Source organism: Mesoplodon bidens, assembly GCF_964165515.1.
Source record: "Mesoplodon bidens genome assembly, chromosome: 10".
Lineage (NCBI taxonomy): Eukaryota > Metazoa > Chordata > Mammalia > Artiodactyla > Ziphiidae > Mesoplodon > Mesoplodon bidens.
Window position 1 is genome coordinate 79,020,401 of NC_138172.1, and position 72,089 is coordinate 79,092,489.

The window sequence follows — 72,089 nt, forward strand, 5'->3', positions numbered from 1 at the left end:
CGTTATACAGGAGTTTTTTCAACAAAGAGCAGGTAACTGGGCAGTCAAAAGATTATTGTTAAATAAAGAAAACCAGACATCTCAAGTTAAGGAATTTAGCGCTTTTCTATGTCTGGGAAGATGCAAGAGTCTGGGCTCACTGAAATCATTCCTGTGATATGCACCTCAGCTATCTGGGGCCAGGAGCCTGTATTTTCACATCCTGAGTTTCCTCAGGGCTCACCAGCTCATGGTGGAGGGCCGCAATCATTGGTGACTGGGACATCCTTTGTTTATTGATATGGCAGGAAATATTCCATTTATAAATATTCCATTTATCAGTAGTCACTCAATAGAAGCAGAGGCCCATGTTCCATACAGCTTTCCACTCTGCCACTCTTAAATTACTGACTCTCACTTCTGGCTCTTCTCCTTGGAGTGGCATGATCACCATCAGAGTTCCAGACAACCACAGCGAGGCAGAAAACAGGATATTTTATTTTCATGCATTTTTCAAATAAGAGAGTTAAATATTTCCCAGAAACCACAGAGCTGATTTTCATTTAGGTCTTATTGGCTAGAATTGGGTCCCCTGCCCAAGTCCTAGCTGCCGGAGATGCAGCCAAGAGAGTATTTAGGCATCTTCAGCCTCTACGGCAGGAGGAGGATTCTGCCAGCAAGGAAACACAAAGGGGCTTGTAGGATGCTTCAGCAGTCAACACAATCTGCCACAGTACAAGGTACATTTTACTCTCAGAGAGCTTACAATTAACTATTAATAATAACATCATTTTGTATGGTGACTGACAGTTCACAAAGTCCTTCTGAATAAATTATCTCACTTAATCTTCACATTGCCCTGCAAAATAGATTAAATTACTCTTTCCATATTTTTAAGGAGGAAATTGAATCTCAGTATGGAAAAAGACTAGTAATATAGTACAAATTAAGCTTCCTCAACCTTGTAAGTCTATTAGTATACAAACTTAGAAATCACAGGGATCAACTGGAATTGGAACCAGGTAGGCAGATCGCCACCAAAAATCAGCCAATAGTCTAGGAGAAGAGGAAATGAGCAGACAAGAAAAAATGAATACCCAGTGAATAGGTAAATCTAAGACAGGGGTCATGAATGCAAGCCCTACTGAGAAGTTTAATTCTACAGTATTTATTGGGCACTTACTGTTTGTGCAAAGTTTAGACTGTGGAGAAAATCAATGTGAATTAGACTTAGTCCCTGTGCTCTAAGAGCAGAGTCTAATGTAGCCCCAATTAGTAAATGCTCTGATAGAAACATGGAACTCAATATCTCATGAATAGTTGAGGGAAGAAAAAAGAATGTAGGCAGATTTTAGAGAGTAGGACACCACAGTCTTTTATTCAGCTCTCTTCTCCCTCCACACGTGATGCTCATTGTTAATGAGAGTTTATTTTCTTCCTACGCCACTATTTTTGGTTCCCAGATCATTTGACACGAACACCAACCAGCCAGGATGGATGTTGGCCAGGGTGCCATATTCTTAATGCCCTACATGCTTCTGGTAAGGGTGTGCATGGAGAGAGCCACATCCCATGGTTCGTGTACACCCCTTGGAGGACAGTAACGAGCTGGTCACAAGACTCCTTGGCCTCCATTTCACTAGACACTTTGTTCCAGGTGACCCTTAATTTCTCCTATTCAGATCAAGGGCTTATCATGACCTGGCTCTCACATCCTTAATAACCATGTAGATCAACACACTGTCAAAACCTAGGTTCCAGGGCTTCCCTGGTGGTGCAGTGGTTGAGAGTCCGCCTGCCGATGCAGGGGACACGGGTTCGTGCCCCGGTCCGGGAAGATCCCACATGCCACGGAGCGGCTGGGCCCGTGAGCCATGGCCGCTGAGCCTGTGCGTCCGGAGCCTGTGCTCCGCAACGGGAGAGGCCACAACAGTGAGAGGCCCGCGTACCGAAGAAAAAAAAAAAAAAAACTAGGTTCCATCCAAAATTTCGCCTAAAACACAGTTATTTAGCCCTAACTTTTCTACATCTTTCTAGGTTTTTTTTTTTTTTCTTAAATCTGTACCACTAGGGAACTTTGAATGAATTTCCTCTATGCAGATTCTTATGAAAATGATGCAATTAGAAACAGGGAGAGGTGCTGGAAAGCGGCAGGGAGCTCAGAAGGTAGACAAAAATTTTCTGTACGCTAATGTAAAGTGGAGTTAAACCTTTTCCCTACCCTCAGTATTCTTTAAAAAACTAAGCTGACCTGGCCTTACAAAGAAACTTCTAGTCTTGAGCTGTTGGGATGTGCTCAGTTGAATAAAGTCTCAAATAATCATTTATTTTTGCCACTTTAAAATTTTTCTGAGATTATTCCATTCAATGGAACTCTCATAAGAGAGGTAGAAAGCAGAAATTATTAAAAGTACAAAAAACAAGCAAAACGTATTCACTGGCATTGTCTGTTTGGGGAGGTCATCAAGAGGACATGACCACCAGCTGACCCAAGAGCTGAACCCAGGCAATCAGAGGTGCCTCACTCCCTTCACTTTCCTTGAATGTACGTCCCACCCACCTTTCCCACAGCCAGAGACATTTCAAGGACAATTCTTGAGAGAGCACTGTTTTGTTGAGACCATCTGGACTGAAATGTGACTGAACCCAGTCAAGGCCTCTACATAAACTTTTAAGATTCTGATGGATGGGTGTGGAGATCTACTCACCTTACACTCATCCAAGACAAGCCGCAGGTGTAAGCTCCCTTCCTATTAAAACTGCCTTCTACCAATCTGGAGTGATCTACCTATTTCCTCGTTCTCTCTTTGCCCTCCGTGTATGGAGGCCAATTTCAGATTTCACCCACCGAGCTCCCAAGGTTGCAAACCAACACTGTCTGACCTTCAAGTAAATAGAACAAATTCAGATTTGTGGTCATGTGAACTCGGCCATGCACAGGGCCTTTCAAAAAATATTTCAGGGACCAGTCCTCCAAGAGTCATTTAGTATCTCATGCAACAGTGATAGCTTATTGCATATAAAGGTGAGAATTGTTGCTGCGATGTGTACAGTCGATGGAGAATAATAGCAGCCTTCTCAGCAGCTAATAAAAGGCCATCTGGAGACACCCTTCAACACTGATGTTACATTTCATTTTTTTAATGCACTAGAGATTGCATGGAAAATTAAGTTTTGTGAAAGCCAGCAAAGTGGCATGCTGTTGCCTTTCCTTAGGACTTTGTCACTTGTATTCATAATATTGTTTCTAAGCTGACAAGGTGACGCAAATCAAATCCATTTTTAGAACTTACTTTGGCTTTGCTGTTGTAGATTTCTATATATCACAAATCCACACCTTGGAAACAGACTAAATAAATAACATAGCCTATGTACTAGGGTCCTCTGATATCTTTAGTAGTCAAAGTAAAGTAGAAAATCTGATTTTTTTCCCCTTCCTGTCTTAACTGAGTGAAAAATTGTGTCACTGTGTTCTTGGATAACCCACACATTTTTCTCTCTCCCTGAGGGAAGTAAAACTAACATTCTTCAGTGTTTACTCTGTCTGAGACATATATTCATATACAAAACATTCAAGGAGGGTGACAGAAAACTGAGGCCCAGCAGGACAAGCAGATGAAGTTGCCCACAATCCAACATCTGGAAAAAGGCTGAACTAGAGCTTGGGCCAATCTAATACCCAAGTCCATGCTCTTTCCACAACTGGACATGATTCACAGAGGCTGAGCTGATGCACAACCAAAAAAACCTAGAGAGGCGCACAACCAAAAAAACCTAGAGAGGCGATATATATATGTATATGCAATGGAATATTACTCAGCCATAAAAAGGAATGAAATAATGCCATTTGCAGCAACATGGATGAACCTAGAGATTATCATACTAAGTGAAGTAAGTCAGACAAATATCTAATGATATCACTTATATGTGGAATCTAAAAAAAATCATACAAATGAACTTATTTACAAAACAGAAATAGACTCAAAGACATAGAAAACAAACTTATGGTTACCAAAGGGGATGGGGGGGTGGATAAATTAGGAGTTTGGGATTAACATACCACAGTACTACATATCGATATAAAGCAAATAAACAACAAGGTCCTACTATATAACAGATATTCAGTATCTTGTAATAACCTATAATAGAAAAAATCTGAAAAAGAATATATATATATATTTATGCTGTACACCAGCTGTACACAACATTGTACACTGTATATCAACTATACTTCAAAATAAATAAATTAAAAAAACACATGCCTAGAGAAGCCACTTGATCAACAGAATGAAAACAAGAAAAAGGAAATGTATTTTCATATTGCAATCAGAATCTTAGAACTAGAGGCCCTCAGACAGTGATCTCAACACACTGGCACCGCTCCCTCCCCAGCCCTAGTCCCTGGGGTGGGGTTGAGGGTTTCCTTCCCAGGCTCTGCTGGAGTCCCCTGACTGCATCTGAGACAGGAAGACAAGAGGACAGCCATTTTGGAAACGGACCAGGGAACGCCTATGAGCAAAACAGGCCTTGCAAGCTAAAGAACAAAGGCCCTGGAGGCCTGAGTCCCAGAAGGGAGAAAAAAACAGGCTTAAAAGATTAACTTTATCTCTGTTACACTGACGAGTATACCTAGCTACCATAACACAAAAAGCTCAACTATACATTTGCACCTTATCCGTTCCTGTGCTTTCTTGCAGAAAATTCTCCTGCATTTCTTTCCTCTCAGAGAAGCACTCCCCATTCCTGACAGCCACCCTGGAGCCCCCTACTGCTGATCAAAGAAATTATCAGTGATTATGAGACAAACCTTACCTTTTGTTATAAAAGCAACTTGCCCCAGGGAGCTGGCCCTTTCCCCCACCCCCACCCCCTGCTTTCTCCGTTGTGCACATTCTATCTCTTCTAATAAAAAGCTTTGCTTGTCTAAGAGTCTTGAGGAAGCGATATTCATTTCTACGGTATTGCTGTCCAAGAATCTAGAAAGGGCCATGCACCAGCACATCAAGGGATGCTCCAGGTTAGAGGGAAAGGCTAAAGGGATTCGCTACCAGATCCCCGGCGCCCGGCCAGGCTGGGGAGGGGTCTCCGTGCGCCCTGGGGGCGCACTGACGAGGGGGACGGTCACTGGGCAGGAGTACGTGTCCAGGGGGAGCGCCGAGGGTTCCAAAAGGTAGCAGGAGAAGAGGGGAGGCCTCGCGGGTGGAAACTTGAAGAAACAGGGCCTCGGAGCCAAACGGGTGGAAGGCGCGGGGATGGAGGGTGCTTTGGAGCTACTGGCCTGGACCGAAACGCGGCTCACTCACCTCAGTCGGTCTTCTGAGCTGCGAGGACCCCGGAGAGGGCGCTAGGCAAGCAGGTCCGACCCTTCTTAGGCCTCCCGGGCCGCAGGTGGAGTTCCCAGAAGCCCCGGAACGCCTCGGCAACGTTGGGTCTGTTTCCGCCTGGAGGGCGTGGCACATCTATTCTCGCGTTTTTTCCGGGACCGATTGGTGAGCCCTACTGCATGCCCTGCGCCCTCCTCGGGGCCCAGCGGGAACCCAGACAGCCCCGACCTACCCTCCCAGGGCACACAGGCCAAGGGGACTCAGATTCTCGTCTCTTACTACTTTCCGTTTCCCCGGGACCCTGGAAAGGCTGCGGGCATACCCAAGCTGCCCAATAAATGTGTATTGAATTAAAAAAAAAAAATCTTAGAAATAGAAAGCATTATACCCATCAATACCCACAATAGTTTGCTTCCACATCACCCGCATATCTTCAGTACCAGTAAGTGGACCCTCAGCAAAAATATGAAGTAAAAAATGCTTTCCTGTGCATGCATACGCACACACATGCATGCATGCACACAAATACACACATACATACCTGTTAAAAATACTCAAATTGGGCTTCCCTGGTGGCGCAGTGGTTGAGAGTCCACTTGCCAATGCAGGAGACATGGATTCGCGCCCTGGTCTGGGAAAATCCCACATGCCACGGAGCGTCTGGGCTCGTGAGCCATGGCCGCTGAGCCTGCGCATCCGGAGCCTGTGCTCCGCAACGGGAGAGGCCACAACAGTGAGAGGCCCGCGTACCGCAAAAAAAAAAAAAACTCAAATTATTTAATGAAAATAGTTTGACAGAGGAAATATGTCTGTATAGAAGAGGTGTACGTACAGCATTCTCTAGCATACATACTATTTTCTTTCCATCCTTGGTTTTCTATGGAGCGCATAGTTCTTGTTGACATTCTCTTTACGAAAGTGTCCTATGAGACAAATGTTGGGCTCTCCTGGTTCTTGAACCAAATTTGGCCTCAGCAAACCCATGTTTTCATTGGGAATGGTGGGATAGTCGGGTGGATGAGAGCATAAGTCGTACACAAATAATTTAAATAACAAACAACCAGGGCTTCCCTGGTGGCGCAGTGGTTGAGAGTCCGCCTGCCGATGCAGGGGACACGGGTTCGTGCCCCGGTCTGGGAAGATCCCACATGCCGCGGAGCAGCTGGGCTTGTGAGCCATGGCCGCTGAGCCTGCGCGTCGGAGCCTGTGCTCCGCAACGGGAGGGGCCACAACAGTGAGAGGCCCGCGTACCACAAAAAAAACAAAAAAAAACAAACTCCGTTGCCAATTTCCCATTGTTCAGGAAAACCCATTGCAAGAATGTGCCTCAATTTTCCCTTCTTCTCTGCCCCTGCCCCATTCTATTACTCACACAAATACCCTTTTCATTCTCTTAGCTCCTTTATACTCTCTCCCAGATCAAAATGTATGTGCGTAAAAAGATCTAATATGAATTGTCAACACTTCTCCCAGAGTTAGAGTTTACTCTCAGTCCTAACTAGAATTAAAGATGTGGTCTGCTGTTAAAGGAATTTCCAGCACAACTAAGCATGTGAGAAAGTATATTTGGGGGTGGCATCTTTGAAATCATACTAGTTGATTATTTCTTCTCTTGGTCTACAAATTTATTGTCCAACTGAGCAGTGACTTTGATGAGAGTCAGAAATTTTGTGTTCTCACAGCATCATGTGGAGATTGCCTTCACATCATGTAGTCACAATCTTCCTGTGAGTTCATCTCCTGCAAACTGGCTACCATCTCCTTGAGAGGAACCATGTCATACGTATACATTATTTTTATTTCCAAGGGCTAGAAGTGAGGCTAGCATAAAGTATAATAATTACTATAGAAAACGTTGATTGGTCTTTCACTGCAGGCTGCACAGTTCAAAGTGGGTTCCATGCACTATCTCATTTAATCCTTAAGACAAACATTGGACATGCACTCTGCCATTATGCCCCCTTCAAGGTGGAAAACAGCAGCACAAAGTATGCAGGGCTGTGACAGTGCAAGACTACAAAGTAAATGGCTCTCCCTGGAGGTGGGCAGTGCACAACCGTGCAGAATTAGCAACAGCCCTCTCTGTCAATGCTTTTAGAATCAAATTTAAATTTTCAATTGAATATTTGGCTTTTATCAGATATATCTGCAATTCTGAAGAATAATTTTAGAGGTCTCGATGCCTTAAACCAAAGAACATGTTAGAGGTAAAGACAGCCATCTGCCTAGTGTCCTTCACAACTTATTGTCCAGATAACCATTTATTCTGACAGAAAATTGTCACTAACATTGCTCTGATGACCATATGATCTAACGAGAATGAAAAACCAAAAGAGAGAATAGGACGGATTGTTTGAAGTAAAGATAGTCCAGAAAGTCTCAGAATATCATCAGTGTTACTCTACTACAAGTTTTAGGCTATTTTGGTAATAATTTAACATGAAAATGTCTCTTTTCTATAGACATATGTAATGCGTACTGGCCATGTGGAGCTCTGCTAAAACATAATAAAATCTTGTATGTCCTTATTTTCTAAAAGTAATAGCATATTAGGGCTTCCCTGGTGGCACAGTGGTTAAGAATCCGGCTGCCAATGCAGGGGACAGGGGTTTGAGCCCTGGTCCAGGAAGATCCCACATGCCGTGGAGCAACCAAGCCTATGAGCCACAACTACTGAGCCTGTACTCTAGAGTCCGCGAGTCACAACGACTGAAGCCTGCGCGCCTAGAGACAATGCTCCACAACAAGAGAAGCCACCGCAATGAGAAGCCTGCACACCACAACAACGAGTAGCCCGTTTGCCGAAACTAGAGAAAGCCTGCGCGCGGCAACGAAGACCCAACACAGCCAAAAATAAAAAAAAATAAAAATAAAAAGTAATAGCATATTAGAATTTAACAACTGAGGGTCACCAATAGAAGTACACATTACATGAATTCATGGCATTTATCTGAATTGATATTTCGTCCATGGTCTCAGAATCAAAAGGATATATGAGTAATCCTGAAAGAAGTTATTAAATTCTGCATTTCTCTTTTTTAAAGGACTTTAACGGGATCTGTATATTGCGTTGTGTATAAATATTCCTAATATCATTCTCTGATCTCATGGTAAATGGAAAGAGAATGTCAGTATAACAATAAGAGGTTCAAGTGCAGAGGGAGGGAACATGCCATGAAGAATTAGTAACTTAGGGGCTTCCCTGGTGGCACAGTGGTTGAGAGTCCGCCTGACGATTCAGGGGACGTGGGTTCGTGCCCCGGTCCGGGAGGATCCCACATGCCGCGGAGCGGCTGGGCCCGTGAGCCATGGCCGCTGAGCCTGCGTGTCCAGAGCCTGTGCTCCGCAACGGGAGAGGCCACAAGAGTGAGAGGCCCGCGTACCGCAAAAAAAAAAAAAAAAAAAAAAAAAAAAAGAATTAGTAACTTAAAATGAGTTAGTGTGAATTAGGGATGGATTTACCGAATAGAATTCAATAACAATCTCATATCCAAGGTCATATTCTAGCTTCACTGCTAATGAACTGCTCATTTTAGCACAAATGCAGTACAGTTCATGAACAATTATCAACATTTAGTTTTATCAACCATAGATCACAATCACAAACGATGACATTAGGTGCATCTAAGTAGATTATTAAAGAAATTTTCTGAGAGTGTTTATAGCACCTATGGGTTGCTAGAATGGGCATCATTTCGAATATTTTCAGGGAAATAGAATAATCCTGAACTTAGGGAGACACCTACAGGTAGAGTAGAAAAATCAAATCAAATAAAAGGAGGATCTGAGAACCAGAAAACAATAATATTGTTTAATCAGGAAAACCAAAATAATTTTCTTTGAAAATAGTTTTGAATGCTGAGAGCATTTTTCATAATGATAAGCACAAATTAGATAAGAATATCTTAGTAGCAAATATACATATATATATATATTTTTTTAATTTTATGTCTCAACTTTAAGGTACTTATAAAAATCAAACTTCGTCAAATGGTCTAAAGCATGGTCCATAATTGTTGGAAATGGGTCGGGATTTATCTATTGGTAGAAATAACATTAGTTGCTATCATCATTACTATTATCATCATCATCATTTTTACTGAGTGTCTACCAAATAGCAACAAGTATATTTAGATATTCATCACTTTGGTAAGTTTTTTTTTTCCTCATTTAAAATAAAAATACTCCTGGTTGGACTTCCCTGCTGGCACAGTGGTTAAGAATCCGCCTGCAATGCAGGGGACACAGGTTCAAGCCCTGGTCTGGGAAGATCCCACATGCCGCGGAGCAACTAAGCCTGTGCGCCACAGCTACTGAGCCTGCTCTCTAGAGCCCGTGAGCCACAACTACTGAAGCCCACACGCCTAGAGCCTGTGCTCTGCAACAAGAGAAGCCACCGCAATGAGAAGCCCAGACACCGCAACAGAGTAGCCCCCGCTCGCCACAACAGAGCAATCCCGCGCGCAGCGACGAAGACCCAACGCCGCCAAAAATAATAAAATTAATTAATTAATTCAAAAAATAAAAATAAAAATACTCCTGATAGAACAAACATGGCCAATGCCAGCAGACATTTATGCCTTAACGTAAATGATTTTATTAGGTTCTTTTTTAAAGAAAAGAATTTTGAGTAGTATGAAGCCGATAGGAATATACAGATACAGTGGAGAGTGATGGTGATGAATAGCATAATCTTGTCTGTGAATATAGAACAAGAGCTGTTTAACAGCCCCCCATCCCCACCGCATTAAATGAATCCCCACTCCCTGAAATGGAAATCAGAAGAATTCATCCAGTTTTCTTTTGTTGCTTATCCCTCCTACTTCTATGCAGGTTTTGCTCAGAAAGGCTGCATCTTCGAAACTCTCCTCCACTGCCTATATTACTATTATAATATTCATATTTATATAACACTTATATTTCCATTAAAGGAAAGGATTTGACATCTTCAGATGCCTAGAGACATCATTCTAGTATACTTCCAAAGCCAGAAAAGCTTCTAAAGCTCTGGTATTGACCAAAAAATCATTAGAAAACAAATCCTGCAATTCTGACTTTTCCTAATGTTGACTTTATGCCAGTGTATCCAGTCGTGAAATCACTGCACATCAAAAAAGGTCCACAAGAGAACAACTAAAATGGGTGAGAGGAGAGCAGATTCCACACAGCAAATACCTAAGGATCAAGAGACTTTTTTTTTTTTTAAGACAAAAGCCAGATTCTGTCGATTCAAACTTCCAAAAATAAGATCATACTCTCTCCATCTTTGCCATCTCTGAGCAGCCCCTAAGCAGATAAGCTTAGATACTTAGAATTTCTGTATTATATTATTGTAACAGTCTCTCAATTCTTATCTCCAGTCTCGACTCTATTAAAAGGCATCTTCCACACAGCTGTTATGCTGAAACAAATCTCATCAGATTACTTCCCTGGTTAAAACCCTTATATGAATCTCTTTCTTTATCTTCAGGATAAAGTCCAAATCCCTGAACTGTACAAGCCTCTGTACAAAATCGGTCAGTGCCTACCTTCCCAGTTTCATGACTTAACATTCATTCTTGTTTAAAAATAACAACTATTTATAAAACATGTACCATATGCCAGGGCTGTCCTAAATACTTTTTTGTTGTGGTAAAGCATACAAAACATAAAATTTACGATGTTAACCATTTTAAAGTGTAAAGTTCTGTGGCTTTAAGTACATTTACATTGTTGTGCAACCATCACCACCTGAAACTCTATACCCATTAAATATTAATTCCCCGTCCCCTGTGCTCCCCAGGCCCTGGCAACCACCATTCTACTTTCTGACCCTTCTAGGTACCTCATATAAGTGGAATCATTCAATATTTGTCCTTTTGTAACTGGTGTATTTCACTTAGCATAACGTCTTCAAGATTCATCCATCCATTATTATGTGTGTCAGAATTTCCTTCCTTTTTAGAAATAAGCTGAATAGCGTTCTGTTGTATGTACATACCACATTTTGTTTATCCATTCATCTGTCAGTGGACACCTGGGTTGCTTCTACCTTTTGGCTATTGTAAATGATGCTGCCATTAACATTAATATACATAGGTTAATGTACAAATATCTGCGTAACTCGCTGCTTTCAATTCTTGTGCATGTATACCCAGAAGTGGAATTGCTGGGCCATATGGTAATTGTTTAATTTTTTTGAGGAATAATATCACCTTCCACAGCAGCTGTATAATTGTACATTCCCATCAGCAATGTCAAAGGGCTCTGTGATAGTTAATTTTATATGTTGACTTGACTGGCCATGGGGTACCCAGATTAAACATTTTTTCTAGGTGTGTCTGTGAAGGTGTTTCTGGCTGAGATTAGCATTTGAATCAGTGGACTTGGCAAAGCAGACTGCCCTCCCCAATGTGAGTGGGCAACATCCAGTCTGTTGAGGGCCTGGAAGAGGAAGGAAATTGGAGGAAGAAGGAATTCACCACTTTTTTCCATCTCACTAACTGAGCTGGGACATCTCATCTCTTTTCTGGCCCTTGGACTGGGATTTACACCACAGGCTCCCCTGGTTCTCAGGCCTCCAGACTCAAGACTGAATCACACCACTGTCTTTTCAGATACAGAACCCACAGCCCTTTTACACTTATGGTTCACATCATCATTCTAGAGGAAGCCATGGTAACAGCCTGAGCACTTTCATTTTAGGGACTATTCATAAAGATCCACCCTCCTGAGTCTTAAGCCAAGCCTAGCAATACCAGGATCACGTGTTCACGTTCAGGAAGAAAGTAAAGTCAGACCTCAAGGAATATTCTGCCATTTCCCCCCCGCCTCCACATTCCAACTTTGGGTCTGACTTAATACACTTATAGAAGTAATTCTGGTAGAATTTGGCTGAGGACTACAATCACAATATAGTCCCTACATAAACACTACCATTATTTTTTCCAAGATAGGTATAATTATTTTATATATATGGATTACATCTTCTGGTGTTCAAGTCAATGTAAAACTAAATTAGGGCTTCCCTGGTGGCGCAGTGGTTAACAGTCCGCCTGCCGATGCAGGGGACGCGGGTTCGTGCCCGGGTCCGGGAAGATCCCACATGCCGCAGAGCGGCTGGGCCCGTGAGCCATGGCCGCTGAGCCTGTGCGTCCGGAGCCTGTGCTCCGCAACGGGAGAGGCCACAACAGTGAGAGGTCCGCGTACCGCAAAAAAATAAAAAAAAATTAAAAAACCCCTAAATTAAAGAATGGGACTAGTCAGATTTTTTTTAGGCATTGTTTAATTCTTAAAATAGAAAGTAAATAGGTTTATAAGACATCTTTCAAATAAATATCACAATTAAAAAAAATAATACCTTTGTCTAGAGTTTCTGACAAAGTATTGAGCATATGTTATAGAGAGTTTTTAAGGATTTTTTTAATTTTTAAAATTAAAATTAAAGTGAAACTATACATACACACTTATAGCATAACAACATTCTTATAAGTCAGGTGCTTGAATGTAAAGCTTTCAGGAAAGCACATATTAGGTGTTGAATAATTTGAAGACGTGGCTTCTTTGATCATTAGTGAAAGAATAGTTTAGAAAAGCTAAAACAAAAACAGGATGTTATATAGATTGTTGCTTCTTTTCCAAACACTTCTCAATATCATCAAGCACTTGAACGGCAGCCTTTGGAATTCGAGTCCCAGGACCAAATACATTGGAAACACCAACTTTAAACAGAAATTCATAATCCTGTTGAAAGAATTTAATTAGTAGAACAGACAATATTTCTAATTTCAAGAAAATGAAACAAAAGGACAATGAATGCTGTCTTTTCTTCTTTATCTCCAATGCCCCAAACTTTCTCATCCGGTACACTCTTGGCATTTGGGGCTGAAAAATTCTTCCTTGATTGGGACTGCCACTAGCACCACCGTTAGTACTCCAAGCCATTAAAAGAACAAAAGACATCCTGCCAATTTTCCAAACACCCCAGTGTGTTCTTTGTGGTGAGAAGCTGTATGGTCCACCAACTGAGAACTTCTGAGCCCTAAACCATAATTTTCTCTCACCTAAATTTTTACTCCTTGCCATTATTTGTGTTAAATTTAGCAACACATTATAGCTTTAAATTTACAAGGCTATTTATTTCCTCCAAGGTAATTTTGTCTACAGCTAGTGAATGGTGTAGTACTTTGAATTTGGCTTCGTGATGGAATTAGATTTTCTAGAAATGAAAATTAACTCATTTAAAAAAATTCTCTGTTGTTGCTGCTGCTGTTTGTTAGTTTTACACAAAGTTTGAATGAAAAGATTCCCAGGGCACAAATACTGCTCCAGGCTTTAGATTGTTTTAACATCAGAATATTTGTAGCTGTATCAAGTTTAGGACGTACTTTAAAGTCCTGATCCTCATCCATTAGGGTGATCATATTTCCAGGACATTCTGGTTTGTGCTTATTGTTGCAACAGCTTTTTTTTTCCCATGAGTCTTTTTTTTTTATTATTATTGAGGTATAATTGACACATAATATTAGTTTCAGGTATACAACTTAATGATTCAATATGTGTATATACTGCAAGATGATCACCACAGTAGGTCTAGTTAACATCTGTCACCCTAGTTACACAATTTTTTGTGTGTGCACTTGTGAGTTTAGAACTTTTAAGATTTATACTTAAAACTCTGTAACACACTGAGCTCTTGGTAACTCTCTTAGTTACTTAGTACTATGTCCTTCGTCCTTAGTCTCTAAGGTACTACTTGCTTACTTACATACTACTCTCTTAGTAACTTTCAAATATGCAGTACGGTACTATTAACTATGGTTACCATGCTGTACGCATATTCCTAGGACTTATTTATTTTATAATTGACAGTTTGTACCTTTTGGCCCCCTTCACCCATTTCACCCACCCTCTACCACTGACTCTAGCAAACCACCAACCTGTTCTTCTCCATATAAGTAAGATCATGTGGTATTTGTTGTTCCTCTGTCTGACTTATCTCACTTAGTATAATGCCCTCATGATCCACCCATGTTGTCGTATATGGCAAGATTTCATTTTTTATGGCTGAATAATATTCCTCTGTGTGTGTGTGTGTGTGTGTGTGTGTGTGTATCACATTTTCATTATCCATTCATCCACTGATGGACGCTTAGGTTATTCCCATGTCTTGGTTGTTGTAAATAATGCTGCTATGAACATGGGGGTGCATATATCTTTCAAGTCACTGTTTTTGTTTCCTTCAGATAAATATCCAGTATTGGAATTGCTGGATCATATGTACTTCTATTTTTAACTTTTTGAAAAGTCTCTATATTGTTTTCCATAGTGGCTGCACCAATTTACATTCCTACCAACAGTGCACAAGGGTTCCCTTTTCTACACATCCTTGACGACGCTTGTTATTTCTTATCTTCTTGATGATAGCCATTCTAATAGATATGAGGTGATATCTCATGGTTTTGATTTGCACTTCCTTGATAATTAGTGATGTTGAGCATCTTTTCATGCACCTGTTGACATCTGTCTATTTAGATCCTCTGTCCATTTTTTAATTGGATTATTTTTGCAGCATCCTTTTTAGTAGTACTCATTTTCATTCTTAAAAGTCATCACATTGGATGATTAATTACATGGTCATGCTAATTATCCCCCAGCTACTTCTTTTCCATCTCTATTATTTCCTTATAATATTCTTGTAACACCATAATTCTGCAATGACACTTAACATGTGTTATCGCTATAAGCTCCACAATAGCAATGGCTCAATCATTTTGATTAACAGACATATATTAGTGCTTTCTAATCTAAAATCTAAGAGACTTTCAGTTGAATAATAGCAACACTTTATATATTTACTGAAAACAAATAATGAGAAAAATGCATGGGTATTAACTGATATATAATTATATTATAAAGGATACCCATGTTAACACACAAGTGTGTCATTATAGAATATGATCCTTAGTCTTTAAACTCATGGGGAAAAAAGTATGGCAAACACCTACAGATATTCTAGGTAATTTAAATATCCAGAGACTTATACAAAATATATTTCTTGAAAATGTCAGCTCACTTCTATAACAGGCCTGCATTTCTTCTCAATTCATATTTCAATGCCAGTATTTTGTGCTGCCTAATTATTTTGGTTCTTAAATTTTAATATCATGCCCAAGAGCTTAGGGATTGTAGACTCTAAAACTGCAATATAGATAGAAGTGTTCCCCAGACAGACAGCAGTAAAGACTAAAAGCCCTTTATATTCCCAAATAGTAAACTATATTTATGAAGATAAGAGCAAATGTGCTAATAAAAGCAGTTTTGTGTTGACTGTACCACATTAAGTATTGTGTTGTTAGAAAGAATAAGTAATACACAGCTTGGTCGCCAGCCCCACATTGTCACCAATCTCACAACCTCATACATATGTATATTTTCTCATTTCCTAAGTAGTGTATAAATTCATTATTTTATATTCTGAGTCGTAATGGAGGGAAAACAATTGTAGACATGGGCACAAGGTCACATGTCATTGACAGATTCCTGCTATATAGTGGTGAGGCCTTTACAGTATGTATGAATCATTTACTTAGGAGCAGTTTCATGTAAAGTTCTTGTAACTCAATACTTTTTCCATTCTCAGTAAATGAAGAAAATTTGATATAATTAAAAATTAAATTGGAAATAGACACAATTTATATCTTAACTATTTTAACTTATCAGGAAGGTGTCCCTGCCCCCTTAATAAATTAATTGACATTATTGTTACCTAGCATCCATTTCTCCTTTCCTAAGAGGATCTACCCTTTTGTTCAAGAATCCACCTCTGCCCCATTCAGCCAATAATTTTTAGGGCAGGCTGACTCCATCTATGTCTGAATTAGGTATTTTTGGCTCTAAGAAAACCATTCCCCAATCAAATTAGCTTCATGGAAAAGGGGCTCTTACAGGACCATGTAATTTATACAATGCTGAGTGAAGGCAACTTTAGGGATGGGAACAGGCAGGAAATGGACAAGGCAGTGACTCTAAAACAACAGAAGTAAGTGCTACCGACCGACTGACTAAAGGACTGGCTCCACTGCTAGGACAAGGGGTGCTCACCCTATCTCTAGGGAGGGGCTGATATAGTCACTGTGTGTTCACCATTTTTCGCTACTCCAGTTGTGAGATTTTATTACTTTTATCCTGTTCCTTCTCCGTCATTGCTTATTGAATATAAAGAAGATAGATCTCTATCTAGGTGACTAGTTTGTAGGGAGGCAACTCTCTCATACAAGCATTATATATTATTAAATCAAATTATGCATATTGAATTATAATATAGTCTGAATAGAAAACAACATGGACCACTTTTATAGAATTTACTTAGTAATTGACCTAGGAAATGATCTGGCTCTAAATCTGCAACAAATTTTTAGAGAAAGTATATAGAAAATTAAAGAACTACGAATAAGCTACTCAGGTTTCCCTTCATGGTACTAGAAAATGTAGGAGATGAACAATACCTGTGGTGGTATCACCCCCCCACACATGACGAGAATATCTGGCCGTCCAAGGGCGTTGAGTTCCTTGATGAGCTCAGGAACTAGGGTCTTATGCCCAGCAGCGAGTGTGCTCACACCCACAGCATGAACATCTGCATCCACAGCCTGCTGGGCCACTTCCCGGGGAGTCTGAACAATTCAAAAGTAAAGAGACAAATCATTATTTATTCCAAAAAGTGTTTCTAAAGTGTTACACTACTTCAATCAACATTCCAAGGTTTTCCTCATTAAAAATCTTGAAGTGAATATAACTTTATATTTCATCATCAAATACCAACTCATCCAATTATTATAATAAACACCAGGGCTATATCTGCTTCTAGCACTACAAACTATCAATTAGATTTAAGTTACACCAAAATATAGTTCCCCCCAAAATGTTCAAGATAAAGTAGGAATATAGGCAAAATATATATTATCTCTTCATTATAATTTTTAAAAAATACATCTGTTGTCTTCACTATCAACATTTACTGAGAGGCAACATGGGATAGGATTTATAAAGAAGTAAAAGACTGAACATAAAATGCAACATGAAAAAGTGAGCCTTAGGTTTTAAAATAGAATGGGAAAGAACAAGATGGTGGACTAGGAAGCTCCAGGACCTCATTCTCCCATGGAAACACAGAATTAACAGTAATATATGGAGCAAAATAAGGTGAGAACTATAGAAACTAGTTAAGGGGTTACAGCACCCAGTGAAGTGCATAAACAAGAGAAAAGATGGTGCCAAGGAGAGCATGCCTCTCATTTATTAACTGATTTAACCACTGGAATATAGAATCATAAAGGATGTTTTCAAACATTCAATTATGAATTGAATTACCAAAGATCATATCTGCCCTGTAATGAATCCGTGACACTGCTTTAATACTGTACACATATATTTAAATCATTTCATATAAAAAGTACCTACAAGTTTCTCATTGTAAATATAATGTAAATTGAGACAACTGGGAAGGATAAGGCTACCTGAGAAACCACTGCACAATTATAAGCACTAAAAATACTATCAAAATCTGTGAATTTTCTGAGTTGGCAAGATTTTAAGGCTCATAATTTTAGTGCAGAATCAAAAGATTCTATACTCAGTAATGGATCCACATTCAAGAAGATCTCTAGGTAAGTCACACAACATATTGGTAAAACCTTGAGTCTGTGAAAAACATTAACACACGAAATTAAAACCTTTAAAAATGTGCGTATTCCTGCTATTGATTTCTTAGAGGTAAGACATTTAATTTAAGCATGATATGTTATTCATATCATCCATGTTACCAAAATTGATTAGATTAAAATTCCATTTAGGGACTTCCCTGGTGGCACAGTGGTTAAGAATCTGCCTGCCAATGCAGGGGACACGGGTTCGAGCCCTGGTCCGGGAAGATCTCACATGCCAAGGAACAGCTAAGCCCGTACGCCACAACTACTGAGCTTGCGCTCTACAGCCCAAGATCCACAATTACTGAGCCTGTGTGCCACAACTACTGAAGCCCACGTGCCACAACTACTGAAGCCCATGCGCCTAGAGCCCGTGCTCTGCAACAAGAGAAGCCACTGTAGTGAGAAGCTTGTGCACCGCAACGAAGAGTAGCCTCCACTTGCTGCAACTAGAGAAAGCCTGCGTGCAGCAACAAAGACCCAAAGTAGCCATAAATAAATGAATAAATAAATAAATAAATAAATTTATATTAAAACATTCCATTTAAACAATTCAGTTCCATGCCTTATGTTTATATAAATTAAACTGTATTTTAAATGATCAAATGTTGCAATTTTAAAAACATCAAATCTAATTTTAATTAAATCAGTCATCTGAGAACTACATGATTGTACCTTCAGCCACAGATAAGTTTTTTTTTTAATGATGTAGAATTATGGTTAACAAAGTTGGTGGCACTAAAAGACAAATTATATTTTTGCAGATGGTATATAATGGGGAAATGAACTTTTGGTTATCTGAGAAATTCCTTTAGATGCCAATGGCTGACAATAATTTTTTAAAATTCTTTTATTTTATGAAAAAATATTTTCCCAAAGCTAACCACTAAATACTGAAAATGCATTATATTTGATCACTATTTAAAACAAACAAACAAACTAACTAAAGCGAAAGGACAGCAAAATGTAAGTAAAAAAGTAGAATGGGAAAGTATTCAACTTAGAGGAGGACTGAAAGCAATCTAAATACAGTGTATACTATTTGTTTAATCTGAAACATAATTGAGATTCTTAACAAAACCCACCTTAAATGCCTAAGACTCTAAACACATTTACATATTTATCTACCAACACAGCTCAGGACATATCTCTAGAAGTCTGTGCTAACTCTTTATAGTAACAATTTCTTCTAGCCTCTCTAGAGTAATATTTTAAAATCCCAAATGGGAAAACTCTTATGGGAGACTCTATAAAGGCTGGGCCTCTTCAGGAAGATTTACTTCTTTCCTGGTGAAAATGCAAATACTCTTTAGTCTTCATTCCAGTTGACCTATCCGCAGTATGTAGCAATAGTACTTGAAATTCCTCCCAACAATTTTCAATACCTGAAAAAGAGGACCAATATCCACATCAAAACCAAGATCAGCAAATCCTGTAGCAATAACTTTTGCTCCTCTGTCATGTCCATCTTGTCCCATTTTTGCCACAAGAAGACGAGGTCTACGACCTTCACATTCCATGAATTTCTGAACCCTAAGGAACATTTTAAAATACAACAGTTATATATTAATTGTCCAAAGGTAAGATATAAGACTCTAATTTATTTGCAGTAAATCTTTCACGTTTATTTAAAACATCTAATCTGTTTACTCATATTTTGTTAATATCTGTTTCATGTTAAGAACTCCATTAAAGCCTGAGTATGTTTACCATCTCCCCCCTTAGAAAAAATTTTGAAAGATGGCACAGACTGTAAGCCTGTAACACTGAGAGTGAAGCAAGATAAGGAAATAACAACTTTACAACTTAAGGCAGTCCCCAGAGTACAATATGCAGAAATAGTTAATATAAACTAAAAAATGCCTTCAGAAGTATTTGTACATATACGTGACTCACTAGCTGTTTTGAACTGTCCATATCTCACTTACCCTTCACAAGTGTGAACTCCCCCAAGGTGACCTCAATGTGGTATCTTAATGCATAATCAAAATAGTTGCTTGCTTAAATCAATAAATTTATGTCTCAGATGAAAAAGCATGAAGAAACAAATTTATTTTTGTTAAAAGAAAAAAAAATGTTCCATTTCGATGACTTTCACCTTGGCTGTTTGGATATTTATTTCATATATGAGTAGTGACATAATATTTTTCATGGAAAATTTATTACAGTGGTTGGGAAAACTAATCATCAGGAAGCTACTACTCACACTTCAGAAGCATGATCAATTTATATTAATTCATATTTCCAAATCATGTTTGACAGTTATTTACTGTCAGTCCAGTGACGAGTGATTTTAATTTATGCATAGATGGCAACCAAATATTTACTTTCAAATAGGAAAAGTAAGATTTTATAATTATTTGAGCAATTAAACAATGTAAATAAAACTTAAGAAAATATGGAAATGAACCGTCGTAAGGAGATTGAAATCTAAGTACCTGAAGGATATGAAGCAATATCAATGTTAGTTAAACAAACATTTGCTTGAAATGAGAAACTCCTAAAGGGGACTGTGGTGAAAGTTCAAAATATTATTTTAGTAAAGCTACAGATTAAGAGGAAAGTACAAGTCAAATATTTTCCAGTGGAATGTGAAAAAATTAAGCCCACCGTATATTCAAGGGGATGGTGTTAACAGAAAAGATGACATTCTGGTTTAAGAAATCTCACATATTACCTCTTGATAGCAAATGATATCTCTTTACTTTCTCCAAATTCCTGGCGATAGGCTCCACTCACCATACGATCACTAGCTTTATGCTCACCAAATACCTTTTTCATGGCATCTGTGATTTCTCCAACTGTGCATCTAAAATATTAAATGGAAGTTCTGTTAACATCATTATTTGGGATAAAAAATATTTAACTTAACATTCAATATAATTAGAGATATTTTCTTACCTAAGTCAAAAATAGGCTGTCAAAAATCTAAATCCGAATGCTTTCTACTGCATTCATGATAGGATCTTTCCTCAGAATACTTATGAAAAAAATGATTCTGAATGCCTTTACTGAAAAATGACCGCATGACCTAAAAACTACTAATAGACAAGCATCTAAAGGTTACTGAATAATTCACTGCTTAACAATACAAATGGGCAAAGACCAAAATTCCTACTGATATTTTTTGATAAAAAGTAAATCTTTTAGCATATTCCATTTGGTTATTAATTCATTCAACATGTCTTGAGTGCCTAATATGGGCCAAGCACTGCTAAGTGCTAGAGATACAGTGATAAATAAGACCAAAAAAAAAAAAAAAAAAGTACCCACTCTTACAGAATTTATCATCTAGTCAGGGAATACAGATAATGCACTAACAAACAAATAAATTAGTAAGATAATTTCATATGGTAATAAGTACTATAAAGACACTAAAATAGGCAAAATGGAATGAGGTGTTTGGGAAAAATGTTTTAGGGATATTGAAGATATGAAGATACAGCTTCTGAACTAAGACCTAAATGATGAGAAAGAGACACGCAAGGGAACTTAAGAGGGAAAAGTGTTCGAAAAGGAAATGCTAACTGCAGAGGCTCTGAGAAGTAGGAAAACATGTTTTATGTTCTAAAAATAGAAAGAAGGACATTGGTACACAGCATAACAAAGGAAGTAGGATAAGACAACGTCAGAGAGGTAGGCAAGGATCATATCCAGCAGTCTTGCAGGCCATGGTAAGATTAGGTTTTAATTTAAAAGGACTGGGAGACCACTGAAGGATTTTAAGCAGAGAAGTCATCTTATTTCTTTTAAGAAATTAAAACTAAAAAAAAAAAAAAAGAAATTAAAACTGAAAAACAAACAAAAAAACAACCGATATACTATTCACTCCATCCCTTAAGCACTTGAAACAACTTAAAAGTCCATTATATTAAGCAATAAACAATAAAAGCAAAAATAATTTACTTAGTGACATTATCATATATTGGGAGAAAAGTTTCTGTGTCACTTGCTTTTCTGCATGTTCTGTAAGGCAAAGCACTGACTGCCTTTATGCTGGACTACCTTTTCAGAGATGTCTACATAGTACACAGCCTTGGAAGACAGAGATACTGTCCAGCTTGGACAAAGGGCAGGTTTGCTTACTGTCCAACATAATAATGTCTCCCTATCCTTGAAAGTACATCAAACTTCAACTTGCAAATCAGTGACACAGGTTTATTATAATAGCTTCGAATGTCCTGAGCCACAGGGAAATACACGAATATTAATACACTCCATTCAAAATGTATGAATGTTTTAAATGCACAAATGTTTAAGAAAAACAAGAATTTTTGGGGGGGGGTTTCCAATATTTTCTTTTAGGCTCACATGGTTTATAGAATCAGGCTTTTATTTAAGTACACCCTGAAAAACTAAACTGGTCAACTTTTAGGATTTGGAAATCTCCAAACTTACATATCCTTACCTTGCACGAGCTGCATCTACTGCAAGAGCGAGAATATTCCCATCTCCACTGGCAGCACATGCAGTCAGGGCAGTGAGACACCGCTCAGCCAAAGCTTGATCCCTGCTGGATTTGACCTTACAGAAAAGGGTAAGGAAAGGGACCATATATGTGATTAGAGAATAAAACAGAGATCAGATTATACTCTTATTTATATCATATGGAAATTGTTCCATAATCCTAACTTTAAAAACAAAAGAAAAAAATAGAAGAGAATAATATGTATCCTAGCATTGATATTCATTACATTTATTCATTCCCTCAATGTTTAAGGACTTCCTAAAATAATACTAAATTCTGTATAACACTGATAATTCAGAAACAAGCAGGGCAATAATAAATAATAGTGCTGACCCTCCCAAGTAGTACATGCTACTTAATAGATTACAACTTAGGGAATATTTTAGTTATATTTTAAGTTTCCCTTAGCTAATTAATAGTCTATTGGTAATAATATGTATGTATATTGCTATTCTACTTAAAAATAATCCTGAGAGAAAAAGAGAGACAGAGACAATGAGAAATACTGCAAAAGAGAGAGAAAGACAATGAAAAGTGTAGTCAGAAACATTTTCCCTTGGGTCTTAGCTCTATTCTGCTCTGCCAACAACCTGCCTAAACAAAATTACCTAAAATGCAATTTTTTACAAGTTTTCACCACCTGTAAAAAAGTCTAAAATATGATACTGCCTAAGATGCCACTAAAATTATATCATATCTATAAGCAGATGTGGGTTAGAAAATTTATATTAAAGGCAAGGAGGAACCCAAATCCATTATCATTATTGAATTTCTCACTCTTACCCAAAATAAGGTAGATCATCATTTATGGTAAGTGGATGCCCTCAAGCTGTGCGTTTAAGAGAGTTTAAGTACAAGAGAGGAAAAAAGCAGTTTTCCAAATATAATAAATATTGAGACTTTTATGACCACTGGAAATATAATGCTACATCCTAAATAGGACCCTTTAAAAATGACAAAAATGTGGGAGATGAGTCATTATCTCCTGAATGAGGGTGAAAAAGGAAATAATATTATTAAACATCTGCCATTAACTCTAATAGAAAAAACAAATGGAAGTTGAAAGTTACACATACAGTCTAACTGGACAAAGTCTACTGGATTCTTAAAGAACATCTGAACTGAGGGGAAAAAAGTCCTATCTTAAACAATCATAGGGAAAGTTAACAGAGAAAACCATTAAGGAATTTTCAACTTTCCTGCCTTAGAAATAGCAGTAATTACTAAAGCCAGAGATTGAGACCAAAGTAGCTTCATACAATAGAAATATATAGGTTACAGCAGTAAGAATTAATATGTTTTTTTTTTTTTTTTTTTTTTTTTTTTTTTTTTTTTGCGTTACATGGGCCTCTCACCGTTGTGGCCTCTCCCGTTGCGGAGCACAGGCTCCGGACGCACAGGCTCAACAGCCATGGCTCACGGGCCCAGCCGCTCCGCGGCATGTGGGATCCTCCCAGACCGGGGCACGAACCCGTGTCCCCTGCATCGGCAGGCGGACTCTCAACCACTGCGCCACCAGGGAAGCCCAGAATTAATATGTTTTATCTATTTTAGTATTTTATATACTTTGGTTCATCTCAGTGGGAAACTGGAAATTAAAACAGTTCTCTAGTTTCAATGTAAATATCTTTCATTCTAAACTGTATCTTACTAAAGCACTATTCAAATATATTTGAATTTTTTTTTTAATTGAAAGCAAATGATTCTTTCATAGTAGTATAAGGAACATGGAAATAAATTACAGTGAGAAGACCTGGGTTCAAATATGGACTCTGAACTTAATTTTGTTTTTAACTTTGAGTGAGTTATATAATCATCTAAGCCTTACTTCAAATGTGTACATTATAGGAGGCATTATTATTATGGTATGGTTTTTAATAAGAATGTATAAATTTCACAGAGGCAGATATCATGGTTAAAAACATGAGTGTTTGGTGTCAACAGACTTAGAGATTTGAGTCTTGGATGCTTAATTATATCCTGGGCAAGTTTCTCCATCTCCCTTATCTTTAGTTTCCTTACCTTTAAAATGTTGGGAAATAATACACACTTCATATGGTGGTTCTAACAATGCAGCAGGACAGCATGAGGGCTTGGACAGTGCCCAGCACACAGAAAATGCTCAAAATATGATAGCTGTTATTACCTTGTTAAGTTTTTCAATCTGCTTGTTACGCACTGAAGTATTATCAATTGCCAGAACATCCACAGATTCTTCTTTTTCCAACTGGTACTTATTTACTCCAACAATTACTTCAGAACCTGTTAATCTCCCAGAGGAAAATAATATGTAGATTTTATTCACAAATAACTGTCTAACAGTAATGCTCTGATCACCACACATATTTTCCTTATAAGTTTGATATTTTTAAGTAGTATTCTTACTCTTAATGAAATTTCAATATAGATCAGTGAATACCAATATGGAATGGGGATAGGAGGGGAAAAGACAGGTATATATCAGAATCTCTGTAAGGGAGGGCTTTGATTATTCACCCAAACTATATGCTTTCTCAGAGTTTCTGATAAACTCTCTTCTAACACTACAAAATTAAAACTGTAGTAGCAGCTACCAACTAAGATTTATAAGGTAGAAGACAAACATGCAATGGCTTTTCTAATATTTTCTTGAATCCTCTTACAGCCAATCACTTTTAAACAAAAAATACCTTTAAAATCTATAAGTGATAAACCAGAATTACAAATTATATTTCCTTAACACTATAAATATATTTTGCCTCAAACTACCAGATTATTACTCTAGCTAAAGACATCCCGCCAAGAAAAAAGGTATATCCTACCTCAGGATATACATCTTTTCTTATTTTCTTCATAAAACTTACCATAATCCATAATTATTTTGTCTATTTATTTGTTTACTTGTTCATTTTCTCCCTCTCTCTTACCAAAATGTAAGCTCTATGGGTGTAGAGACCATGTCTGTCCCATTCACAGTTGTATGCCCAGACATAGCACAGTGTCTCAAATACTAAAGACTAAAAAAGTATTGGCTGATTGAATGAATAAATAAATGAATAGTCCAATGCAGAGCACAATGACCAATAATAATGTCATCTTCAAAATGGTGGAGTTATCTACCCACATATATACACATAAAAAATGGGCAAACCTCCACACATACTTTGTACCTATGTTTGCTTATGTGCATCCAGGCATGCAAAAATACAAACACAGAGATAGATACATATAGATTCATGAGAAACATTTCATCCAAGTTTCATTTTTCTATAATTTTTGTTTTACTAACTTTATATGTTATCTTCAAACAGAAATTAATATTTCTTTTTTTAATATAATTTATGTCATTTTATTTATTTATTTATTTTGGGTTGTGTTGGGTCTTCGTTTCTGCGTGAGGGCCTTCTCTAGTTGCGGTGAGCGGGGGCCACTCCGCATTGAGGTGCGCGGGCCTCTCACTGCTGTGGCCTCTCCCGCCGTGGAGCACAAGCTCCAGACACGCAGGCTCAGCAGCTGTGGCTCACGGGCCCAGTTGCTCCACGGCATGTGGGATCCTCCCAGACCAGGGCTTGAACCCGCATCCCCTGCACTGGCAGGCAGACTCTCAACCACTGCGCCACCAGGGAAGCCCCAATATTTCTTTTTAAATACTGGATTTCACATATAAACTCTCTACTTTATCTTACCAGAATCTATTCTAGCTTGTCTTCGGGCAGCACATTCTTCGATTCGAAGTTTAGGTATTCCCTCTGCTACAGCTTTGGCCATTCCACCCATCTCTTCAATTTCATTAATGAGCTAACAAGGAAAAACAGATTAATAAAACTAGAAGAGAAGATGAAAATATTTTAATAAACAATACATATGTGTTATGTTATATAATTACTAATGTTAATAAAATTATAAACTATTTTAGTGGTAAATTTAATGTTTCATAAGAAAAGAATTAACAACAGAGCATTAATTAGAAATTCTGCAGAGTTAATAATGCTGTATTATATATTTGAAAGTTGCTAAGAGATAGATCTCAAAAGTTCTCATCACAAGAAAAAATATCTGTAACTGTGTGTAGTAATGGATGTTAACTGAACTTATTCTGATAATCCTTTCACAATATATATGTATATTAAATCCTTACGTTGTACATAAACTAATACAATGTTAATATGCCAATTATATCAATAAGAAAAAAGACATTCTGTGCTTAAAATTATTTAAAAAGACAACAGATAAACTAACAAGTATATTTTGGAAAACACAAAAATTTCTCGCTCAAGTCTTAGAAGCCAACTAAAGATAACACTAATTCTGTAATTTTTATTTTTAATTACATAAATAAAGTTTTCATGGTTACATAAATACTCTAAAAAGTATACTTCAAAGTGCCATTTTATTTTTCGATTTGAGCAGCAGAGTAATGATATAACTCTAGCATTATTGACATCAAGAAATACCTAAATCTTCAATCACAGCCTCATATATACATGAGACAGTGGAAAATGGATGGTGGAACGGAATATGATTTCGTAGATAGGAGCAAGGTCAAACTGGCTTTCTGCTGATGGATTCAAGAAAGAAGAACCTGTACTGGATTCAACAGAAGCCAAGAATCTTCCAGGAAGCTAAAAAAGAAGGGGACTACTTGAGAATTTGCAACTACCTCTCTCCCATTCTGTCAGGAAAACCAAAATTTACTGAACTAGAGAAGCAATGGACTATGAAACATCAGGTACAGGGAGAGGCAAGGATAAGATGTCTTACTGAAATAAAAACCTACATTCTGAATGATAAGATTGCAAACAAAAAGGCACACAGAGGAAAAAGTGACAATACAGGATATAAAAGAAAACTTCAAAAAATATAATGATCCTCAGAAAAAGAAGAAGAGATTCTGTAATAATGAAACAACTAGTATGAATTCAAGAGGAAAAATTAGAAAACAAAAGTGAGCTCTCAGAAATTAAAAATATGATATATAAATTTTAAAGTATTTAAGTAGAAAGATAAAGGTGATGACTCTCCAAAACACCAGAAAAAAAACTCAAAGATGTATTATAGAACAGATAAAAATGTCAGAAATCATTTAAGGAGGTCCTTACCTGATAACCATAAGTTCTAAAAAGAGAAACCAAAGGAAAATGAGTGGAGAGAAATTATCAAAGAAATAATACATGACAAATTTCCCAGAGCTATGAGAACATGAAAAAGGGGCCAGGTGAAAAATGTCCACCAAAGGGGACAGTGCAGGAAAAAATACACACACCAAGGTACATCAACACAAAAATAAAGAAGAGATCCCGAAACTTTCAGAAAGAAACATCCTGAGTGAGACTAGCATCAGATTTCTGAACAGAAATATTGAAAGCTAGAATAAAAAGTAGGTGAATGCTTACAAATTTGCTTACAGACTCCCAAATGAAAAATTTCAAACACAGACTATCAATTAAATATGAAAGTAGAATAAAGACATTTTCAAACATCCAAAGTTTCAACTAATTCATCTCCCATGCACCATTTTTAGGAAGTTCCCATAAGATGTGCTTCAAAATAACAAGAGATAATCAACAAAGAGACAGGATTCAGGACACAGATTCAACATAGCAGAGGTGAAAAGGATTCTGACAATAATGACAAAGGGAAGGTCAAGGACAGCAACGGTCTAGAGAGAAACCAGTCTAAATCAAATGAGAATATAGAGGACTTCAGGAAGGATTTACATTGAGATATAATTATATTGGTAATATGGGACAAAGGAAAGAAGGGACAAGATCCAGCTAAAATACAAAGCTACCATACTAGCAAAGCAGTAGATAAGGTCTAAAATTGATTGAATTAGAACAAACAGTATACACATGTAATTTTAAAACATGGAGATAAAAACAAAAAGATGTAGCTGACTCAAGGAAGCAGGAAAACAAGCAAGTGGAGGAGAAAGGACTGCTTTTTTGTTATAGTCTTTTAACATTAGTTGTCTTTTTAACTCTTTGAAATAAAATACTTTAGTACAAATACAAATGTATTTTAAAATTAAGTTTCAGTTTTAAATACTATAAAGTCAAATCTAAAATTCCCTTTTCTCTGAAACACTTTATAAATCTTGATATAAATCTATAAATGATTTGATTTATAAATCAAAAATCTATAAATCTTTATAAATCTGTAAATCTTATAAACAAAGTTTCAAAGAGGAGAAACTGACCTTCAAGGCAGCATCATAAACATCATTTGTGAGAGATTCCATCATATATGAACCTCCCCAAGGATCAGCCACTTTAGGAATCCCAGATTCTTCTTGAATAATGATTTGCGTGTTCCTGGCAATTCGAGCACTTTTCACAGTTGGCAAACCCAGGGCTTCATCAAAAGAATTTGTGTGCAAAGACTGAGTCCCTCCAAACACTGCTGCCATTGCTTCTACTGCGGTACGAATGATGTTATTGTAAGGATCCTAAAACATTTAGTAAAAGGCAAAAAACCAAAACAAAACAAGGCAACAATTGATATATATTGCAGCCGTAAAAGATGACAATGATTAAGCAGTGGCGGATGCATACTTTCTTTGCCAGTCTGTATTGTCTTCAGAATATCTAATAAATTTAGACAAATTAGTAAACAAACCAGACTTAGGATTAAGAGCCAAAGGATCTAGTCTGTGCTTAGGCACTAAAACATTGCCTCTTAAAATCATCTGAAATATGAAGTATTTGTTGTGCTTATTTTTGTATTGCCTAAATAGTCTTCTGTAAGTGCATCATGAAGGTATACTTTGTCTACTTAGATTATTAACATACTTCATTTCATAATTCACTATCTCTTAATTATTGTATACCTTGAAGTATCTACCTTAATGAGGTGCACAAAACTGGCAATGATTTATTAATAAATGATTAATAAAACAGATGAACAATGGACTATAAGACAAGAAATATGACTTCTAGTTCATTCTGTTCCTAACTGTGATTTGGGCAAGTCATTGGACCTTTCTGAACTTCAGCTTCCTTAGCTGTAAAAATGAGGAGGCTAAGTCAAAAACAATTACCAAAGTTCTTCCCAACTCTGAAATCTATATTTCTCCATTTATAAGTACCTGAAATCATATTTAATATGGAGACTACTAGTTTTTATTTGTTTTAAATTTATAAAAGCAATGTAACTTTAAAGTTATAAATTATTTTAATGTATCAAAATAATTTAATATGTAAAGAAAATGCATGTTAAAAAAGATCACCACCACATAATTTTTTAATGAAATGAAATTTAAATAGATTACCCAAGTGATAATAGTTTTTAAATTGTTTGTTTGCATGCATGCTTATTTAAACACAACTATAATAAAAAAATTTGTATGTATAAAATCAAATTTTAATGAGGAAGTTTTGTGTTAAGAATTTTAACCATTAAAATTATTTAAGACAATATTACTTAAATTACAATTTGTATTTCTTCCTCATCATCACATTTTTTTACTTTAAAAAAAGTAAAATACACAGCCCTACATGTAAGCTAAGATTTAAATGATTTTATATTGTTAACCAACAGAGGGGGCCAATTTTATTTATTTATTATAATTTCTGTAAAAACAAATATAAGTATGCATTACGCTTCAGAATAATTATGATTTTCAAATATTAGCAGATAAGTTCTTAAATCTGTTTCTTGACTATGCCAAACTGCTTAGAAGAAAATATATGACTTTACTAAAATTCTACACTTTAAATGTTATACATACTTGCTCAGTAAGTGACCATCCTGATGTCTGGCAATGTGCTCTTAGAAGAAGAGATTTAGAGTTTTTAGGCTTAAACATTTTCTCTATTAAGTGAGCCCAGAGTCTTCTCCCAGCTCTCATTTTTGCTATTTCCATATAAAAGTTCATCCCAATTCCCCAGAAGAAAGACAACCTAAAATAGTAAAGTCCAGAATTTGATTATAAAATGGAAATTAATTGTATCACATACACACACACATGCACAGAAAAAGCTCAGATTTTAATTTCAAGCTACTTAGTTTGAATTAAAATCAAAGCATATGTACTTCAGTAACCTTAAACCTGTAATAATAGATGACTTCTGTATTTTAAAATGGAAATATTAAAAGAACAAAAGCAAATCTGTCTTGAAAACCATATTTACATTTTAATATTATTTGTCAAATGTGCCAATTAATTGTGTTCTCTGAACAGCAGAGGCCAAAATTCCTCTAATTTACTAAGAAGTACAGTCAAATTTAATTCTGAATTTTAATTATAAACAGTATTGGCTTATTCCCTCTTTATCACTCAGATAAAACATAAAAAAAATCTGGTATATTTATATATACAAATTCATTTTTATCAATATATTTTGCGGGCTTCCCTGGTGGCGCAGTGGATGAGAGTCCGCCTGCCAATGCAGGGGACACGGGTTTGTGCCCCGGTCTGGGAAGATCCCACATGCCGCGGAGCGGCTAGGCCCGTGAGTCATGGCCACTGAGCCTGCACGTCTGGAGCCTGTGGTCCGCAATGGGAGAGGCTACAACAGTGAGAGGTCTGCGTACAGCAAAAAAAAAAAAAAAAAAAAAAATATATATATATATATATATATATATATATATATATATATATATATATTTTGCTATACACTGATAAAATGGTTCTGTGAACTTTCTTAATGTTGAGGCAATATTTGAGTTTAATTTACTCACCTTGGTGCAAATTCATCAATTGTCAGGCCAGCTTGGAGTCCAGTTCTACAGTACTCCAACCCATCTGCTACAGTATAGGCCAGTTCCAGAATGGCATCAGCTCCTGCTTCCTGCATATGGTATCCACTAATTGAAATTGAATTAAATTTTGGCATGTGCTATATAAAACAATAAAAAAATACAACTGTAAATAAAAATATAAGAAAGGTTCTATTAAATCTATCTTCTAAAAGACAATATTATTTTTATGATATTCGATTCAGATATACTAGGTCATAATATTAACTGAAAATATTTAATGTTTAGTTACATTCAATTCACTTTCCAATTAAAATGGCTGATCCAATGAACCACTGTAAGGACTGTACCTGTTTTATTTTTCTAGTGAAAAAGAATCACCAACCATCATTTAGCACCAAAAGTTAAACTCTGAAATTAGCTGGCTGAGGTTAGGAATGTAACCTTTGGCCCAAGAACTGAATGATGACATCTTTAATTCCAAACTCATGACTTCGACCTCATAAGAAGTCCTAAGACCTCAAATCTTTGGAAGAATCTGCTGAAGATGTATAAATTTAATTATTATTAACTAGTTATTAATTATCTTATTTGAATGAACTCATTGAATATGAATAAGTACACAGTGGGTAAAAAAAGAAAATGGTTCAGTGCTAGTACTATATATCAAAACAGGAAAAAATGCATGGCTTAAAAATCAAAGATTTCAGTTTGATTTACTGTGACATTTAATGCTAAGGATAATTCAGACAGCTTCCTTCTACCACAACCACTAATCCACTATCCCCCTAAAATGTCACGTTAGGTGGGGTACATATCACACAGAACCTGCAGAACCAAAAAACTATTATCCTTCCAAGAATTAACCAAAGATAAAATAATAAAAACTAAATCAGACTCTCATTACAGTTGGTTCAGAACATGGACTCAAGTCAGAGTGCTCAAATTCTAGTCATGTCACTTAACTAGACAGAAACTGTAGGCAAGTTTCTCAACCTTGTTATCCCTTGGTTTCCTAAACTATAAAATAGAGATAAAAACTCTACCTTCCTCATGGAATTGTTGTAGGATTAAAAGAAACGATTCATCTAAACAACTTAGTACAGTATTATGTCAGTACACAGTAAGTATTCATAAAAAGTTAGCTGTTGCTAGTGTATGGTATGGATTATCTGTATTTTACATTTGTAAATATTTTATTTATAACTAACCAAGAGTTCTTGAAAAATGTTCATCACAAAAGCAATAAGGGGATTGAATTACATGGAATTGAGAGACTACTTGAATATATTTGGAGTTACAAATGAGAAGGAAACAAACATGTGCTTCTTTACTCAGAGGAGTTTAATAGTAGAATTTTTTTAAGAATAGTAGAAACGGGCTTCCCTGGTGGCGCAGTGGTTGGGAGTCCGCCTGCCGATGCAGGGGACGCGGGTTCGTGCCCCGGTCTGGGAGGATCCCGCATGCCGCGGAGCGGCTGGGCCCGTGAGCCATGGCTGCTGGGCCTGCGCGTCTGGAGCCTGTGCTTCGCAGCGGGAGAGGCCACAACAGTGAGAGGCCCACATACCGCAAAAAAAAAAAAAAAAAAGAATAGTAGAAACACTGGGAACATTGGAATATTATTCAGCCTTTAAAAGGAAGTAAATTCTGGGCTTCCCTGGTGGTGCAGTGGTTAAGAATCCGCCTGCCAATGCAGGGGACATGGGTTCAAGCCTTGGTCCGGGAAGATCCCACTTGCTGCGGAGCAACTAAGCCCGTGAGCCACAACTACCTCTAGAGCCCACAAGCCACAACTACTGAAGCCTGCGTGCCTAGAGCCCGTGTTCAGCAACAAGAGAAGCCACTGCAATGAGAAGCCCGCGCACCACAATGAAGAGTAGCCCCCGCTCACCGCAACCAGAGAAAGCCCGCGTACAGCAACGAAGACCCAACACAGCTAAAAATAAATAAATAAAATAAATAAATTTTAAAAAAAGGAAGTAAATTCTGAAACAGGCTATAATATGGATGAAACTTAAGGGCATTACACTAAGTGAAATAAGCCAGACACAAAAAGACAAATACTGTATGATTCCACTTATGAGGTACTTAGAGTAGTCATATTCATAGAAACACAAGGTAGAATGGTGGTTGCCAGAGGCTGAAGGAAGGGGAGAATGGAAAGTTATTATTTAATAGGTACAGAGTTTCACTTTTGCAAGATGTAAAGAATTCCGGAGATGGATGGTGGTGATGGTTGCACAACAACGTGAAGGTACTTAAAGCCACTGAACTGTATACTTGGAAATGATTAAGATGGTAATTTTTATGTCATGTGTATTTTGTCACAATTAAATATTTTTTAGAGGAACAACATAAAAGTTTAGTTACTTCAAATAACATACTTGATCCATATCTGAAACTGGCACTTTTATCACTTATATGAAAGATTATATAAAGCAATTTTGAACTTGTAGATGACATTAGTGTTTCACAAGGTTAAATGCCCAAGTACGTAACAGCAGACTGGTACTATCCACTCCAATAGCCATTCTCCACTCTCCTCTTGTACCTGAACCATACATTCAGTGCCAAAGTGTTCTACATTTCCAATCTTCCCTCTTTGTGTCAACTGAGATATAAGTGGAAGTTCACCTTTAATCAGAGGGGCTAGGTCCCTCTCCCCACACAAACACAGCCGGCCCACCTACTTCCTTAATCATGAGCTGGCACACAAACAATAGAGAAGCCAAATGAAAGGAGGCTGGAATCCTCACAACTGCAGTGTTTCCATACAACCAAGACCCTGAGTCTACCTTCCAACTTTTTTCAGTTGAAACAGAATTGACTCCTATTTAGTTAAAGCTACTGCTATTTGTGTATGTGTGTGTTTGTCATATACTGCTCAAATCAATCCTCCTGTGCATGTGTTCTTGAAATTGAAAAAGGTGATAGGCGTGTATTCTATACAATTCATGTGAGCAGATGGAATCTATGAAAAGCAATAAAATTGACAAGTATAAAGTTTATCAAATGAGGAGAGCAGGCAATGCTAGCAAGAGTTTGGAGATAACAGCAATTACAAGAGGTAAAGAGATTTAAAAAAAGCTTTGATGATGGAAGAGAGATGTGTCCTTTGCTATGAAATAATGGTCTAATTTTAAGGTAGGTAAGAAGAGAGCATTGCCAGCAAAAAGTAAAGTGGGAATGATGGGGGAAAATATAAATGAATTACTCAGAGGAAATGAAGAAGCTTTATGTTTCCCTGTAGAAGGATTGCTGCTAATATAGGAATACTATAAGAACCTTATTTTCCCACCAATCTTGGGAAAATGAACCTAGTTCAGGGGTGAAATATTAGGGACCTCATTGTGGTTGCAGATGTAAGTGTTATCTTCTGATCCAGTTTTTTGCAGAAATAAAGCTAATATTTTGATCCCCATCTGTCTGACACCAGTGTCTATTCACAACTGGATCTGAACTTTGGAGAGAAATAAAAGAAGTATAAATTATGAGCCCTCCCTGATTCTAACAAATATCAGAGAATAAAAATTTTAATAAAGAAAATACAGTAAATATCTACTGCCCAGATTCCCACAGGTAATGACAGACCATAAAACTAGTACATTAAAGACCAAAAAATAAAAACTAACAATACACACACATAAACACAAAACCCACACCCTGACTCGATATTACAACTATTACTCTGACTCAATTACCAAATTCAAATTAGGCTATGGCATTTTATAAAAATTCCTACATTCAAAGAACTACAGCAAAATCTATAATAACCACAAAGGATACCTTTGCTGTATATTGGAAGATGTCAGCAATAATTTTCATGGATGGTTCTGGAGGAAAAATGTAAGTATTTCTGACCATAAACTCCTTTAGTATATCATTTTGGATTGTACCAGTAAGTTTCTCTTTAGGTACACCTTGTTCTTCCCCAGTTACTATAAAAGTTGCAAGAACTGGAATAACTGCTCCATTCATGGTCATGGAAACTGACATTTTTTCTAAAGGAATTCCATTGAAAAGAATTTTGGTATCTTCCACAGTGTCAATAGCAACTCCAGCCATTCCAACGTCACCACGAACTCGAGGGTTGTCTGAATCATAGCCACGATGAGTTGCCAGATCAAAAGCAACTGATAATCCCTGCTGACCGGCTAAATATATAAAGAAAAATAATGTAGGATTAGAGTCTGGCATCAAAGTAAACTGATTTTCTTTAACACTACTTAGTGTTGATTCATCTCATCACATTATACTTTTATAATAAACCTTTTTTATGCTCAAAACAAACTTAAATACTCTCCTACTAAAAGTCTGCTGTTTCCCATGTGCTAAAATGTACAAAGTGAATTCCAGACTTCACTATAATAAAGGATAGATGGAACCAAACATGTCATATATCTCATGTCCATCTCAAGATTTTTTTATCTTAACGATTTTTTTTAAATTTTTAATTTATTTCTGGCTGTGTTGGGTCTTCGTTGCTGCCCGCGGGCTTTCTCTAGTTGCCGCGAGCAGGGGCTACTCTTTGTTGCGGTGCGCAGGCTTCTCATTGTGGTGGCTTCTCTTGTTGTGGAGCACAGGCTCTAGGCATATGGGCTTCACTAGTTGTGGCACGCAGGCTCAGCAGTTGTGGCTCGCGGGCTCTAGAGCGCAGGCTCACTAGTTGTGGTGCACGGGCCTAGTTGTGCTCCACGTGGTATGTGAGATCTTCCCAGACCAGGGCTCGAACCTGTGTCCCCTGCAATGGCAGGTGGATTCTTAACCACTGTGCTACCAGTGAAGCCCTATCTTAACAATTTTTTTTTTTTTTTTTTTTTTTTTTGCGGTACGCGGGCCTCTCACCGCTGTGGCCTCTCCCGTTGCGGAGCACAGGCTCTGGACGCGCAGGCCCAGCGGCCATGGCTCACGGGCCCAGCCGCTCCGCGGCATATGGGATCCTCCCGGACCGGGGCACGAACCCGTATCCCCTGCATCGGCAGGCGGATTCTCAACCACTGCGCCACCAGGGAGGCCCTTAACAATTTTTGATAGAAATATATTTAAGATTTATGAAAAGATATGGCTGTTTGTATATAGTTAACATAATTTAGTATTTGTATGCTCGCTTATTTATTTTTATTCTTGTCTTGACCATTCAAATATTATGGGAAATAGAATTACGAAAACCAGGCAAAAAAACTAAAATTTGTACATGATCATTTGTTTATTCCTTTCTTTGGTCATCACTTAAACCATTTTCCCCTCCAATTCCTATCCTGATGGTTTTAAGTAAAATCTTCTCAAAGGCAAAGCCAAGGTCTCTTTTCTTCATACAGCTTCACTTCACCTAATTCCTTTTACGCAATGTGCATGTAAGTATTGTTTACTCTCAAGAATTTAGCAATTTATTCTGGGTCATCTATCTTTTTGACCATGGAAGTTGAAAAACATTCATTTTTTTTCAGAGTATAGCCTTAACTACAATATTATAAAGTGACTATTACCTTGATAGAGATTAACCAGCCTACCTTCAAAAAAACCAAGATGAGGAAGTGTATGTTTGATCATAAATATTACGTCTCACTAAAATCTCACCCTTAATATTGTCCTTATAGAACTTATTGCTCTCTTCCACAGTACTAAAACCAGCATACTGGCGGATGGTCCAGGGCCTAAAGGTGTACATGGTGGGATACGGCCCACGTGTGAATGGCTTTACTCCTGGAAGTTCTTCAGGTAAGTCCTTGGTATCCCTGCTGGAATACAGAGGCTTTATGGAGATGCCCTCTGGGGTGTGCCATATTAGTTCTTCCGGGTTTTTGCCTTTCAGCTGCTTTTTAGCCAGGGCAGCCCATTCTGGGTGAAGGGGTTGTTGCTGATGCAGAAGTCGCTGCCATATAAGCCTGGAGCTTGATGACTCTTTCAGCTGCTTCAGGTGATAGGGTGAAAGCAAAAAAAGCTGACTCTTAGCCCTCAACATGATGGAGCATGGAAAACACCCAACAGGAACAAGAACTGACCTAGAAAAAGAAACACAGTGCATATGTATTTATAAGAGAGCAGCAAAATAGGAGCTTTTGGTGAAAAGGGAAAAGAGAAAGAAAGGGTATATTAGTATGATTTCATCTTTTCTCCTTTGCTGCTCCCTCCACCTGATATCTTATAACTCTGGTCCCTCTTTTCCACAATTGCTATCATTGTTCTAGTTCTAGTCCTCTTCCTCAAGAGACTCTTAGTTGGTTTTACTGACCAGTCTTACCACCTCTCATCCACTCCACACACTGACACCAATGAAAATATGATCATGTATCACACTTCTCGTAAAATTTTTCAAAGGCTCTGCATCACGTAGAGGATCGAGCATTGCCTCCTAACTAACTTTTTCATTCAAAAGGTTTTTATTTAACACCTACTTTATGACAGGCAGTGTTGGACGCTGAAGAAAAAAGTGGTGAACGAAACAGGTATTCAAGGGCCCCATGACCTGATCCCTGCTTATCTCTCAGAATCACCTCTGCCTTTGACCTCTACACATTTTTGTGTTCTAGAAATACTGGATTACCTACAGTTCCCTGCATACATCAAAGTTCCAGGACATGCTCTTGCTCTTCCATCGACCTAGATACTCTTCTTTGGCTAAGGCATCACCTCCAGTATGCGCAGCTTTCTATGTGACAGGCACTCCTTAAGGACTTTATGTAGAGCAGCAATTTTAATCCTCGTAACACCACCAAGAAATAGGTACTAATATTATCCCCATTTTACAAATGAGGAAACTGAGGCACAGAAGAGCATTTAAACCTAGGAAGCATTTAACTAATATACTCACAGCCTGTCCCTGAAACTACAAGCTCAGCTAAATGGCCTCTTCAGTAATCCATACCACAGAGCTCTGTTTCCCTCTTTATACATCTATCATCTCCCACACTACAATATATTAGAACGTTTTTTTAATGTTCATATAAAATATTTCTTTATATAAGATATGTTTTATGTTTATACAAAACACACGTATATAAAATTTCACACACTATATATATTCTCCTCTATTCTATAAACTGATCCAACATCAGAGCTGTATATTCCTCATAATTAGCAGAGTCTTTTTCATCATTTTAGGTAACTAAGTCCGATTTCATCATTTTACAGATGTAGAAATTAAAGTCCAGAGAAATACAGAAATAAAGTGGCTTGATCAAAATTCCACACAGAAAAGCAGTAACTGTTCACCTGAGTTACTAAATCCTTGTCAGAGTCATATAGTCTCAATATGTAGAGCCTAGTATTTTAAAAGATTTTGAGTTGCAAATTTTATCAATATATTCATCATGCCATGTAGTAGATAAGGCAACAGCAAAGTGAGCCTAAAATTCTATTTTCCATACTATTTCTTACCTATCAATTTAGTGGAGCTTAAAAGAAAATAAGAATACCCAACATTTGTTAGGGAGTTGTGAAACAAAAGACAATCCACTGGTGGGAGTATTAACTGATTTAACTATTTCCAAAAGCAAACTGGCAATATGCACAAAAGGTCTCTGAAATGATAATGCCATTCCACTGAGGGCCATCAGTCCTGGGAAAGTTACTAGATAAAATACATGTTCCCTATAGTTTTACTTGTAGTAAAGAAAACTTAGAAACATCTAACAATGCAGAAATAAGTGAATTACAGTATATACAAATTATAGAATTTTATATAGCTATTAAAATATGTTTAGGACTTCAGCAAAACTAATCTTTGATGTCAGAAGTCAGAAGAGTGGTTATGTATGGTGACTAGGAGAGAAAGGGAGCAAGAAAGGAGCTTTGGGGTGATGGTCTTGATCTGAATTCCTATTACACAGATGTGTTCAATTTGTGGAAATGCCTCAAATTTTACAATTATGATGTGTGCACTTATCTGTAAGTTATTATACATAAGTTAAAATTTAAAATATGTTATGCACGGTTTCTTAAAAAAGGAGATAGGCTCAAAAAGTATTAAGTGAAAGATAAAAAACTGTAAATGCAATGTGTTCAACTAGTTAAAAAAGTAAATAGAACAAAGTCGAAACAGAAATACAACAAAAACAATTCCTATTTTTTTTTTAACTATAATGATTTTTATTCTATTAAATCCATGGGGTCCTTGTCATCCAAGTTCTTGTGAGCCATAAGCTATAGGTACCAGCTTAAAAGGTGGGTGAGAAAAATAATTAATTTATAACTGAACTATTAGGGTAGTAATGATATAAAAAGTAATCTGAAAACTGCCTGAGACTAGATTGCAGACAGATAATATCAAACTCATTTCACACAAAATACAGGTAGGGCTTTTCTAAACCTGGATAAATGATAGGAAAGAGCCTTATATTATATAAGTGACTTCCTAAAATTGCATGGCAAATTGGTAACGGTTGGAAATAGACATCACTTTTAGATAAGAACACAACTTCTGCTGATGGCAACAGGATTTCTGCATTCTCCTCATATCCATCAAGAGAGGCTTCAGCATCCAAAGAAGCAACATGCAAAGCAAATATAATAAGTCACTGATGGTTAGAATGTATTAAGAGCAACGATGAAGCACACCCTCAAAAAATATGGGTAAAACACCTACATACAGCTCTGAATCAAATAACTTTCAAGTTTGTTTACATGTGGTTCCGCACTAATACTTCAAGAAAAGCTAGCTTGGAGAGGACAACATATAGCATGCCAATTAAATGTACTATTAGCATAAATAAATCATTTACCATAAGAAAATATTGGGAGAATATCTTCAAATGATTTTAAATGTGACACACATACACAAACAGATTATTCAGAGTTTCGAGCTTATGAAGGATTGCTCTTTCAAGATAAAAATGAGAACAAGTTAGTAATTTACACTTTCATGTCAACTTTAGACCTGTCTTTCCCCCTCTCACCCTTACCTTCATCTGTACACAGAAAGACACTTCCACTCCCGCCACCTCTTACAAAAAACCCTCACAATCACCGCGGCCTAGACGGAAGGCAGCTGTGAAGCCAGCACATCCCTCTGAAATCTACAATCGCCCTCGGCCTAGAGAAACTTCGGGGTGCCTGGGGGGCCAAGGAAGATGGCGACATGGCCTCTGGGACATTAAAGGCACCTTCTATCCTGCAATACCTCCGGACTCCCCCTCGCTGAAAGAGAGCGGTCGGTGGAGAATCTAAACCTAAGAAGCAAGTAGAGGAGAGTGGGATCCCTTCCCAGTCGTAAAGTAAAGAAGGAGGAAGTTGGGAGGCTGGGAGGAGGGAAAGACAGAGGCTCAGAGGATAGGTATGGGGGGAGAGAGGAGTCTGAAGAATGGAGGGATTTGAAAGGCTGACGTGCCTCAAGGTGCACGGTCTTACTCACGGGTCGGCCTATCTCGGACCGCGGTTGCGGGAGAGGACGGCTGGACCTCAGCGCCCCCAGCCCTACAAGTAAAAGGTCCCCAAAGCTGGGCCTGCTACCAAGCAAACGCAAAGGCCAGCGGGACGGGACGGGGGCGTTGGCCGACACCACCCTCTTTCCAGCCAATCTCATTGCACTCTCGCGGGAGCGCTCCCGATGACGTTGGGGGCGTGGCTAGATTCCCGCCTTTCTCCACAAGCGTTTCCGGTTTCTACGGGTTCACTTCCGGGTCTCCGCGGCTTTGGAAGGTTTGGGCGCGAATTCCTCTGAGCGCCGCACCTGGAAGGATTCAAGAGGCGTCTTTGGTGAGTAGTGAAAGCGCTTTCCCTGACGGTGGCTCCAGTTTGGGGATGAGTTTTGTGTCCGGCGCGTTGGTGGCAAACTCCGCGACTCGTGTTTGAGGAGCTTGAGGTGGTTTTCAAAGAGCAGGGAGATCCGTACAGGTGTGCCCTTCGGAGCCAACGATTGAAAAAGTGGTATTTGATTCGCAAGGAGGGAGTGAAGCCATTCATGGTTCCTCCCTCCTTTCCCCGAATCATCGTAATCCTTGTTCTCCCTCCTTAACCTCTCCCGCAGTCAGTAGTGGGGCGAAGTGCAGCCTTAGTATGAGTGCCTTTGAGCCTTAAGGAAGCTGCGTCGGCAGCGTCGCTACCCCGAGGCCTCATTTGTCAAGGGGTAAACATTGCGTATTTGCAGTTTTGCCAGACGTCGTGCTCACCTTTTGTGCCCATACAGAGGTTTAGCTTGGTGGCTTCCACGAGTTTCAGCACGCTGGCAAAGAAAACAAGACAACCTAGAGTACTTCCCTGTTTCCTACAGTGTAAATACATTCTTTACTGCAGTATATAGTCTGGCTGCAAACTACAGTTCCAGTCTTTTTTTCTGTCCATTGCTCCCGTACACGTCAAAGCCTCTCTGAATTTTTTCTGTCCCTGAACAGACCGGTTTCTTTTTTTTTTTTTCCTTTTGACCAGTTTCTTTTGAAGTGTCCTGCCAACGGGCTTTTTTTCTCTCAAATGCTTTACTCCCCTTCTGGCTAAATATTTCAAAATGTAATTCAAATATTACTTTTTTCTCTGAATTCTGTATGTCCCCCCCAATACCCACACCAGTTTGAGATATTCACTCATTTGTCTCGTAACATTTGTCGCGTTGTGTATAATTGAATATACATAGGAATTGTTTTCATATGTCTCTAGCTACTACCACTAGCCTGTGGTTTCCTGTGGATCCAAAACAGGCCAAAGTTTACTCTTCCTTTTTGTATATTGCTACAACTAGCCCAATAGTAACAGTATATTTTATTTATTGAGTTCTTACTATGTCCCAAGTTCTAGACACTTTATGTGTTCTGTACAAAATTTTAGCTTTACAAAAGCCTTTGATGTTGATACTTTTAGCCGTGGGGAAAGTGAGCAAATTTAGTTCCCCAAGCCTGGGATTGGGATCCCCAACCCCAGATTGGGGATTGGGATCCCCAGAGCTGGGATTTGGAACCTGGGCAATTTGTCCTCATCCCTGGCTGGCTCTTGGCAGTGGTTCTCAACCTCGGGCAGTTTTGCACCAGCGGATATTTGATAACGTATGGAGACAATTTTGGTTGTCACAACTTGGAGGAGTGGGAGGGGCTCCTGGCCTCTAGTGGGTAGAGATCAAGAATGTAGCTAAACATCCCACAGTGCCCAGGGCAGCCCCCATAACAAAGAACTATCCCATGCAAAATGTTAATAGTGCTGAGGTGGAGGAACTTTCTGCACTATGGCTAATTACCTCAGGTAGGTATCAATGAAAATAGAGCTTTTCAGACTGTCTGTGGTAAAGGACCAATTTTAGGTGTTTTTTTTTTTTTAATTTTTAATCAGTCACAACTGATACTTTTGTAAAACACAATTTTAAAACTGAATACTAGCCAAACCCATGGAATGTACAACACCAAGAATGAGCCCCAATGTAAACCATAGACTTTGGGTGATAGGATGTGTCAGTGTCAGTTCATGGACTGTGGCAAATGCACTGCTCTGGTATGGGATGTTGATAGTAGGGAAGGGGGGGTATGCTCGAATTTTGTACTTTCTGCTGAATTTTTCTGTAAACGTAAAACTTCTCTTAAAAAGAAAGTCTTTTTTAATGAATTATTAGAAAAATTTAACAAAAAGAAAAAAAAAAGCCAGTTCTTTTTTGGCCAGATCTAACGTACATAAAATTGTTGTCAAATTGCCATAAAAGTTTCTAAATGGGGCTTCCCTGGTGGCACAGTGGTTGAGAGTCCGCCTGCCGATGCAGGGGACATGGGTTCGTGCCCCGGTCCGGGAAGATCCCACATGCCACGGAGCGGCTGGGCCCGTTGAGCCATGGCCGCTGAGCCTGCGCGTCCGGAGCCTGTGCTCCACAACGGGAGAGGCCACAGCAGTGAGAGGCCCGCGTACCAAAAAAAAAAAAAAAAAAAAAAGTTTCTAAATGAATACTTTTAATGTCTATACTTTAAAAGACTGTAACAAACAGTTTGTAAATCAAATTTGGAGTAGCACTGAATTACATGTTCCTGAATAAAGAATATCAAGAAAAACAATGAACAAAACCAAACTATAAATAAGTGCCAAATGAAAGAGAGTGTAAGAGCCCACAGACTTTTAGAGAGCGTTGAGGTGGAGTAGTTAGGAAGGCGTTCAGGTGCAGGTGGCTCATGATCGGAGAGGAGGTTGGGCACAGACAGGAGAGAGCAGCTCTGGTGGAGTATGCGCACTACTCACAGTGTGTTCCGGAAATCCAGTCTATCTGGAGAGGGAGATGCAGTTGAGGAGTAGTGGGAGAGAAGTATGGAAAGCTTGGCATGTCTAGATTGTTAAGGACTATAAATGTCATGGTAAAGAGTTTGGATGTTATAAGGTAGGTATTACGGAAGGATTTTTCTTTTTTAATTAAAAAAAATTACCTATCTTGTTCCAAAGTTTGTGATTGGAAACAACTTGGTAGGGTTGACTTATAACTTTTCCACGCAGTGTCAGCTGTCAGGTACATGCGCGAGGCTGGCAATCGTTGGTGTTAGCTATTGGTTGGGAGTTCATCTGGGGCTTTTGCCTGGGTCTTTAGTTCCTCTCTGTGTTGGCCTTCCTCATAGAGTGCTAGCTGGGTTTCAAGAGCAAATATTCCAAGCAAGGGGAAGTTGCAGCTGCTAGCCTCTTCATATTTGGGCCAGGAAACTGGTACAGAATCATTTCCACCATATTCTACTGCTCAAACCGCTGCACAGTCTGTAATATTTAAGACAAGGGGACATATACTTCACCTCTCAATAACAAGAGTGAGAAGGAATTTGCACCATTTTTAGTCTCCTAAATGGAATGAGGACTAAATCTCAGCCTTCAATTGTTCTCTCACCTGGATGCTCTTCTTCAGTGAAAAACTGTACTGTACATGGCAGTCCTTCCAGGAGAGGTCCACGAGCAAAACTCTCATATGGATTGGTTTTTAAGTACGGGAAGTATATGGCATGGATGTCAAGTTGAGAGAATTTGACATTTTAGGAATGCAGCAGAGGAGACTGGGTGTAGAATAAGGTGCCACATTGTTCAAAAGCAGGGTAAAGTGTATTTCAGCTTCCACTGCTTTTTGTAACTGATCTGACATGTAGTCTCCAAGTATGGTTTGTGATCTTTCGGTTAATTCTTTCTTTCCCACTATTTTTTTGTCTTATGGGAAAAAGAAAAGCTTGAACTTTCCTTTTAAAATTTGAGAGAATAGATTTATCCAGAGTACGCACTTTATTGTCTGTCTCTAAATCTGCGTGTATATTTAAATTGTAGTAATATGATAAACTCTGAATTTTTAGAAAAGGAATGGTGACTGGTTTATCTATTTATCTAACTATATATGTCTAGAAAAATATGTATATGTAATGTACACACCACGCATACTTGTGTGTGTGAGTGTGTATGTGGGTTTGTGTTCACGTGTACTGTACCAAACGTGTACGTAATTTCTTAGCTATCTGCTCTTTATGATCTAGTGCAGGAATATATATTTTATCCCTCTGTTTCTTTTAGCAGAAATGAGTTTGGTGATAAAGAACTATTAAATGGGGAAAAGGAATTATTCTAAATTTTGTCATTGACATTCTCATCCCCACTCCGGTGCCTGTTTTGTAATGTGTGAGAAGACAGAGTAATCAGTATACTTCTGTGCTTTTGTTAAAATGCACATAACCCAGTAAAAGTTAAAGCTTAACTTTTTAATTCTTAATTCCTTATGAGTGAATTTACCACATGAATTTCTACAACGTAGATTCATGGTATAATCCTAAAAATGATCGTCTCCCATCTTTGACGTTAAGTTGAATGATAAATCCATTAAGCCTAAAATAAGAAGGCCTGAATGTTATTCTTTGAGTTGACATTATCTGTGACCAGAGTAAAACAATTTAGCACTATATATTTCCATTTTCTTGGATTTAAATATAGAGATAACGTTATTGTATGGGGGAGTATAAAGTAAGAGGTGTAAAAGTGTTTTTATATAAGATTTTTTATTGCTATACAAATGGAAGAAATTTTTAGGAATGAAATTGAATTAGGTATCTTTACTCTAATGAGAACCAATGTTATTTGTTTTAAAATATATTTAAATGTTTTAAAAACACACAATACTATCCCCAAACTTTCTTTATGATTTTTTTTAAAGGCAAATTTGGAATATTTATAGGTAGTCTTTTTAACAAAATGTTTTAAATAAAACAAGTCTTTAGTGTTCTTTTCATCTTTACAGACATTTTGAAGCACTGTTGTAGTTGTTCTGTTTACATCAAGATGTCTAGCAAAGCAAATCCTTCTAAGAAAAGGTCTCAACATTTAAAAAGAAATCCAAAAAGAAAAATTGATAATGAAGAAGCGGAGTTATCAGAGAAAGAGGTAATGAAATACCAAGTTTATCATTCAGGACTCTGATTAGAAATATCATTTGTTTTATGTAAAGGAGTATGTGAAGACTAAAGGTCAGCTTTACTACAAATTATAGTAATTCATATTCCACATATATTGTTATATGGGAGCTGTTGCAACATGGGTTGTAAAAGTTCTCACATAAAAATTGTTTACCTCAATTTCTAAAGATATTGATCAGAGAATTCTTTAGGGAAGAAGTGCAATGGGGCATTGCTAAGGTGTTTAAATAGGAAGACTGGGAATGTAGTATACAGATTCTATGGCATTCATATGTTAAAAGACAAGAGAATCTTGTCAGTTGGTGGAGGAGATTTTTATTAACATAGAGAAAAATTAGTTTGGGAGGAATTAGCTTCTTCCTACCATAAAAGAAATAATCAACATTTTTTCTTTATTTACCCTGTATTAGACAATGCCTATATTTGTTTTTCAGGAAAAGTATATAACACTGTTTCACAGGCAAGATGAGTATGATTTCTTTAAAACATCTTTGACACCATATGCAGTTCTATTATACTTTATCACCATTGTTCAGGAGTTGCTTTAGTATATCCTCTGCTTGTGATAAATACACATCCTTTTTCTGTAGAAGTAGCAATATACTTTTTTTCTGTCTTGCCAGAAGGTATATGAATTCTCTCCAACATACATGACGAATCTATTGCAATAGCAGTATCTTTTCATCTAACGTTTAATTCTTTATGCATGCACATGTGTTTTTCCCTCTAGGTTAGAAACACAGCGAAAAAAAATAAAAGTCGTCCAAAACATCTGTCTTCTGAAGGTATTCCTGTTCTATGTCTTGTTTAACCTATCTTTCCCAAGCTATCTATATTTATGAAAAAATTCTCAGCATCTTGTTTATGAGTTCTGCATAAGCAAAAGACAGTAATAAACAGTTACATTCTTATTTTTGCAAGAATAAGTAGTACTGGTTGGTCAGTTCTTTTGGTCAACTGAAATTTTACTTACCACCTGTAGCAAAATACTGTGTAGGGCTCTAAGTTGAAAGGAGCAAGAGAAATTCAAAGTGTACCACAGTCTGAATTATTACTGATTTGTGATATACAGACATACCTACTGACTTCTCTTTGAGACAAATATGCTTCTGTTTTGCCACCACTATTTAGATTAGATTGGAACCACTAAGTTTGTCTGGAGTAAATTAGTTTGGAATAGTCATCTTTACTTAAACATCACTTTGGCATGGAAGAATTTTCTACCTCTCCTCACCCAAGACCAAGTTAGGTCCTCTGGTTTTATACTTCCATGGTGCACTGGACTTTTTCTTCTGTAATGCTTTGCATACTTGAAATGTAATTATTTAATGTCCCTTCTCTCCAAAACTAATCTTCATGTGAGCCAATAGTGTACCTCCTTTGTTTATTTCTTATAAGTAGAATAATATCAACAACCTAGTAGACACTGATTATCTGTTTGTGGTTTGGTTAATCTCCTTTGTTTCTGTTGCCATCCAACATTTGGCAGAAATCATTTTCTAGTCTTCTCAATGAAGTCCTTTAATTCAGATCATTTCTGAGAACCAGACTTTTATGTTGAATCCTAATAGTTGTAGCTTGGTTCTTTATTTAAGATTGTCTTGAGTTTGTATCCGTGATATCACTTAATAGTATTTTAGTTAACATAACAATAGTATATTCATATTCAACACCTGGCCTTTTATGGCTATGCAATAAAAAGGAAATTAAATAGTTTATACAGCTTCATAATATTGGTTCTGATAATTCCATTAGCTCTTTTAGATAAATTTATATTTGAATCACTTTTTAAGTAAAAACATACAAACTTCTAGAAAAAACAGTCTCTTCTTTCACCGGTGACAGGACAAGCAAAGCATACTAATCTAAAACAGGTAAAGATCGCAGCCCACAAGAGAAAAACCTGGCAACCTCTTTCGAAGAGTAGCAGAGAACATTTGCAAACTATGATGGAATCAGTAATAATGTGAGTATGAAATTTTTTTCCATTTCACTCTTCCTATTTCTGCTTATATGTTTCCTATAGACAGTATCCTTTTAAATGTTATTATCTACTTTATGGTGATAGGGTGTTTTTCTCTTTTGCAAGAAGATTCATTTAATGTCTTTTGATGGCCTTAGCATTCAGCAAAAATGTCTTTATTAATTTCAGAAACTTGGAATTTCATCAGTGGAATAAAATTGAAATCTTTGCTTGATCTGCTATCTACAACTTTTTCTGGTGAGGGATACCTTAGGAAGAAGTTAGCTCAAATTGATACTTTATGTGGCAGCTAACATGCTAAAAGGAATACAGAGACAGGATTCTGCCATCAAGGAGCTGAAATCTATCAGAAGAGTCAGACCTATAAATTAATTACAACAATATAATGTGATAAAAAGAACTTAGATTATTCCTCTGCTTTAAATGTATTTAACATAAAAGAAAAAGTGATTGATTCTGCCTGGCTAGTAAAAAGGGGTACTTGAAAGAAATCAGAGAGAAAAAGTAAACAGATTATACTAGTTATGTTTCAAACTAATATTTATTCAAACCCTATTTTTTCTCTTCTAGAGCAATTTTGAGTAACAGTGTTAGAGGAAATGAAAAAATTCAATATCATATGAACTTCCTAAAGAAAAGGTAATACAGTTATGCAATTAAAAAATGATTGAAATATAATTGAAAGGTTAAATGATGATTTGTCAGGGATTTGGGGGGGCGACTTATTGCTAAGATTAGCCACTGTTAATAAAAGAACATTACAGGGCTTCCCTGGTGGCGCAGTGGTTAAGAATCTGCCTGCCAATGCAGGGGACACGGGTTCAATCCCTGGTCCGGGAAGATCCCACATGCTGCAGAGCAACTAAGCCCGTGTGCCACAACTACTGAGCCTGCGCTCTAGAGCCCGCGTGCCTAGAGCCAGTGCTCCGCAACAAAAGAAGCCCCTGCTCACCACAACTAAAGAAAGCTGGCGTGCAGCAATGAAGACCCAATGCAGCCAAAAATAAATAAATAGAATAAATAAATTTATTTTTTTAAAAAAAAGAACATTACAGCCCTTGGGAATATGAGGGAAGAAAGAGGATGACAGTATTTCAAAACAAAAAAACAAAAATGGTACTAACGGTACTCAAAAATAAAGTTATGTTTTTATTCTATCCGTAAGATTGCTGCAACTGTGTGAAACCCTGAAAGTCCCTCCCAAAAAGCAGCAAGATTTAACTCATGTGTCAAGTCTACTGAAAATGGAAAGGGCACAGCACAGAGCTAATGAAGAGGGTCTGGCATTATTGCAGGTATGAAGTTTGAACAGGGAGTTCATCTTTAGAGGGGAAGGGGGAAAAGACCAAAAAGTTTTTTAAATTGTCATGATATTCTTCTAATAACAAATACTAGATCTTGGACCAGGTTTTTCATTAACTTTTTTTTTTAACAAACCAAAAACTTTGCCTGAACTTTGGGCCTCTAAAGTTAAGACTATTTCTAATGTATTTGTAATTAAGTAGCAGTATTATTTTGATCATCAGACTTTAAATATCAGATTATAGGAATTCATCACTAAATGCTGTAGCATTTCAAAACACATTATATTAGTTTTTCTGTCCTGTATATGCTACTTTATTGGCAAGAAGAACACAATCATCATCATTACTGTTGTTATAATCATTATAGATAACATGTAATGAGGGCCTCCTATGTTCTAATCACTGTTCTAAGCACTTTACAGTTATAGCCTTTAATGACTTAAAGAGACCTGTGCTATATTTCACATTTTACAAGTGTGAAAAAGAGACATATTGGCATTTCTAGCTGAACCTTAGACAGAGTGCTCACAGTTATGATGCAAACCTATTAGTCCGAATTCACGGCAAGTGATTCTTAATCATTATTCTGTAGAAGATAGTGGGAGATAATATTAGCTGTCATGATAAACTGCAGGCTTTTAATTAGTGGATACTTGAACAATTAAGAAAAGCAACCTTGGGGGCTTATTAAATAATTATTAAAACCAAAACAGATTGGACCATATATCCATTTGCCATTTTGAAGTAGTTTGTAGATATGGTCTTTGTTAGCAATTCAACTTTGTAAATCAATAAGTTTGTTAACCTTTGTTAGTAAATACAAGGTGGTGGTAGTTTAAGCAAGGAATGCATCCCTAATGATTTCTAATAACTCACCATTCACAAATAGGTCATTCCAGATTTTCCATATGATTGAGAATAACAATGGAAGGATTTATTTGTGAGCAACAGCTCTACATATACTGTAAATTTATAGAGTGGTATTTTTTAGTGGTTGCCTCACTTTCTTCATTGTATGAGATTGTATTTAACTTTCATCCCAATGTTACTACTTTGCAAGAGTATATTTTCATTACTGACACTAGCTCCCCCACTTAATGAACAGTTGGATAACATTAATATAGGTTATTTTTTAAATTTCAGCTTTGTCTGAGATATAATTGACAAAATTGTAAGATATCTAAAGTGTACATCATGGTTATTTAATATAACTATACATTGTGAAAGGATTCCCCCCATCTAGTTAATTTCCCTTGTCATCTCACTTTTTTTTTTTTTTTTGGTAAGACCATTTAAGTTCTACTCTCTTTCAATTATATACTACAGATTTCAATTATGTAATATCAGTTATAGTCACCATGTTTTACATTAGATCTGCAAACCTTATTCATTTTAGCTGCAAGTTTGTATCCTTTACCAATTTCTCCCTATTTCCCCCACGCCCCCCAGCACCTGGCAACCACTTTTGTACTCTCTGATTCTATGAGCTTGACTTTTTTTAAAGGTTATTTTAAAATGTTTTAAAGTGTAATAATGGTAAATGTTATTTTAACATTTAATATTTACATAAAGTACTAAATCAGAGAGAATAAATAGTCTTTAATCAGAGACAGTAAATGATAGTGTGATTTTTGTAACACTGGGTGGCATTTCTCTTTTACACCTAAAACTGGATCTCTGTGTGCCAAAAGCATAAATAGACTTAAATGGAAAAAACTGTTTTTCTATACTCGCAACACTTCTGACACCAAATTTATGGGGTTTTCATACCAAGCAGTTCTCCACTTCTCTGTGGAAACCAACTGGGTGTCCTACAATTTAATTCAGTTCTAACACTAACTACCTGGAGTTAGCACACACCCCACAGGTTAAGGGCTCAGTCCCACAGAACTGCCCCCACTTCAGGTGCCAGTGCAAGGCCAAGCCTCCTGTACTTCTGACCAACCAAGTACAAATCGGGGCTTCCCATGACCTCCTCCTCCGGTTTGATAATTTGCTAGAACAGCTCACAGAACTCAGGAAAGCACTTAATTTACTATTACAGGTTTATTATCAAGGATACAACTCAGGAACAGCCAGAGGGAAGAGATGCATAGGACAAGGTATATGGGAAGGGGCACGGAACTCCCATGCCTGTTCAAGCACCTCCATGTGTTCACCAACCTAGAAGCTGTCTGAATCCAGTAATTTAGAGTTTCTATGGAAGCCTCAGCATGTAGGCATATCTATTATTAACTAAGTCTCCAGGCCCTCTCCCCTTCTCAGAGATCAAGGATCCAGGCTGAAAGTTCCAACCCTCTGATCACAGGATTTTAGTTGCTCTGGCAACCAGCCTCCATTCCTCTATGAGTTATTCATTAGCATAAATTCAGGTATGGTTGAAAGGGGCTTATTATGAATCACAAAAAGTGCTCCTCCCACTTCAGTCATTCATAAAATGCCAAGGATTTGGAAGCTCTGTGCCAGGAATCAGGGATGAAAATCAAATGTATATTTCTTATAACATCACAACAGTCTAATGTTTGCTTGACAGTCAGTTACTCAGTTGAAGCACTGTTGGCATTTTGGGCATAAGAGTTCTTCATTGGCATAAGAGTCTTTGAACTAGGAGTTTGTAGGTTTTATCTGTGTCTATTAGTTTTCTCTAATGTGCCTTACTTAGAATGGTTTTTTCGCACTGCAGCCTAGATTTACTGCTGGTGATGACTTTCCAAAACCTGTATCAGTTACCAGTAAGAGAAGTTGTGTTCATGCAACAAGGACACATTCATTGAACTCTCACTGCTGGTGCTAGGGAAAGGCAGTGGTGAACAAAGTCTTTTAGAGGTACCGAGAAAATGGTATAGGACCTGCTGGGGCATAGTTTTTTTTTTTTTTTTTTAATTCATTTAATTAATTAATTAATTAATTTTTTACTTTTGGCTGTGTTGGGTCTTCGTTGTTGTGCGCCGGCTTTCTCTAGTTGCAGTGAGCGGGGGCTACTCTTTGTTGCAGTGCGCAGGCTTCTCATTGTGGTGGCTTCTTTTGTTGCCGAGTATGGACTCTACGTGTGCGGGCTTCAGTAGTTGTGGCATGTGGGCTCAGTAGTTGTGGCTCGCAGGCTCTAGAGCACAGGCTCATTAGTTGTGGCACACGGGCTTAGTTGCTCCGCAGCATGTGGGATCTTCCTGGACCAGGGATTGAACCCGTGTCCCCTGCATTGGCAGGCAGATTCTTAACCACTGCACCACCAGGGAAGCCCTGGGGCATAGTTTTTAATCTCTCTGGATCTCACAACCAGAGTTAACATAAGAAAATATTAGAAGAAGGACAAAAAGTAACATTTTTACAGACAACAAAAGCATGCCAAAAATATGTGTTCACAAAACAGATGAATGCTAACCTAATTTCCCAAGTGAGCCGAAAGAAATTTAGAAAAAGAATAGAAGGTATGCAAAAAGTCATAAATATTAGAAATACTAAAAAATGAAGTTATGGAACTCAGGAAAGAATTAGAGCTAAAAGAAAAAAAACTTTTAGTAATGCAGACTAAGTTAGAAGGAGCAATAAGCAAATGAACAGAACGAATAATACTTAAATGAAAGGTAAAGTAAGAAGAAAATTTTAAGACTCAAAAAGAATGACATTTTTTTAAGGTATTGAGAAAAAGTGACAAATATAAATGTTTGGCAAAAAAGACACAGCATGGATATGGTATGAATACCCAAAGAAGATAACCAAAGCAATGGAACAAAATTCATTTTTTAAATTATACTGAAAAATTTTAGTTCTTGTTACATTAACCCTTTCCTTCATTCAGTGCTATTATTCATTCCCTTCTGTAGTGTGTTGATGGTGGCCCACCAAAAGATATGTCTGAGTCCTAATGCCTGGAACCCAAGAATGTGACCTTATTTGGTCTAATAAGTGTAGCTCACAGACCCAAAGTCTTGTGTACTTGGGGATTAGCACACTATTCCTATAAGGGCCAGGTGATAAACATTTTACTCTTTTTGAGCCATGTATGGTCTTTGTTGCATAGTCTTGTTTTGTTTTTTAACCATCCTTTAGAAATGTAAAAACCATTCATAGCTCTTGGACTGATCAAAAACAGCCTATGGGCAGTTGCAGACCTCTGCAGGTACCCTTTTTAATGGTTACTAGAAGCCATAATATATTTGCTGAGGAAAATTACTATAGTTGACGGTAAAAATTCGGCTTCCAGTATTTGGAGAATGATGTAAATGTAAGTATCAACCATATCGCTCCACAGGATTTAAGAGTTATTATTTCTGTATGACTTCTGTGTGGCTTCTTTACTTGTTCCCTGATCCCCAGGGGCAGTGCTATCCTTGGCTGTTGCTAGGACTAGATTTGAAAGCAGTGCAGTACTTAATACCATTTAGAAACCTGGAAGCTGGCTAACTATGTGTGGCCTGCAATCCGTACACCCCTGATATCATTATACTCATTTCATTCATTTCTTATTTTCTCTTTGTTTTCCCCTGTAAGTTATATTTTCTTCTTAGGTGGGAAACTGCCACTCATTTTCTATTACTATCTCTGCCCTAATGTTCAGCATTTCTTTCTTTTGGCAAATGAAAATAGCACTCAGATGTTCCTAAGTTAAAGTTAGAGTTTCTCTGCTGTTACATACTGCTTAAGGAATGCTCCTATACCTACTACCATCAGTCCTTGGGCTCTGCTAGATTCACACAGGTCTTCCAGGATATCTCATGCCTGCAGTTTTGGTAAGTTTTTGAGGAAAGCTTCACATACATCTTTGTTCCATTGGTAAATCAATTTCTAGGGAGTCTGTTTTCTGAAAGAAAAATGAAAATTATCAGTTTCTTCCAGAAGTGTTTCAATATATAAGGTGTTTTTAAAATATGTATGTATATATTAATAGCTGTTTGGGTTTCATTTAATAGTATATTTAATTTAAAACATTAGCTTTCTCTCTCTGATGCAGGAAGAAACAGATAAAATAGTGGAGACCATAGAGTCAATGACTGGGGATATTCACAGCCTAAAGAACAAAGTTCATGTTCTGAGAAGTGAGGTAGAAGAAGAGGAAAGGAAGGTAAAACAGGTAATTGTTTAAAAACAAAGTATCGCTAGAATCTGGATATAATTTTTCATGATTAGATTCTACCCAGACAGCTTTTGAGTGTAATAAAAGAAGTCAGCCTTTTGAAATAATCTAGCTTTATGAAATAATCTGTAGCTTTCTTTTTCTACTTTAGATGTTTCAAATAGATAGTGAGGTACTCTCTCTTCCTGAACTTTCTCAGAAGAGTCTCAAAGCACCCATACTTCAGGTAAGTACCAATTTACCATATTAACTGCATCACCAGTTACAAATTGTATATATGTAAAAACATTATATGCTATTCCTTTTTTTTAAAACAAATGAAATCCATGATATAAACTGTAAGGCAAAATTATCTTTCTCATTTGACAGTATAATTTGAACATCTCATTCTTGTCAATAGCGGTATAGCATTCCATTGTATGGATGTGCCATAATGTAATAATTTGTGAAAATGATGGAAGTAAATAATTTTTGCTAGTACAGGTAATGCTAGGAACACACTTGCGCATATATCTTTACACATTTGTGCAATCATGGCTGTAAGATGGGTTTCTGGAAGCAAATCCTGACAGCTGCTTTTGTTTGTGCTTCTGATAATGGCGTGTGCAGCTTTTCCTAAGACGGTGCTGTGTCCACATTTGTGCAGTCATGGCTGTAGGACGGGTTTCTGGAAGCAGATCCTGACAGCTGCTTTTGTTTGTGCTTCTGATAATGGCGTGTGCAGCTTTTCCTAAGACGGTGCTGTGTCCACATTTGTGCAGTCCTGGCTGTAGGAGGGGCTTCTGAAAGCAAATCCTGACAGCTGCTTTTGTTTGTGCTTCTGATAATGGCGCGTGCAACTTTTCCTAAGACGGTACTGTGTCCCATTTGGGCGTACACAGCACACTGCTAACGTACCTTTGAAAAGGACCCCCATAGGTATTATAGTGTAAGTGTTTACAGTGGTAGAAAGCCTTTACATTTCCCCAGAAAGTAACAGAATTTTCCTGTCTCAAATCTACCTAGGGTGAGAGGAATGGGAATGGGCAGAGGGAAAACAATACCATAGATTTCAAAGCAGAATGGCAGTGAGTTGATGATCATTGAAGCTGAGTGAAGATGATATGAGGTTTATTATACCATTCTCTCTAAAGAACATACATATAACATTGTTCATAATGAAAGGTTGAAAACCAATTATATGGGTAAAGGTGGTCAAAAGGTACACACTTCCAGTTATTTATAAATAAGTCATGGGGACGTAATGGACAGAATGGTGACTAGAGTTCATACTGTATTGTATATTTGGAAGTTGCTAAGAGAGTAGATCTAAAAGTTCTCATCACAAGGAAGAAAAAGTTTGTAACCGTGTTTGGTGACGGATGTTAACTAGACTTACTGTGGTGATCATTTTGCAGTGTATACAAATGTCAAATCATTATGCTGTCTGCCTGAAGCTAATCTAATGTTAATATCAATTATGTATCAAAAAATAAAATTTAAAAAGTGAATTATTGTCATGCCCACAGAAAGAAATTTTGATGCTAATTCCAAACCAGAATGCTCTTCTGAAGGACTTAGATGTTCTCCATAATTCACCCCAGATGAAAAACATGTTAACTTTCATTGAAGAAGTCTATAAAAGACTGGATGCCTCTTAAAGAGTTTATTGTTTTGTTTTGTTTGTAGATTGTTCCATATGAATTTAATGTTTACGAATTTGTAAAAATGTTATTCTACGTGATATTGCTGGGGCTGAGGCTTCTTCAGGGTTCTCCTAATATGCACTTTAAAATTAACCTCTATAAATCTACCATTAACCTATACATCTAATGTAGGCCTTGAAAGCTGTTTTTATCTATTCCCTCATCCAGGAACTCACACTTATGTTGCTGTATTTCCAGTTATTTGCCTAAAACCGTAAAATGAGAACAGCCACAATCCGATGGTTTATAATGGCTGAGTAGAGTTCATTTATTGGTTAGTGCAGAGGAAATATGGTACTGTGACTGAACATATGTAAAGTGTTTATAGTGTCTAGCACATAAAAATGTAAGTGTTTGGTATCAATATTGTTTTTTAGCTGATGACTTGCATTTTCTGTTTGGTCACGTGGGACACTAGAAGTCCCCAAATGCCTTTGCTCTTTTACATAACTCCCTAGACTTTTTGTGGCATAATTAAGATTTGCCAGGTGTCTTTAACTTTAGAGGTAGCATGAACATTTTATTTCTTTGGTTAGGTTAGTGAATAGATGTTGAATATTTATTTTCTACTCTCATCAGAGCATACCTTTATTTCATAAAATTGTTAAAAACGAACCCAAGTTCATTTATTCCCTTAAAATAAACACCAAACCAAAAAAAAATCCCTTCTTTCTAAATCTTTTCTCATTGCAATAATAAGCATATACACGTGAAGAAATTATCACTTAAATATGTTAAAAATCATTTTTAACCAACCACAGTATATTGTCTGGTTTGCTTTTATCTGTTTATAAAATAAAATAACTAATTTAATTACTTTTCTGTCTAACCTAGAATGTTTTGTCAGTTAATTTAGAGGGTGCTATAATTTTGTTAATGCCCTCCCGGCTGAGACCACCAGGAAGACAGCTTCAGTTAAATAAGTTGGATTTAGTGCTCACTGCAGTGAGGGAGACCACACGTCATGGGGAGCCCTGGGCAGCTCAGCAAAAGGGTCAAAAAAAAGGTCTTAAGAAATAATGGTCAAAAAGGACATTAATGGATCTTAAGGGAAATAAAGTCTTCGAGAAAGGAAACCTGTAGTGCAGCATTTAAAGAGAACATTACAGTATATACTTTGGACTGTCTGCTACATGCCAGGCAAAGCAACTAAAGGAAAAAGATTTCACAAAATGTCTTAAAACCCTTGTGTTTTTAGAGTGGCAAGTAGAGCCCCAAATCACTTTTATCATTAACCATGACATTTATAATCGCTTTTGGTGGGGATGAAGGAGTTACATTAAGTCTGCTGTTTCTCTCAGAACGTCTGTTTAACAGATGATTGAAAGTCAACAGGAATTTCGACTTACCATGGTTGCTGAGGGGTAGTTCTCTACCACGCATAAACTGGTCATACTACCCTCTTGTAGCTTTGAAAAGTACATGATCTAATTTTGAGAGACGTACAGTATCTTCTGGCAGGTAGCAGGCAACATACACATATTTTCTTCAAAGGCTGAATTGTGGTATACTCTTTGTGAAGAATTTAAGAGTTAATTACAGACCCAAATAAAATTGAGATTCACCTGCACAAGATCCCAGTAACTCAGATGGTCATCTTATGTAGTATCCTCATCTGTCTAAATTCTCACATACACAGGCCATGCCAACTATCATACACCTTCTCTCTGGTGACTGATAAGTGCCCATGCCAGAAACTTTAAGTTCTAAAAGATAAATATTTTGGAATGGAGCCTATATGGTGTAAAAATGTAGCCTGTGATAAAGATAGAATATCAAATAAAATGTAGAGAAAATAAATTATTCAATAAATGGTCTTGAGAAAGCTAGTGAACCAACCGTACTGGGGATGGTGGTGGAGGGTGGTGGTAAATATTCCTACTTTATGACAGAATAGATTCAAAATAAATAAAATTAAGTAGAAAAATAGAAACTGAACAGAATTTATGAATAAATAACTGATGTCAGTGTAGATAAAGCCCGACAGACATACTTGTTTTGTAGTACTTCACTTTATTGCATTTCGTAGATGCTGTGTTTTTTACATATTGAAGGTTTGTGGCCACCCTGTTTTGAGCAAGTCTACTGATGCCATTTTTCTAACACCATTATTTTTTAATTAAGATATATACATTTTTTAAGATATAATACTGTTGTACACTTAGTAGACTACAGTACAATGTACACGAAACTTTCATATTCACTGTGAAGCCAAAAAATGGTTGCAAGATTTGCTTCATTGTGGTGGTCCGGAACTGAACCTGCAGTATCTCTGAGGTATGCCTGTATTATTCATATAAACAGACAAAACCATAAAGAAAAAAAATTAATAGATCATTACATAAAACTGAACTTTTTAAAATAAAAATTAAAAAACCAAGCCAAAGACACAGCACAGACTGAAAAATATCTATAGCATATATAAAACAAAAATAATATCTTTATCCATAAAGAGCTCTAAAATACCAGTAAAAAATAGATTAAATACCAGTAGGAAAATGGGCAGTTCTCAGAAGAAAATACATAAATGGCCAGTAAGTACTTGAAAGATTTTCAACCTTAAAATATCATGTAAATGCAAATTAAAACAGCAAAACTTTTTCACCTATCAGATTGGAAAAGATTGAAAAAGGCTGAATGGGAAAGTTGCTGAACATACAGGAAAATGGGTCCCCAATAATGCTGCTGAAGGAAGGAGGGAAAATGGTGTAATTTGTGGGGGGGAAGGCAGCCTGTACAGATGTTACAGAAATACAATTTACTGTCAGTCATTTAAAATCATTATTTTATATGGGTTCTACCATTCTCCAACTTTCAGTTGGGCGTATGTTTAACAAACAGGTTTTGCTTAAATATGAGACACCTGCCCAGCAACCTAAAATTAAGGGATTTACTTTCTTTGATTTGGACAGAATTTCTTGGCATTCTCTATTTACCAGAAATAAATGCAGGTGCACCTGTCAACATTAATATTTGAATCATTTAGGTTGGCTTAGTTTCCAAACAGAAGTATCCTAAATCCTCTCAGGTTTCATTCATTGTCAAGAAATATTCAGCTTTAAGGAAGAGAGAGGAAAGAAGGAAAGCAAAAGCAGAGAGAAATTCAGATTTCCCATTTGTGCTTTATTGTGTCCTAAGTGACTGATACATTTTTCTGTTCTAACTAGTTTTCTTGTTAAAGAGTTGCTACCCTTGAATGTATTTCTCACCACTTAACCACCACACAACCACTTTCTCTTGCCTTAGGTGTTTGTCTCCTCATTAAAGTGACAGCTGTTTGTAGCAACCATATCCAAAGACTGGTTATACTTGTTAAAATTGGACAAAGAGGAAGATGAAAGAGGGACGTTTTCCAAATACAATAAAACTACCGTAGAGTACTTTTTTTACATGGACTTTTTTCCTTTTTTAACTAACAGAAACAAATGTGCCTTAGCCACTTTTACCCATTTCCACCTCCAAGGAGGTCCTTAAAATTAAGGTAAGTTTTCAAATGGAATGACAGTGCTGTATAACAAAAATAACAATGGTTAAAATGGCTGATATTTATTGATATGTGCTATATGCCAGGCACTATTCTAAGCCCATTACATGTATCCATGCATTTATACCAATGTTTAATCCTAATAACAACCCTATGGGGATTAAACTTCATAGCAATCACTGTTGTTCCCATCCTGCATAATCAGAGACAAAGGAAGCTAAGTAACTTTGTTTTAAGATCACTCAAATAGTAAGTGGTGATAGAGCTAGGAAGTAAAAAAGAGCAGGCTCTTTGTCCTTTAGAGTTTAAGAGTTTCCCACAGTCTGTTTACTGTCCTATCCCTGAGATGTTGTTTTAAATTTTCCTCGATCCCCAGTCAGGCTTTTTAAAATCAGATTTATTTCTGCATAGGAAGTTAAACAGTTTGTCTGTTTTTTTTTTAATTAATTTATTTTATTTTTATTTATTTTTGGCTCCGTTGGGTCTTTGTTGCTGCATGCGGGCTTTCTCTAGTTGCGGCGAACAGGTCTACTCTTTGTTGTGGTGTGCAGGCTTCTCATTGTGGTGGCTTCTCTTGTGGAGCACAGGCTCTAGGCACAGGGGCTTCAGTAGTTTCAGCACGCGGGCTGCAGTAGTTGTGGCTCGCGGGCTCTAGAGCGTAGGCTCAGTAGCTGTGATGCACGGGCTTAGTTACTCCGTGGCATGTGGGATCTTCCCGGACCAGGGCTCAAACCCCCATTGGCAGGCGGATTCTTATTCAGTGCGCCACCACAAAAGTCCGACAGTTTGTCTTTAACACCTACATCATTACCCAAATTTGGACACCTTATTTTGGATATCTGCCCTTCACATACAAGGTCATAGTCTCCACTGTCACTCCTGAAACACATGTGTTAGTGTTTTTATCTGCAGTGACATTTCTGCCTGAGGCTTCTTTGACTTTGTTTTGAAGTTTATTTTCAAGAATTAAATGAAAAAGCCTATTGAGCCCGTTATTGCTTGTATTTATGTATTCTTTCCCCCTGCTTAGTTGTTAGATGAGTGACCCAGTGCCAGAGCCCACAGAATGCCTGGAATGTGAGCTAACACTGCAGAACCGCTAATAAAAAGAAAACACAAACGTGTTCTTTATAAAGAAGGACATAGTGAGAATGACATTACCAGTCTCTTAAGTGGGGATGGTGTTAGGACACTGATAATTTCAAGAATGGAAGCAAATTCGGAAGCACAACCAGCCCCAGAGAGTTGCAACTAAGTAATCCATCTCAGTTCTCAGAAATTGCACCAATTTCTATCTTTTCTTTTCTTTTTTTCTTTTTTATCTTAATGTCATGGATTTTTAAACCTTTTTGCAAACCTTTTAGGGGAAGGTCTGGAAGAGCTAGCATTTCTTGAGCATCTACGTATGCCTAGAATATTAAGAAATTTGTATTTATTTTTCTGGTCATGGATGCATAAAGATAGAAATTCTATCCTAAAACGTTTATTTTTACCAAGGAAACGATTAGGGGCCCAAGAATCTGGACTTGTTTAAGGCCCTCAGAGAGGGTGTCAGCAGTTTCAGGAGTTAATAAGATCAAGTCTGAGATCTGTTTTACAGAAAAATGAAATACTTGCCTTCATCTATTCTGAGGACAATAACAAAGGGGCATAAAATTTGAAGGAAAGACTTAAATTTAATGAAATGAGTGTTGTGTCCTATCAGAAATGAAACCCTAAAAGATGTTTATAAGTGGTGAGTGACGGATTCTAATTCATTGAAAATATTCTGGTATTTGCAAGGCACTATCTCGAGGACGATTTCTCAGTTTGAGTCGGTATAAAAAGAGAAGTAGTTGTTTGTGGTCCCGTGATACCAAGTTCATATTTCTTCTCATGTCATGTTCTACGAGAATGAGTTCTTCCCCACGACTAACCTACCTGAGTGTTGCTGATGCTTATCTACTCAACTGGACTTGGTCTTGGGGCAGCAATGAACAGTGTCGTTGGTACATTGCCACCCTCATCTCCTGCTTCCCGAGTGTGTGTCCATGATGACAAGGGGAACCCTGTGTCTTGGTCTGTCACAGACCAGTTTGCCACCATGTGCCATGGCTACACCCTGCCAGAGCATTGCAGGAAAGGTTACAGCTGGCTGGTGGCCCTCACGCTGGTCAGGAAGTTGCAAAGCCAGGGATTCCTCTCTCAGGGCAATGTCCTGGATGACAGCGTGTTCTCCATCAGCCTCCTAAAACAGCATCCAAGCCGAGTTCTTGCCTGGTCGATTCTATAGGCTTATTCTCACCCCTGCAGCTTTCTCTGGGCAAGTTCACCCCTAGCCCATTAGAACTCTAGGAATTTTCTTCCTTTTTCTGAACATACACATGCTCCTAGCTTTCAATGAGGGGAAAAATTAAAACTAGAATCAGGAGAACCTTAAATTTTTGAAAAGGACCAGAAGACAAGCAGGGTTAGGCTGGGAATGCCTAACTCTCCCTGTCTCAAGTTTCTAAAGTAATGACTATAGGGGTCAGAGACAGCTATGGCTAAAAACAGGATAATTATCCTCCTTTGCGATGCACTGTAGGAAGAAGGTTCTAAAGTCAGCGGGTCTTTGCAAAGGAGCAGAAATGACTGCATGAAAACAAGTGATTTAACACGGGAGCATGTGGCTACTGCTTCCTTATTTCTGCTTGGGCTTCTGCTTGGTTTTCTCACTACCACGCCAGTTCCCTACGACCCAAAATAATGCTCCCCTGTGCCCGCCACTGCTGTTTCCCCAAACTCTCTTCCTACCACCTGTGACTCAAGTTCTCTGTAGAATATCCTGCTTTTTTCCCTTTAATTACTGTCTCTCCACTTCTGCCTAGGACTCTAGCATATAGTTCTTCCCTGGGAATGTTTGAATGCAGTGGTTCTCACCTTTTAGTGCCCTTCAGAATCACCTGGAGGGCAGGTTGCAACACAGATGGCTGAGCCTCTCCCCACAGCCCCTGATTCAGTAAGTCCGAGGTCAGGCCTGAGAATTTGTACTGCTAACAAGCTTCCATTTCTCAGTCGCCTTGGATGGAGGAATGAAGATATGGGCTAGAAACAAACAAACAAACAACAACAAAAACAAATCAATAAAAAAAATTTTTAAAAAGCTCGAAACAGACGATGTTGGAATAGGAGTGGACATTGCCTATCACCTATTCCAGCCCCCTTGTTTATAATCTGCTTTCTCATGGGAAACTAAGATGCATATGTAGGTGTGAATCTGGATATGCAAATGCACGTGTAAACATACATACACATATATTTACATTTATTTCATGTTTCTGTATGCATATGTACATACTCAGAGAATTTTGATAAGACAAACTTTAATTCTCTTATTACATATGAATATTTGCAGGCCAAAGAAAATAAATGACTTCTTCGAGATCATATAGATAATCAGTGCTAGAGGCCAAGCCAGAACAGTGTTATTTTGATTTCAACCTATTTTTTTCCGTAAGCCACGTATCTTTTTCGTAAAGGAAATTTAAATGATTAAATTGATTAAATGATTAAAATCAGTACTCTTATTAGTCTTTTATCCTTGTCAGAATTTTTGTTTTAATTTTGTTTTAATTTGGGTTCCAGTTGATTGTGTATGCATATCTTTCAAGGACAATAAATAAATAAAGGAAGAGATAAACATCACAAGCTATGTTCTTCTATCTGCAATAAAAGCAGACACAAACACAATGGTTGGATTTATCTAGTCTGGATAAAGTTGACTTAGCCATATAGAAAATATTGGTTTCTTACCCCATGGAGGTCGCAAAAATCCCAGCTACAAAGATTAGAGGAAATCTAAATTTTAGGTGTTTATTCTTAGAAAAGTAAACAAACTGGTTGAAGGAGAGCTTTGTTTTAATTAAAAAATATGATTCCTTGGGAGTGACAATATGCTTGGGTCACCATGAGCCAGTTGTTACCTAGAGACTTATCCTTGGTGCCAGAGGGAAGAGGTCTAAGTAACTGGAGTCCATAAATCTCTGCGGTCTAGTTTCTCCCCCAGGGATTCTCATTATCTTTAGCATTGATAACTGAGGGTTACTCCCAGCTGGTACACGGCATCATTATTATAGCCCTGTGCCTTATTGTCTTACTAATAATAATGTGCCTACTGTTTACTTAACATTTAACTACATGCTGATAATTGTGCCAAATTTTATATATACTTTTGTCTATATGTGTGTGTGATTTATCTTATTGTGGGAATTCTGGCTCGGGGTTTTTATGACTCATCAAAGGTTATGCAGATTTTAAGTCGTGATCAGAGCCTGAGTTTATCAGATTCTGAAGCCTGTACTTTGAATTATTATGCTAATTGGCCTCTCAGGCAGCTAGGAACTCTCTGAGGACTCAGTACAGGCAACATGCTCAACTCTCCAGGTACATGTACTTGTCTGCTCTGGGTGGATGCGGACTGGGTTTTGCAATTGTCTGTGTATTTAGTGAGCATGAATGTTCACTCTGCCTAAGACTCACTGAGGGGAAATACAGAGGAAGAATGGAGATTTCAGTCTGCTCAAACTTTGGGAGCAGGACAAGGCAGGGCAGTTTCGGAGGACATTTAGACATCCTCTAGAATAGAATCTCATTTAATAACACAAGTTTTGTTTCTACTCATTTTGCATTTTTCATCACGAATTTTTGTTTGGTGATTTGAATTTTGAGAAAAAAACATGAAAGAACTATAAGTTAAATTTCTTTAAGTTGTCTGTGATAATACCTAAAGTTTTGTATCCATTTTCCCTAATCCCTGTAAACACTAGGAACAGGGAAAAAACAAAACTGAAAATAAAACACAGCCGATGGAATAGCACAGCACCTACTACAAAGATGATTTCTCCCTTCTAACCTGGGATGTTAGCATTAAAATTATTTTAGTTGGGGAAAATAAAAATAGTAAAAAAAAAAAATGCAGATGGAGGGATTGTGTCAGTATAGGTAACATTAACAGCCTAATTCTCTTTCCCCAAGTTTCTATTCTCCCATGTTTCTCAATCTCTGATAGAAATCTTGGCTCCAGCTATAAAACACAGTTACCGGCAGCCCTTTGCTTTTTCTGATCTTACTGTACCTGAGCAATGAGGTGAAAGAGAGAAAGAAGCCACTCCCAGCCTCTCCCCTTTTCTTTACCCCTTCCAACCTCAGCAGTGCTGGTGGCATGTGTGTTCCAGCCCTGTTCCAATTTTGTTCACTTCTTTTTTTAATTATTTATTTTTTATTTTTATTTATTTATTTGGCTGCGTCAGGTCTTCGTCGAGGCACAAGGGGTCTTCGTTGAGGCACAAGGGATCTTCGTTGAGGAGTGTGGGTTTTCTCTCTCTAGTTGTGGTGCTTGGGCTCTGTAGTTTGCAGGCACGTGGGCTCTCGTTGAGGGGCACAGGGCTTAGTTGCCCCGTGGCATGTGGGATCTTAGTTCCCTGACCAGGGATCAAACCCAAGTCCCCTGCATTGTAAGGCGGATTATTTACCACTGGACCACCAGGGAAGTCCCTGTTCACTTCTTGAGTGAACTTTATTTTCTTGAGTGAACTTTTGTTCACTCCCCCTTATTCTGGCTCTTGTGATTTTAAAAGTTACAAACAAAAATAGCTAACATCCGGGTATTCTTCCTAATTGATGTGCGGCTTTCTCTTCCTCTAACAGATCTATGTGTTTCCAAGGCAAAATATACTCTAGGTTTTTCTTTTTTTGTGGTATGCGGGCCTCTCACTGTTGTGGCCTCTGCCATTGCTCACGGGCCCAGCTTTTCCGTGGCATGTGGGATCTTCTCGGACCGGGGTGCGAACCCGTGTCCCCTATATCGGCAGGCGGACTCTCAACCACTGTGCCACCAGGGAAGCCCCCTATACTCTACCTTTTAAACACTGTTAAAAGACATTGCTTATAATCCAGTAAGACTGTCAGACTTTAGTTAGTACCATGCAGTTACTGCAGTGAACACGAGATGTCAGATTTTAGTTCTAGATTATTTCCCAAAGAGAGCACTTGATATGCTTCTAGTTGTCCCATTAGAATTTTTGCTTTTTTTTTTTTTTTTTTTTGGCTGCGCTGTGCAGCTATGGTATCTTAGTTCCCGGACCAGGTATTGAACCCAGGCCCCAGCACTGAAAGTGCTGAGTCCTAACCACTGGACCACGAGGGAAGTCTCTCTGCTGCATTTTTGACTATTTCCTTTCATCAGATTCCTGAGACTAAGAACATGGAAAATAAATATGCAAAAATAACAATACAAATTTCAGGAAAAGAAAATAGGTTAAAAAGGGAGATTAACCCCGCAAACATTAAAACATACTATAAAACTTATATAAAGTGTAGTAATGGTACATGATTGTGCAGAACAAAGTCAGGGGGAAAAAAAGGTCCAGAAATAACAAGTACACAGGAAAGTTTAAAATAAGATAAAAGTGGCATCTCACGTCACTGGGGTAAAGATGGAATTTTAAATAAGTGGCAGTGAGACAAATGGATAGCAATCTGAAAAAAGGTAAAATTAAATTAAACTCATATTTCATACCTATACAAGAATAAACTCCAAATTGATCCAAGATATAAATAAATAAAGCCTTTAAAAAGAAAAGAAGTCATACAAATACTAGAAGAAAACATTGGTTAGTTCCTTTATAATGTGCGTATAAGGAAAGGCTTTCCAAATTCAGAAGTAATAAAAATATTAAGTTTGATAAATAAAATACATATGTATGTGTGCATGTGTGTGATTTCTCAGTGGCAAAAGATCTGGTGTCAAAATATAAATTATACACTACGAGAAAGTATTTGCAATTTATATCACAGATAGAAAACTATTTTCCGTAAAATATAAAGAGCCCTCAACACTGAGAGGAGAAAAAAAAATATACTCAAATCCAATAGAAAAATGGGCAAGAGATATTGTTAGTTCACAGAAAAACAAATTAAATGACCCTTAAACATATGAAAAGATGCTTAACTTCACTCAAAAAAAAGTGTGATTAAACTGTCATGCAATACTTTTAAAAAATATTGAGAACCCAAGTTTGAAGCTGTAGAAAACAGGCATACTCATATACTGGTAGTGGGAGTAGGAAAGTTACAACTCCAGTGAGGGGGATTCAGTACCGTCTAATAAAATACATATGCATTTACACAAGCAATTCAACTTCCAGAAATTTACCCTGAGGATTCCTCCACAAATATAAAACCAATGTTTGCACTGGGTTATTCACTCCAATATTATTTGTAATATCAAACTTTTAGAAACAACCTAAATTTCCATCCTTCAAAGTCCAGGTAAATGAATTACGACACATCTACACAATGAAGCACTTATAGCTACAAGGAAGTTCTCTGTGATGTAATTTGAGGTAATTTCCATGATATGTTTTTAAGTGGAAAAAAAAGCTACATGTACAAGAAAGAAAGAATGAGAAAATTAGTGTATATCAAATAGATGCCTGCTAACTTTTCTTACTTTTGCTAACAGAAACACAGGAAGATTAAATGAGAAACTATTTTTTAAGTGACCTGTAAGTAGTGGAGTTATGGATGGGAATAAGACTTCCCCGAATATATATCCCTTTTATATTGTTTTGACTTTTGAACAGTGTAGGAACCTGGGATTAAAGATAACATCTATTCTTTGGCTCTGTTGACTGAAAAGGGCTACAAGTAACAACACTCAACAATCATCCCTGATAGTCAGATCTTCATAAATACCTTTCAGGGAAAATAGAACTCTTGGGGAAAAGGCTGAAGAACAGGAAAAGGAAAGAAGAAAAGGAAAGAACACCTTGGGCAAGAAAGTAAGGAAATGCTCAAGACTAAATGTGGTCATGTTGGGAATTCCCTGGCAGTCCAGTGCTTAGGACTCCACGCTTTCACTGCCAAGCACCCGGGTTCAATTTAAAAAAAAAAAAAAATTGTTCATGTCGAAAGAAAACAGAACTGGTACAACAAACTTCCTACTTGGCAGATTTGATACCATATATAACAGCATCGAAAATAACAATAATGTAGTGGATTATAACACATGAATTAAAAAAAAAATCCTTGAATCCACAATGATATGAAAACGAGGTGGTCTGGCAAACAAAAGCTCTTCTTTACAGAAGAATACCTACTAAGGAATGTAGAACGAATGACAAATTAGAAAGTTGACATTTTGCAATCTCCAATTTAAGAATTAACTCAAGCAAGGATTATTATTAAATAATATTAAATAAAATTTATTTAATATTATAACTACTTACAAATTGTAAAGGGTAAAATGGACCTGTATAATGGAGATGACCGGTGGTCATCATCTTTACCAAGTGGTCAAACTTAGCATGAGCCACAGTGGAAGAACCCAACATAGTGTGCCTTCTGATACAATGCAGTGAGAAGTGCAATATATCACCACGTAGATTTCTGGGCAAAACTGCGTAACCTGAATCTAATCATAAGGGAAGAGTCAGAATAATCCAACTTGTGGATGGAACATTCTATCAGATAATTGGCCTGAACTCTTCAAAAAAGTTAATATCAGGGGTGGGAAGAAAAGATGTGAGTGCTTCATTCTAGATTTTAGGAGACTAAGAAACTTAATCACCTGCGGCTCCTGAACCTTTATTGAATTCTGGATCAGAGGAACAAACTCTAAAACACATTTTGTAGACCATTGGGAAAAATTTATTATGATACATTAAATGATACTATCGAATTAGTGTTAATTTTCTTAAGTACGATATTGGTAATGTGCTGGCATTTATTTTGTTAAGATGCATGCTGAAATATTTAGCAGTAAAGTATGATATCTGTAACTTAATTTCAAATAATTCCTAGTAAAGGAATGTCTATATAGTGTGTGTGTGTGTAAAGAGAGAGATCAAATATGATAAAATATCAGTGAATCCAGGTGAACAACAGCTGTTTATTACACTCTTTTAACTACTTTTACGTTTGAATCAAAATAAAACTAATGGTAGAAAGTGGCAGATTTTTACAGGCAGCTTAACCTACAGTATAAATGACAAACACAGGTCACCACAAATTTAATGTAAAATATTGTATTTAAAGTATTATTTTATTCTCAGTTTTCCTTGACTCAAGAGTTCTTCTTTCTCTTTTCATTGGAAACTCCATGACTAATAATTACTGATAAATGCTGAATTTGTGATGTTTGACTCTACTCAAAAACCTTAGACCCAGAGACATAGGAGACAATTTAGGTGAGCAATAGATGATGGAAACCTGAGAGGCAAAGAATGCAGAAGTAGAAACAGAGAGCTCTTAAAGGAGGAAAGAAAGAAGAAGCAGAGTTCCAAAGAAAAACACTGAAAGATAAACACTGTAGAAATAGAAAATTAATTAATTCAACAATGGTATCAGGCACTGGCCTAGGTACTGGAGATACAACAGTAATAGTTACATTGCAGTGAACAAAAGTTTTAAAAATCCCTGCCTTCATTCATTCTAGAGGAAATGGCATCTACTATGTGGCAGGCACTGTTCTAGAGGCTTTACATATATTAAATTGTTTGCTCCCAGCAACAACCCTATGGGATTGGTACTATTCTTACCCCCAGTTTTCAGATGGGTAAACTAAGGTAAGAAAAAGGTTAAGTAGGCCGCCTAAAGTCGTTCAGCTAATATATGGCAAAGGTAGATATTAAATCCAGGGAGTTTGGCTCCACCACTCACGCTCTCAAATTCTTCACTATATTACAATAGAAAGGAAGGAAGGAACTGCATAAAAGACCAGAAAAAAAAAAAAAAAAGGAGGAGGAAGTGCAGAGAAGAGGTAAAAGAGACACAAAGCATGGTCAGAGGAAAGGAGGAAAGGGTACCTATCAGGAGTATTAAACTGAAGGAGGGCTAAATTCCATGCCTTTCATAATGAATTTATGGCTTTGAAAATAACATAAGATTGTCCTCAGTAAAAGAGTTGAGAAAGAAGGGGGAGTAGAGATAAGCAGTGGGGTTACTAATGATCAGTTTAACCTACTACAACATTCTGTCCAAGCCTTGCCCTGGAGGGATGAATTATGAAGTATGAATAAGAGATAGCAAGGGATTATTACTAACAGTTTCTTTGAGTTCCTAGACATTCCAGGTCAACTCGTTTGCAGACTTGCTAAATGAGAGACTCAGTATTTTCCAGCCACTCTTTGCTTGTTGATAAAACGTAGCAAATTATAACAGCTAGATATTTGGGGAATGAAATCTCTCTAGATGTAAAATATCACTGAGGATTTCTACAGCTGTTATACCCCATACCTGATCACATGCACACTGGTTAATAAAATAACGTAATGGGAAGAAAAACTGCCTTGCCCCATTAAAAATGTTTTATTATAAACTAATCAAGATTGGGTATATTAAGATCATGACCTTTATTTTACTAACCTGAGTGATTATTTTATATGAAGTATTTCATAAGTATTAATTCACCCATACTGAGTCAAAGATTGAATTATCTCTGGAAGAGTACTATGGGCAGCTGTTGAACAAGTCAAATTTTGTTTATGCTGAAGATGAATCTAGGGTAAAGAATATTCGTTCTTTATTATCATCATAAAATGCCAACTCAATTACTAATGACAAAATTTCCTGTTTAATAAGTTGTTTACTCATACTCAATGCGAGAGCCTGGTCCTAAATCCTAATCTCTGACAGGAGAGGAGGATGATGAATATACTTTAAAATGTTGGATAATGCAGACAGCTGACAATGAATTATAGTTTAAAAATCCCCTTTATGCAGCTACTAGTCAGAGTGCTACATGCATCATCTCTTGCAGCTAACTGGCACACCTAGCATTCTTTGTCCTTTCAAAGTACCTGGCCGACATCTTTTAAGGGTCGCCAACTCTCTGTGGAGTGAAAAGGCAATGTGCTTAAATGTTTCATTCAAAAAATATCATACATATATAGCACGTTAGTCTCAGGGCCACATGTTAGGTAAACTAAGCCTCTTTTTTCTTCTCCCAGGAACACACCCTTTGGTAATAAAAATTTAAAACAAAGACTCCTTTTTAAAAAATTTGCCTCAGTTTCCATTTTATCTCAGACCACTGGGCTAAGCTGCTTGATATCCCCAGAACTGCCACATTCCCTGTCTTCCTCTTTTTTCTCTAATTTATAACTAGTAACATTAGCTCTTCTATTCTAAGATTATGGGTTTGGTACTTATTGTCTAGCTCCAGCCCTTGACTTCTGCATCTTTCCCTAAGGATTTCATTAAAAACTGTGGTTTGGGTTCCCAGTTCTAAAAAACAATAATGAACTTAAAAAAAATAAATTTAAAATATTTTGCAAGTTTCATAGTTTCAAAGTGTTACCAGAAGAATTGTTTCATTTGACCTCCACAAAAACCCTGGGAAGCACACAGGACAGGTATTATTTATACCTTGCCGTTGAGAACATAGATTTGGAGGCATTGGGAGACTTGCCCAAGATAACACGGCCCATCAAAGTCACCTGACTCAGTCCAGTGTAGATTTTCTTTGCACAGTCAGTTCTTCAGGTCCCGAGAACCTTAGTTGTCAAAGGAAATATGATTAGAATCTCTTCTAAAAGGCTCGTAGTTTTCAAGGTCTATCCATAATCAGGCTGGATTTTATTTATACACAATAACCTCACCCTAGTCTCAAACTTGCACTTGGTGTTCATTTAGGTGGCTTGTTTGTTTCTTTTTTCATTTATTCATTAAACTATAAACAGTGATAGGCTGGGGTAGGATTATGAAGGTATTTTATGTCATGCCTAAGGGTCTGAGTTCATTTTTGTAGCTGTGGGGATTGCAGGGGTAGGGGCAGAGAGGAAATACACACATACACACATCAACACTAGGTTAGATATTAGATATGTGGGGTGGGTCTAGCCTCTGAGGGAAAGGGAAGACAATAGAATTGCTAGTCAAGCTAATCCTTGGGATAAGGAACACTTGAAAGAGGGGACTGATTTAAGAGAATAAATAATGAGTTCAGTTTTAGATATTTTAGGTTTAGAGTGTGTTGACTGAAAAAAAAAAAGCACAACCTAAAAGTTGAGCGTTACGTTTTATTCGGCAGACATTCTTAGGACTTCAAGCCTGGGAGGCAGCATCTCAAGTAACACTGAGAAAACTGCTCCGAAGAGGGCGGGGGGTGGGAGGGGGGAAGCCAGGATGTATAGGAGTTTTCGCAACAAAACCAGGTAGTTGAAATATCAAAAGATTATTGTTAATAAAAGAAAATCGGGTATCTCAAGTTAAGCTTAGCGCTTCTCTATGTTTGGGAAGATGCAGGAGTCTGGGCCCCCTGAAATCGTCCCTGTGCTATGCACCCCAGCTATCTGGGGCCAACTAGCTATGTGGGGCAGTTATCCTATGCTTTCTCATCCTGAGTTTCCTTAGATGCACCGTCGGGGCTGGGCTGACGGCTAGATGGGCTTGGAGTGGGCAGCCCCTTTGCCTCCATCCTGAGTTCCCTCAGGGCCCACAGTCTGGGCAGCTGTAACGTAATGGCTTGATGGCTGTAACATCCTTTGTTTACTGATATGGCAGGCAACATTTTAGTTCTCAAGTGACATTCAAAAGAGGTGTCCAGGGCTTCCCTGGTGGCGCAGTGGTTGAGAGTCCGCCTGCGGATGCAGGGGGCGCAGGTTCGTTCCCCGGTCCGGGAAGATCCCACATGCCATGGAGCGGTTGGGCCCGTGAGCCATGGCCGCTGAGCCTGCGCGTCCGGAGCCTGTGCTCCGCAACGGGAGAGGCCCCAGCAGTGAGAGGCCCGCGTACCGCAAAAAAAAAGGTGTCCAATAGAAAATTGAACAGAAACATTTTCCACTAGGTTAGACTGTAGTAGGAAGCAACCCTCAAATTTCATTGTTTTACTATAACAAAAGTTTGTTTCTTGCTTAGAATATGTATCAGCTCCTGTAACTTTGTTGGATTCCAGTCAGTTCTGTCCCATGTACTGTCTTCATTCCCAGATCACAGCAAAGATGGCTGCTCTGATTGGGGCCTGCCCAGGGCCAACCTTGCAATGACTCTTCTCCTTTTTGCTCAAATGCATCCAACGTCACACCTGTTTAAGGTGAAGCGAGTCACATAGCCAAAGTCAACATCAGTGGGGTAGAG

General features: G+C 37.6%; 2 protein-coding genes across 5 annotated transcripts; one reads left to right on the plus strand and one right to left on the minus strand.

Moving 5' to 3' along the window:
- Positions 1 to 12,580: 12,580 nt before the first annotated feature.
- On the minus strand, positions 12,581 to 40,639 carry MMUT (methylmalonyl-CoA mutase). Of its 3 annotated transcripts, none has more exons than XM_081247163.1 (13): positions 40,486 to 40,639; positions 36,714 to 37,138; positions 34,923 to 35,290; positions 31,119 to 31,276; positions 30,166 to 30,337; positions 28,636 to 28,884; positions 26,123 to 26,234; positions 24,604 to 24,719; positions 22,398 to 22,513; positions 20,667 to 20,798; positions 19,375 to 19,522; positions 16,790 to 16,957; positions 12,581 to 13,025 (listed from the first exon to the last, which is right to left on the minus strand). In XM_081247163.1, the coding sequence occupies exons 2-13, from the start codon at positions 37,096 to 37,098 to the stop codon at positions 12,897 to 12,899; spliced, it is 2,253 nt and encodes a 750-aa protein (XP_081103289.1). In that variant the 5' UTR covers positions 37,099 to 37,138; positions 40,486 to 40,639; the 3' UTR covers positions 12,581 to 12,896. The 3 variants fall into 3 exon arrangements, with proteins under 3 accessions (XP_081103289.1, XP_081103290.1, XP_081103291.1); XM_081247164.1 differs by having other exon boundaries at positions 40,462 to 40,639; XM_081247165.1 differs by lacking the exon at positions 40,486 to 40,639 and having other exon boundaries at positions 36,647 to 36,736.
- A 105-nt stretch (positions 40,640 to 40,744) lies between these two features.
- CENPQ (centromere protein Q) lies at positions 40,745 to 56,273 on the plus strand. 2 transcript variants are annotated; one of them, XM_081245473.1, is made up of 9 exons: positions 40,745 to 40,829; positions 45,286 to 45,428; positions 46,191 to 46,245; positions 47,306 to 47,426; positions 48,015 to 48,083; positions 48,610 to 48,739; positions 53,700 to 53,819; positions 53,974 to 54,048; positions 55,331 to 56,273. In XM_081245473.1, exons 2-9 carry the CDS (start codon positions 45,327 to 45,329, stop codon positions 55,460 to 55,462), a joined length of 804 nt encoding a protein of 267 aa, XP_081101599.1. In that variant the 5' UTR covers positions 40,745 to 40,829; positions 45,286 to 45,326; the 3' UTR covers positions 55,463 to 56,273. The 2 variants fall into 2 exon arrangements, with proteins under 2 accessions (XP_081101599.1, XP_081101598.1); XM_081245472.1 differs by having other exon boundaries at positions 40,752 to 40,829; positions 53,700 to 53,810.
- The last annotated feature ends 15,816 nt before the right edge of the window (positions 56,274 to 72,089 follow it).

Excerpts from the sequence above, each read along its gene's own strand:
- CENPQ (XM_081245473.1), top strand. The coding sequence starts at position 45,327 with ATGTCTAGCAAAGCAAATCCTTCTAAGAAAAGGTCTCAACATTTAAAA. Across the intron at positions 46,246-47,305 it reads AAAACATCTGTCTTCTGAAG|GACAAGCAAAGCATACTAAT; the intron begins GTATTCCTGTTC and ends CACCGGTGACAG. Across the intron at positions 47,427-48,014 it reads ATGATGGAATCAGTAATAAT|AGCAATTTTGAGTAACAGTG; the intron begins GTGAGTATGAAA and ends TTTCTCTTCTAG.
- MMUT (XM_081247163.1), bottom strand. The coding sequence starts at position 37,098 with ATGTTGAGGGCTAAGAGTCAGCTTTTTTTGCTTTCACCCTATCACCTG. Across the intron at positions 20,799-22,397 it reads GTAGATGCAGCTCGTGCAAG|ATGCACAGTTGGAGAAATCA; the intron begins GTAAGGATATGT and ends TTAATATTTTAG. Across the intron at positions 16,958-19,374 it reads ATATTGGTCCTCTTTTTCAG|ACTCCCCGGGAAGTGGCCCA; the intron begins GTATTGAAAATT and ends TGAATTGTTCAG.